General features: G+C 48.0%; 1 protein-coding gene, 1 long non-coding RNA gene and 6 pseudogenes across 16 annotated transcripts, besides 5 other annotated features; 2 read left to right on the forward strand and 6 right to left on the reverse strand.

Moving 5' to 3' along the window:
- On the reverse strand, window positions 4527–4933 carry ZDHHC20P1 (ZDHHC20 pseudogene 1; annotated as a pseudogene).
- HCG4P11 (HLA complex group 4 pseudogene 11) lies at window positions 17564–18553 on the reverse strand (annotated as a pseudogene).
- HLA-F (major histocompatibility complex, class I, F) lies at window positions 19820–34918 on the forward strand. 13 transcript variants are annotated; one of them, XR_001743374.2, is made up of 9 exons: window positions 19820–19913; window positions 20044–20313; window positions 20559–20834; window positions 21417–21692; window positions 21833–21949; window positions 22397–22429; window positions 23269–23390; window positions 32801–32956; window positions 34508–34918. XR_001743374.2 is itself a non-coding variant. In XM_017010813.2 (8 exons), exons 1-8 carry the CDS (start codon window positions 19850–19852, stop codon window positions 34514–34516), a joined length of 1167 nt encoding a protein of 388 aa, XP_016866302.1. In that variant the 5' UTR covers window positions 19820–19849; the 3' UTR covers window positions 34517–34918. The 13 variants fall into 13 exon arrangements, 11 of the variants coding, with proteins under 11 accessions (XP_016866302.1, XP_047274674.1, XP_016866299.1 ...); XR_001743373.2 differs by lacking the exon at window positions 32801–32956 and having other exon boundaries at window positions 34508–34574; window positions 34762–34918; XM_017010813.2 differs by lacking the exon at window positions 32801–32956.
- Window positions 20379–21213: an enhancer, noted in NCBI's record as "H3K27ac-H3K4me1 hESC enhancer chr6:29691770-29692604 (GRCh37/hg19 assembly coordinates)". NCBI's record gives its function as "activates a minimal SCP1, AML or CMV promoter by ChIP-STARR-seq in naive and primed H9 embryonic stem cells {active_cell/tissue: H9 hESC(naive and primed)}" and the evidence as "EXISTENCE:reporter gene assay evidence [ECO:0000049][PMID:30033119]".
- Window positions 22983–23540, reverse strand: RPL23AP1 (ribosomal protein L23a pseudogene 1; annotated as a pseudogene).
- HLA-F-AS1 (HLA-F antisense RNA 1) lies at window positions 22987–45435 on the reverse strand. Of its 2 annotated transcripts, NR_026972.1 has the most exons (6): window positions 45286–45435; window positions 43534–43811; window positions 34937–35272; window positions 34352–34822; window positions 24751–24881; window positions 22987–23525 (listed from the first exon to the last, which is right to left on the reverse strand). It is a non-coding gene; the product is annotated as an HLA-F antisense RNA 1 (long non-coding RNA). The 2 variants fall into 2 exon arrangements; NR_026973.1 differs by lacking the exons at window positions 24751–24881; window positions 34352–34822; window positions 34937–35272; window positions 43534–43811.
- On the reverse strand, window positions 37942–42170 carry MICE (MHC class I polypeptide-related sequence E (pseudogene); annotated as a pseudogene).
- HCG9P5 (HLA complex group 9 pseudogene 5) lies at window positions 44640–45034 on the forward strand (annotated as a pseudogene).
- Window positions 44734–45241: an enhancer, noted in NCBI's record as "H3K4me1 hESC enhancer chr6:29716125-29716632 (GRCh37/hg19 assembly coordinates)". NCBI's record gives its function as "activates a minimal SCP1, AML or CMV promoter by ChIP-STARR-seq in primed H9 embryonic stem cells {active_cell/tissue: H9 hESC(primed)}" and the evidence as "EXISTENCE:reporter gene assay evidence [ECO:0000049][PMID:30033119]".
- A 1757-nt stretch (window positions 45436–47192) lies between the features above and the next one.
- IFITM4P (interferon induced transmembrane protein 4 pseudogene) lies at window positions 47193–47534 on the reverse strand (annotated as a pseudogene). The gene has a single exon (NR_001590.1). The product of NR_001590.1 is annotated as an interferon induced transmembrane protein 4 pseudogene (transcript).
- Window positions 48503–49175: an enhancer, noted in NCBI's record as "H3K27ac-H3K4me1 hESC enhancer chr6:29719894-29720566 (GRCh37/hg19 assembly coordinates)". NCBI's record gives its function as "activates a minimal SCP1, AML or CMV promoter by ChIP-STARR-seq in naive H9 embryonic stem cells {active_cell/tissue: H9 hESC(naive)}" and the evidence as "EXISTENCE:reporter gene assay evidence [ECO:0000049][PMID:30033119]".
- Window positions 52783–52944: a silencer, noted in NCBI's record as "fragment chr6:29724174-29724335 (GRCh37/hg19 assembly coordinates)". NCBI's record gives its function as "represses an EF-1alpha promoter that drives an FKBP-Casp9 reporter gene in an ReSE screen in HepG2 liver carcinoma cells and K562 erythroleukemia cells {active_cell/tissue: HepG2 | K562}" and the evidence as "EXISTENCE:reporter gene assay evidence [ECO:0000049][PMID:32094911]".
- Window positions 55529–56221: an enhancer, noted in NCBI's record as "OCT4-NANOG-H3K27ac-H3K4me1 hESC enhancer chr6:29726920-29727612 (GRCh37/hg19 assembly coordinates)". NCBI's record gives its function as "activates a minimal SCP1, AML or CMV promoter by ChIP-STARR-seq in primed H9 embryonic stem cells {active_cell/tissue: H9 hESC(primed)}" and the evidence as "EXISTENCE:reporter gene assay evidence [ECO:0000049][PMID:30033119]".

A 61138-nucleotide genomic window follows, 5' to 3' on the forward strand; every position in this document is an offset into this window, starting at 1 on the left:
AGGCTGAGGCAGGATAATCGCTTGAACCCGGGAGGTGGAGGCTACAGTGAGCAGAGATTGTGACATTGCACTCCAGCCTGGGCGACAGAGTGAGACTCTGTCTCAAAGAAAAAAAAAAAAAGTTAGTGAAATCATGATTGTGAAGGAACAATGGCAAATGGAGAGAAAGAGCAGAGAGACAGACAGAGATAGATACACACGTACACACACACATAGAGAAAATGAATATCCATCCATCCATCCATCCATCTATCCATCCATCCATCCATCCATCTACCCATCCACCCATCCACCCATCCACCTTTCTATCTCCTTGCAAGGTAGGTTCATCAACACTTTTACATTTATGCCCCAGCAAAAATCTTTTTTTGGCTCACACCTGCCCTCCTTCATCCAGCCAACTGACATATTTGCTGAGGTCTTGCCACGTGCCGCACTGGGTGCTGAGCATTGGAGTCTAAACAGGAACAGACCCCTGGGATGCACTCCCGTCCTGGGATGCCCTTCACTGTCCCGTCCCTGGCTGTGAGACATCCTCATCTCCCTGAGGCTCTTGTTTCTGGTCACTGGGAAAAGTCCCTGGCCCACCTCTCTATTGACACCTGGGAGACTCTATCGCTACTTTGAATAAAGCACTGATTTTCAGCATTTATTCTGTATCCACACTTACTAATGCCCTTTCAATTTAGAAGTTGTTACAAACGGGAGGGGTTATAACCTTAGGCACGTTGTTTAAGAGAATTGTAAAAATAAGGAAACATGATGGCAATGGGGTTTTCTGCTTTCTCCCAGAACACTTCATATTCATTTTCTCACCTGTGTTTGGTTGGTTGCAAGGTGGCTTCCACACCCCCAAGTTTATTTCAAGTAGCAGAAACACTTGCTTAGAAAACAAGTACTTTGGGAAATGCAGGGTCTCAGCCTCTGTCCTCAGGACTCCACACATCAGAAAGACATGTGCGTCTCCTCCCACAATCCTGGAGGTGCCCGTGGACTGCAGGTTCGCTCCTCACTGACTTTACTCATGTCCTACTGGAAAAGGATGGATTTCTAGAAATGTCCCAATGGCTTGGAACACTCAATTTCTCTGTGTGCACTGCAAGCAAACTGACAGTTTGACTTTTCAATTCTATTCAATACCTGAAAATAAACTGAATTTTCAGTATATTTCCTTCCAGAGAGTAAACTGAAAAGGGAACCTTTCTAAATTCAGTTATGATTTCCTGAAACATCGAAGAAGGCAAATGTGGGTGCCCTTAAAGACAAGAGAATTCTCTGACCTCAAATTTCATGTAGCAGCTGTAAGGTGGAGCTGGCAGCATCTGTCCCCACCTCTGGGTACACAGCAGAACGTGCCAGCTTTAGGGACCCCGGAGGACACAGCTGCACAGTGTCCGGGGGCATCCAGCAAACCCTCAGGAAGGACTCGGTCCACGCAGGAGCCTCCTTAAGCAACTTCTCCCTGAAAAACCCTGAAGTCTTAGAAATCCATAAAGAAAAAAGATATTCATGTCTCTGATAAAGAAAAGAAATGCCAGCAATCCAGCACTGAGAAGGGAAGCTACGAGACCACATTTTCTGCATGTGGAGAAGACACGTCTAATGGAGAGGTGGGAACTTGTCTCAAAAGTGTTGGGCCGCAGTGAGAGGGTGTGGTCGTCACTGCCACCACCCGCTGCTCACTCAGTGACCCCTCCCCATTGTAACTAACGGGCCAGTGAAGAGAAACACTTTTCGTCTGCTTGTACTGAAATAAGGCTATTACAATAAATCATCTCTGTGGTTGATTTTTCACTTAAGGATGGGATAACTGGGGAAATTGGTGCCTGTAGTGCAGGTTTTAAAGAAGCTCCCAGAAGCCCTTCTGAGGCCATCTCCAGGAGGCTGCCCCAGCGGGTATGAGGCCTTGCGCTTCTGCCATCCTGTGTGTCCCTGTGATGGAATTTTGGCCCAGCTAGGGATGGCAAGAGGCCAGGTCATCGCAGGTGGTCTGCAGGCCTGGTGAGGAAGGACAATGACAGACGGGGAGGCAGAAAGGCACACATATGACCAGACCTCCCCCTGGGTCCTGCTCCCATTCCTCTGTCCATCGCTCTTGCTCTGTCTGCCCTAGGGGAAATTTCCTGAAGGAAACAGGAAAAGGAACCTCTATTCCTCGCTGCATATCTTTTATGTAGGCCTTTCCTGTTATTCAAGCATATCCCCAGCAGATGGCAGAGAAGACATTTCAATTTCGTGCCTCTGCTTTTCCTCCCCCTCCTCCAACCGGAAAGTCAGGACCAAGGGAATGGATGAAGGCATTAAAGGTATAAATGAGAATGGGTGATAATTTCCCTTTCTCTGAGCTGGGGAGTCCCATTGCAAGGGTGGGAATAGAAATGTCCAGTGTAACCATTCAGAGATGACAGATACTGCCCTGAAAACAGTCACAAAATCAAACCATGATGTGCCTCCCTGGGCTCCTTGGCTCTGGGCTGCTGCTTTCTTTTATTGAGAATCTAAGAGGTGCTGAGCATTCAGTTAAAACGGGACTCAAGGGTTCCTGCATTGTCCTCTGCCTTAATTGCATTTGAAAATATATTTTGTCAGTTCAATCCTTCTCCTGCCCGTCTCTGTTTCTCTTTTTAAAGAAGCTGAACATTGGCACCTTCAAAAGAAAATTGCTAACATGTGAAATAATATATTGTCTAGGATTTAGTTGAAAATAACCTGGTGTTGGGCTATGGTTGAGGATGTAGATAAATCAAGAGTGGGTGTTACTGAGTGAAGGGTACAGTGAAGGTCACTTTACTCTTCTGTCTACTTCTGTGTTTGCTTAAAATATTTGTACAAGTTTAAAAAAATAAGAACCAGGGTTACCAGGGGGCATGGCATATGCTGAATAATCATGAGATACCGGTTATAATTTCAAACAAATCTCCAATAAAAATAGATAATAATTTGAAGTCAAACCACAGGGACAAAATGTTTTTAGATGTCTCCAAATTCCTCACTTCCCTCCTCTAAATTCAGGTGGGTCACTTCATACTTTCTCCCAACCGCAGGTTCCCAATAGGCAGGTCCTAGAGCCCAACCTTGGTGGGGCAGGGAGTAGGGATTTAAAAACTGCATGATGATCAACAGCAGGAAAGAGGATTGGGGCTGAGAGGGGAGGAGAGGCAGGCAGGAGACCCCTGGGGAGTTGCTGCCCCAAGGAACTCCTTCTTCACCCTCTGAGAGAAAGTGTCACAGGACCACAGACCCTTGGTCTTCATAGATCCCATAACCTCCCCCGAATTGTATGTAAAATTGTGTGGGAATGCAGGTGAGTGCATTTCAGCTGGGGCTGGCTTTGACAAGGCTGTGGCCTGCAGTAGATATCAAAGTAGTCATCTAGGTCTCGTGTAGATGATGGAAAACTCGATGGGAGGGAGACACGGTGCCTTGACCCAGAGTCAATGCCAATAAACTTGGCTAGGACATAGTACCCAGTCATTTAATCAAAACCTAATCTAGATGTTGCTGTGAAGATATTTAGTACATGTGGTTAACATTTACAATCAGTTGACTTTATGAAAAGGAAATTACCCTCAATAATGTAGATGGACCTCATCCAATCAGTAGAAGGCTTTAAGAGCAGAAACTACAGTTTCCCAGAAAAGAAGAAATTCTGTCTTAAGACTACCATATCAACTTCTGTCTGCATTTTCAGCCTGCTGGCGTATCCTACAGATTTCACACTTGCCACCGTAATAATTGCATGAGTCAGTTTCATAACACGAATAAAACACACACATACACACACACACACACACACACACACACACACACACCCCTTATTGGTTCTGTTTCTCTGTTGAATCCAGAATAATACAGATTTTGGTACTTAGAGTGATTCTAGAGGAAGAGAATCCTTTTAAAACGTTTATAGCCAACAATAAAAAACTTTATTAAAAATGTTGAAAAGCATAAAACGGTAATTATAAATTAGCAAACACCCAACAAGAAAAGCACTTATTTTCTTTTCCTTATACAGTACAAGAAAGAGTAATTGGGATCTCATTCACTTTCAGCCACCATTTGCCCTAGATGTCCTTCACTCAAAACAAGTTTTTAGCTTGTGTTTTTGGAGTGGAAACTCACATGGCTACTAAGAAACAACTCTAAAAATGTAACTTAGACACTCAAAATTCCATGTGCCATGTTAACATGTAATGATGGTTCATATTACAGCATCTCACAATAGGTAAGCATTATTTCCAAAGTAAAATTAAGTCACATTTGTGGTTGCTAGTGAATGCGGCACAAATGGACCCTGAAGATTCAGGCATTGTTCTGCTCTGGAGTAGGACATCTGTGGCTCCAGCAAACTGTACAAAGGCTTTTTTTTTTTTTTAATGTATCTTCCGTGATACTTCAATTATTTCACCTTATTAATCATTTTCTTGCAAACAAAACTGAAAATATCAGTTCATAATGTGTTTCCATACACCTTGCCCTTATTCAAATGGTTATGAACAAGTGGTCTTCCATTTTCTATTGCCGCTGTAATTATTTGTTCCTGATCTGGCAACACCTTCTTCAGCTCCTTTCTCTGGCCACCGAGATTAACAGTCCAACAAGCGGTCTTTTGATTCACTAAGTGGCTTAATAGGACAACGTTGATTTGAGCCAATACTTCTGGCATGTTCATTTCAATTTGTAACTTTTTTCTGAATTCATCCCCACAAGGTGAGCTGGAAAACTGCAACCATAACCAAAGCTAGAAAATACTGGAAGTAGCCAATATTTCTCTTCATCACCAAAGACTGGTCTCTAATTTTTACTATTGTTCTATTTTTTCCAGCCAGCCAACAGTAGTAGCTGAAAAGCGAGAGCACACTGATGAAGAACACTGCGGGCACAAAGAAAAGGAAAAGTATGTGGAGCTTTGCTGTGTATCTCTTAGTTCATTCTACTCACTAGAACGTGGCGTTCTCAGGAATTGACGTCCTCCAGGCCCCCAGATGAGGGTAGTGAGCACCCTGAGAGCCAGCTGGACTCCCCTCTTGGTGTGTTACTGCACAGCCACAGCCTCTGGGTAGGGAGTTGTCCTGCACTTCTGGAATCATCTTTTTGGTCATGGTGGCTACTGCTGTACTGTCCTTCTGAGGTCAGTGAGATAGGGTGTTCACAGCCTCACTTGAAAGGAAACAAGAGACTTGTCAGGTTGATGGAGAGAACAAGCTGTTCGACAGTGCGCAAACCATATCCTGGGCTTGTGGTTAGAACATCCTGCAGCAAAGAGGTAGAAGAGCCAAGGGAGGCATCCCCACATCTGAGGAAGCCCAGAAACCCATGAATAGCGTCCTTGGGCTGACCTATGCTCATTACAATAGTAGCAAACACAACTCTGAGAGGGAAGTTAAGATGCTAATGAGACGTAAGATGTGTGTGCTGATATGTACAACCACAGTGCATGCACGTTCAAGAGACCACAGAACATGCTTAAAACAATACCCCTTCCCACCTATTCATGAATAATCATGTAAGACTCCCGTGAGGGGAGGGTACTGTCTCTCTTTTGAGCAGCTGCTCTGATCAGCTGTCAGAGTGTACTTTCACTTTGCAATAAATTCTCTTGCTGACTTTTACTTTGGACTTGCTCTCAAATTCTTTTGTGTGGCAAAGTCAAGAACCTGAACCGGCCCATTGGCTACATTTCCTTCCTTTTTTCTTTCTTTCTGTATCTTGTTGCTAGGGATAACTTTGCCCCTGCTGGCAGCATGCCCCTGAGGATGGCACCCTGTGGCTGGCGTCTTCCTTGGCTTGGCCTCGGGTCACTAAGCATAGCCCATGGTAGGAGGTTCTGAGAATGAGTGGCACTGCCTTGTGCAACGGTCCCCATGGGAGTGGCCCACAGGTGCTTGCATCTGTGGCATTTTCACAACTGTTTAAAAAGACTCAAGAATGTACTGTGGGAGGAGAGCAGGTCTGGAGACTCACCTGTGTCCCCCACCTGCTCATCTGCATGGCCGTGTGCCTGACATGGTCAGAAATGAGAAATGCTGCTGCCCCTTTGCAAAGCACTACTTAGTTTTTCTCTTCTTGAAGGTGGTGGCACGATGCCCAGGTTGAGATGGACGCAGGAGTCAGCATCCTAAAGTAAAAGGAGAGACTTTAACAGAAATACCTGAGCTTTTCAATGAGAATGAACAGGGCCTTTTACCCTCTGGCAACTGTGTATTTCCCATTGACATGTTTCTTGTCCTCAGAATGGTTTTTCCTTTTTGCAGGTGGTTTATTGAAAAAGGAAAGGACAGAAAAGAAAAAGCAGGAGAAGGTGTATGGGAAGCTGGGACCCTGGCCCTGTGCAGGGGAGATACAAGGTGCTTCTGGGGAGGCTGCCGCCATCTGGGGCACTGGCACATGGGGCACGGCAGGGCTCGCCTTCCTGATGATGCCGCCTATCCCAGTTGCCCACCAGAAGTTGCAGTGCCCAGATTAGTTTTGTATTGATGGAAATTAAAAAAAAATTATATTACATAATTTTATGCTTTTTGAAAATAGCTAATAAACTTTTATGGCTAAGTTGTTAGTAATGGTAATCTCTCTAATCTGCTTAAAGACGGTCAAATCTGCAGGGTTCCCATCTCCACTGGACACCTGTGCTTCCTGTGGGGTCTATTTTCCAGTGGCTTTCCCTGTTGGTTGCCCCTGTGACTGCTGACATCCTGCCTTCTGGTGGAAACCACACTCTTCCTTGCCCAGTGAGGGTTGGAAAATTGGATGACTAAACTCGACGAAGATAGCAAATAACATTTGTTCTGCGTGGGTGCCATCATCACCTGCACTTGAAAGCAAGGCTGAGGTGCAGAAGACACAAAATGTGGCCATGTCCCTTGGCTGGCAAGTGGCCTAGGGGCAATGTGAGCCTGAGTGTATGACACTGTGACACAGGACAGGGTGCGTCACAGTGTTGCCCATTGTGACTGCAGGGCCAAAAGGAACCAGGGCTGAGAGGAACCTGGAGACATGCTGGGGTGGGGCCAAACGAGGGCTTGGAGAGAGCCTCCACCCACCCTCACAGGGCCTGGTGGAGACAGACCGAGGAGGGGCATCTGCCCCTCTCCCCTTGCAGAGTGGAATGATAGCTGATGACATCATTTTAAAAGTCACAGTACTACAGAGATGTTTGGACACTCATCAGAGGCAGACCTGCTGTGGGAAAGTCAAGGCCTTGGTGCGGAAACCTAAGATTCTGCAAACTGGAACAGGGTTATCCTATGGGTGCCCTTTAGAACTCTCTGGGCATGCAGAGGAGGCTCGCCCTTCTCTAGTAATGGTTCCCACTTCCTACACTGGAAGATGCTGCAGAAACCTCACCCCTATGATGCAGTGGGAATTCCACTCAGGAGCTTTGCAGTAACAGCCGTTATGTCCCCGTAGGAGCCTGAGGAGCAGTTCTGGGATTGGAATTTAAGGGTGTTTGATCAAAGGGCCAGAATCAAGCTGGATAAATTAAAAAAAAACACCTTTGGCTTGGGAGCACTTTCTCAGGGTATGGGTTTATCAAGGACCTCAGGGCATGGGGCAAACCCACTGCTGGGGTGGACCCATGTAGACTGGAAAAAATGATGTCCAACTCTCAGTAAGTTAGACATGACTTAGTTGTCCTGGAACATGTAGAGGATGGACAATGAGGCTGAGGGAAGTGGGTGTGTGGGATGGAGACATCATGTGAACCAGAATGCCCACTAGGGCCATGCTCCACAGAGGACCCATAGGGCACAACTTCCACCAGAGCCTCAGGAATGTGCCGGTGAGAGGGACTTGCATGGCTAAGAAGCGTCGGGGTGGTGTCCTCTGCAGGCTGGGTGTGATGGCAGGAAGGAGGTCCTATAGTTGGGCTCATTGATATTCCTGAGGAAAGTGTGGCCTTGAAAAGGCAGAGAACTAAATGGTGACAGTGGCCTGCAAAAGCCAGAGGGCACGGTTAACTTGACAATCTCAGAGGAGCAGCTGAGGCAGCTTGATCTGCAGGGAGTTGTGGGGAAGGTTAATAGACGGTGGTGTCAGAACAGGCAGCAGCCAACAAGGGCACTGCTTGACATCTGTGATGAGAAAGCAAGAATTGATGAGCAGGGGGCTGAGGGTGTTTAACTCAATACAAAGTCATGATCCCATTCTCAATTCCTAAACGTCAACCAAGTTTCAGATTCAGATCCCAGTTACAGAGAAGGAGTCCCTATTCCAGGAGGAAGGACCCTGAAACCTCATGGCAAGTATATGCTGGAACAATTCCCTCTGTCTTTCTGCAAAGGAGCCTACAGTCATTTACTCAGGGGACTGTACACTAGGAAAGGGAAACAGGCAGAATTTGGGGGAGTGTTGACATTGGGTGTGAGCTGATATTGATGCCTACAGGCCTACAGCACCATTATGTCCCTACCACAGTGGGGCTTACAGAAGCTGGGAATAAATCTGGACACATCACAAAGGGACTACTGGGTCCACAGACCCAGCCCTGTTTATCTCCCCATTCTCCAAGTGTGTAATTGGCATTGATGCCCTGGCAGCTGGAGTAACCCCCACATTGGGTCCCAAGTCTCTGGAATAAGGGCTGTCATTGTCTGAAAGCCAAAGGGAAACCTCTGCAACTGACTTCATCCTGGCCAAATAAAAAATGATATTGAGTCCCAGGGTGAGTCTTATGAAAGGTACTGTAGGTATTTTAGGTGTAGCACCACCATTAGAGAGCTGAAGGATGAGGGGTGCTGTTGGAGTTGCCTGTTATCTTCACGTAATCCAGCAATCTGTCCCCAAGGAAGCCTGATGGGGCCTAAAGAATGAATGAGATTACTTCAGACTTGAAAAAGTAGGAGTCATAATTGCAGCTGCCATGCTGGCTGGATATCACTGGTAGAGCAGATTGATAAGGCCTCAGGCACAAAGTGTGCAGCTGTGGATTTGGTGAGTGCATTCCTTTCCATTCCAATGAGAAAAACTATACATGAAGTGATTCATGTGGGATCCACAACACATTTATTGATAATTGGCCTCAGGGTTATTGTAACTGACCTGCCCTCTATAGTATAGTCTTAAGAGATCTGAAGAACCTGGCATCCTATAGAATGGTAAATCAGCTTATTTCATCAACAACATCATGTTGACTAGGATGGATGAGTAGGAGATGGGAAGTATGCTGAAGGCCTTGGCAAAACACGTGCTCTCCAGCAGATGGAAGATAAACCACACAGAGATTCAGGAGTGGCCACTGTGGTGAAGTTTTATTCATCCAGTGGTTGAGGACATCCAGGAGTTTCTCCTCCACAGTAAAAGACAAAGTGTTGCATCTTGCATCCTCACTACAAGGAAGGAAGCACACTGCCTGGTGAGCCTCTTTGAATTCTGACAACACCACATCCCACATCTATTGCTTTGACCTACACTCTAGGAGAAATAGGAGGGGACTTGCTTCAATTAGGCCTGCTGAGGAAAGGACACTGGCAGATTCAGGCCATGAGGCAGCGCCATCCCTCAGACCCACCTAGAGGTGTCAGTCGTGGGGAAAGATGCAGGATGGAGCTGAAACAAGCACCAGTGGGGGAGTCACACGGAGGGCCTGGGATTCTGGAGTAAGGCCATGTCATCCACAGCAGAGACATATGCCCCTGTTAGAAGCAACTTTTGGTATGTTACTGGCCTTGATAAGATAGAATCCTTGCCATGGGACATCAAACAACCATGTGATTTCAAATGCCCATATGAATTGGCTTCTGTAACTCAGAAAGTCATAGATCGGACAGACCCCAAAGCATCCATCATGAGATAGAAATGGTCCATCTGGATTGAGCATGAATCCTATGTTGACACCTCCAGAAAACATCCAAACCTGAAGTGGCACTAAACAACCAAGCAGACAAATTGAAGTTAGCCAGCCCTCACCATCGGGCAGCCCAGGCCTGGCAGGATGAGTTCATGAATGGAGCAAGCACAGTGGCAGGAATGAGGCTAAATATGGGTCCAGAAGCACTGACTACCACCTACCAAGACAGATCCAGCTGCTGCCACCTCTGAATGTCCAACTCATTAGCATTTGAGGCCAATGATGTGCCTCAGTGGGGCTATATTTCTTTAGGTGACTAAAGCAACACTCGCTGCTAAGTGATTAGTTGAGCCACTTCCATTCTGGAAGGGCCAGAGGTTCATCTTTACAGGGTTAGGCACCATTCCATGAGTGGGTTTTCCTGTCCTGCTCTCAGACCCTCAGTCAGCACCACTCTCCAGGGACTGTTGACATTCCTGATTCACAGGCATGGCATTGCTCTTAGCACACTGTCTTCCTGGTGGAACCCACTTGACAGGGAAGCAGGTGCAGCATTTTCATGGCCATGGGATCCACTGGTTCTATCACCATCTGCACCACCCAGGGTCTGCCAGCCACTAAGAATGCTGGACAGGTCTTCTACAGGCACAACTCAGTGCCAGCCTGGAGGAAGCACTCTGAGGGGTGGGTGCTGTCTTTCGGGACATGGTGCATTTATTAAATCAGAGACATCTCTACAGTGCCGTGTTCTCAGTAGGAAGAACATGTGGGTCCAGAAACTAAGGAGTGAAAGTGGGTATGGCTCCATGTCTCATTCCTTAGATTCACCTGCTGTGGGATTTTGCACTTCTCATCTCCCAAACCTGTGCTCTGCAGGGTAGAAGGTCCTGGATTCTAAAGGAAGGTACTCTTAAATCAGGACAAATGAGAGCCTACTGAAGAACACATTACTATTGCCCCCAGAGAGATTTGGACAGTATGTGCCCAGAGACCAGCAAGTGAGGAGTCCCCTCCTCTCCAGGCACAGGTAATAGATCCTAATCTCCAGGAGGAGGTTGGGCTGCTGTCACAATGAGGGCAGGAGGAATGTGTGTGGAACCCAGTGATCCACTTGAGGGGTCTCCTGGTTCCCCTTGTCCCATTGTAAGTGTTAGTGGAATTGTCCAGCAACCAATCCTGAGGGAATTTGATTTCCAAGGGCCCAGAAACCTCAGGAAGGAAGATTTGAACCATGCTCCCAGATAATCTCCCAAGGCCCTGCTCCTGTGCTCTGACATCCTCAGCAGCATTGGTGCAGACACCCTGCTTCCCATGGGCTGTTCCCAACCAGTGATGGGTGACAAGAGGGACACTAAGGGAGGCCTATGTCTGGAAGACAAGGGCCAACTGTGGCTAGAGGACTCCTCTATGGCCTTGCTCAACTCTCCTTAGATTGCCTGTGGTCTAGGATGTGTCCAACAAACCTCCTCTCCTGTCCCTCACTTGGGGGTCACGCTTGCATCTCAGTCTGCTGTCTCTCCCAGGGTTTCCTGGATCTTTTCCCATATTTTCTGGCAGGTGAGTCCTCTAATAAAATACTGCAACTTTAATCTCATGTCATCTGCTTCTTGGAGAACATGGACCAACAAAATCATTTCCATTTACACACCAGTGACCTCTTACTTTTCCAGTTTGTAAAATCCTTTTTATTATCCAACTTCTTCCACCTGCTCCAGTTTTGCTGGTATTTGTGTTGTTTTCTTTGAGTAAATTGATGTTCACTGTTTTAAGTCACTAAGTCTTGGGGTAGTTTGTTACACAGCAACAGATAGCTAATAAACCTCTCTTATGTTTCGATTATTCCATAGTGGTTATCTACATCTGATTTATTTCCTTCTATTTTTATAATATTATCCATACATAATGTTTCCCGTTTCTCTCCACCTATTCTCTTCTTGATTTTTCTTTTCCTTCCCACCATTTTTTCCTACTTCTCATGAAATATTCCTAACATATAAAATAACCCTATGTGGTTATGATATAAGGAAGCATTTTCTGAATCTGTATGTTAAAAGTTTAATGCCACAGTGTATGGGATACAAGTAAAGAACAGGAAGTTATTAACAGAGTCTGAGTAAAAAGTGCCTGGTGTAATTCTGCGGCCAAGACAGTGACTTTGAACTCTTACAGGCTGATGCAAAAATAATTGCAGTTTTTGCCATTACAATAATTCTTACCAAGAACTATTCACATTGGACCAAAGCCAATTGTAATGATCCATGTGATGGAGAGAGCCAGAATGCTATGAAAGTGGCCTTGACCAGAAATAGGTCATTTGATCCTTGGCTCATTGACATCTCCATAGATTTTCGGTGTACAATGTTCGGTCTGATGTGCAAGGTAATTCCATCTTGCAAAGGATTCGATGTTACATTCTACCACACACACACCTGAATTAAACTTTTACAGAATTGGAAATGCACATTACTGATCAAAATAAATTAAACAGGAAAAAATTATATAGGAATAACCAGTGATAGAATAGCAAATAGGAATGGAAAACACAATAGGATTGCTTAAAAAATACTGTAGAAGTACAGAATAGCAGTGCTATTTAGAATCATAGTGATGTCCAAATCATGTCTACCACGTCTCATTAAAAACCAGAGCGAAAGATGTCAAGTTTATTATGGAATGCCCACCCAGTAGCCAGTTTTTGGAAAATCTTGTTCCTAAGTTGGAGCTAAGCATTTTGGGCTACTGTATCCAACCAAAGTTACTGACATCATGCTAAGCTAGATGTGTTGGCTGAGGTATGAGATTCACATTTTTTCTACCTTAAAAGCAATCTGATTTGGCAAATATTTTTAAAGATGATATTTGAATGAGAAAATTGGCATTTGGGACATTCTTAAACTAAATTTGAGACATCTTAGGCAAAACAAATACTTATTTTTAAGGCACTATTGTTATGGCACTGAAGTCTTGGAACTATTTGATCTAGTTACTGTAAGTTCTCAGCTGTGTTGCAACTCATTAAAGAGAACATTGTTATTAAAGGTATTTGCAAGAAAAACTTAGAGATACTATAGTATCTCCTTTCTCTGTCTCAAACTTTTTTCCCCTCAATACCCAAGGCTCTGTGATGTCTCAAATTTTAATCATTACTTTAAAAAGAGAAGTTTAAAGCATTAAAGAATTATAATCAGATGAAAGCAGCTTTGGATTTATAAAATTCTGAAACAATAATTTTAATTTTGCTTAATTTTGCTTTTAACATATATGCAAATTCTTTGATACTCTCCACTTTGCAGAGGTGCAGGTTCATTCCCTCCCTGTGAGTGTGGCCTGGACTTAATGATTCACTTCTATCTGATGGAGTGACTGTTGGTGTAGAACAAAAAACTTACCGTAGCTTCTACCTTTGCTCTCTCTGTCTCTGGGATCATGAACTCTGGGGGAAGCCAGCTGCTGTGTCATAAGCAGACCTGTGGAAAGGTCCATGTGGCTAGGACCGAGGCCTCCCGGGACCAGACAACAAGGAACTGAGGCCTTTTCCAATAGCCATGTGAGTGAGCCATTTTTCATGCAAATCCCCAGCCCAGTTGAGCCCTCAGATGATGCAGCCCTGGCTGACAACTGGACTGCAACCTTGTGAGAGGCCCTGAGCCAGAAACACTCAGGGAAACCTCTCCTGGATTCCTGAGCATTGGAAACTGTGGGAGATGATAAATATTTGTTGCTTTGAGCTGTTACATTTTCAGTAATTTGTAATGTAACAGTAAAAAAAAATACAGCTTCACAAGAGAGGATGAATAGTTGCACTTTAATTTTCATTTGCTCTAAATTTATTAGTGTTATTGTTATCATCATTATTATTGAGACAGGGTCTTGCTCTGTCACTCAGGCTGCAGTGCTGTGGCAGGAGGACAGCTCACTGCAGCCTCGACCTCCTAGGCTCATGTGATCTTCCCACCTCAGCTGTCTGAGTAGCTGGGAGTACAGACATGCACCACCATGCCTGGCTAAAATTTTTGTATTTTTGGTAGAGACAAGGGTTTTGCCATGCTGCCTAGGCTGATCTCGAACTCATGAAATCAAGCTCTCTGCCTGACTCCATCTCCAAAAGTGCTGGGATTACAGGCATGAGCCACCACCACACCCAACCTAAATTAATTATAAAATATTAAACATGTCATTTGGTTTTAAGAGGTAAGAGGAATTTCCATGGCTAAATAGGATGTATTTTATTATCATTCACAATTATTGCTTTATTTGAACTTCAATTTCCACCTGTGTCCCAATTAAACTCAAAAGAAAGACCCAAGCCTCCCTCTCCCGTCTCCCTCTCCCTCTCCCGTCTCCCTCTCCCTCTCCCGTCTCCCTCTCCCTCTCCCGTCTCCCTCTCCCTCTCCCGTCTCCCTCTCCCTCTCCCGTCTCCCTCTCCCTCTCCCGTCTCCCTCTCCCTCTCCCCTCTCCCTCTCCCGTCTCCCTCTCCCTCTCCCGTCTCCCTCTCCCTCTCCCGTCTCCCTCTCCCTCTCCCGTCTCCCTCTCCCTCTCATGCCGAGCCAAAGCTGGACGGTACTGCTGCCATCTCGGCTCACTGCAACCTCCCTGCCTGATTCTCCTGCCTCAGCCTGCCGAGTGCCTGCGATTGCAGGCGCGCGCCGCCACGCCTGACTGGTTTTCGTTTTTTTTTGGTGGAGATGGGGTTTCGCTGTGTTGGCCGGGCTGGTCTCCAGCTCCTAACCGCGAGTGATCCGCCAGCCTCGGCCTCCCGAGGTGCCGGGATTGCAGATGGAGTCTCGTTCACTCAGTGCTCAATGGTGCCCAGGCTGGAGTGCAGTGGCGTGATCTCGGCTCGCTACAACCACCTCCCAGCCGCCTGCCTTGGCCTCCCAAGGAGCCGAGATTGCAGCCTCTGCCCGGCCGCCACCCCGTCTGGGAAGTGAGGAGCGTCTCTGCTTGGCCACCCATCGTCTGGGATATGAGGAGCCCCTCTGCCTGGCTGCCCAGTGTGGAAAGTGGGGAGCGTCTCTGCCCGGCCGCCATCCCATCTAGGAAGCGAGAAGCGCCTCTTCCCCGCCGCCATCCCATCTAGGAAGTGAGGAGCGTCTCTGCCCGGCCGCCCATCGTCTGAGATGTGGGGAGCACCTCTGCCCCACCGCCCTGTCTGGGATGTGAGGAGCGCCTCTGCTGGGCCGCGGCCCTGTCTGGGAGGTGAGGAGTGTCTCTGCCCGGCCGCTCCGTCTGAGAAGTGAGGAAACCCTCTGCCTGGCAACCGCCCCGTCTGAGAAGTGAGGAGCCCCTCCGTCTGGCAACCACCCCGTCTGGGAAGTGAGGAGCGTCTCCGCCCGGCAGCCACCCCGTCCGGGAGGGAGGTGGGGGGGGTCAGCCCCCCGCCCGGCCAGCCGCCCCGTCCGGGAGGTGAGGGGCTCCTCTGCCCGGCCGCCCCTACTGGGAAGTGAGGAGCCCCTCTGCCCGGCCAGCCGCCCCGTCCGGGAGGGAGGCGGGGGGGGGGGGGTCGGCCAGCCGCCCCGGCCGGGAGGTGAGGGGCTCCTCTGCCCGGCCGCCCCTACTGGGAAGTGAGGAGCCCCTCTGCCCGGCCAGTCGCCCCGTCCAGGAGGGAGGTGGGGGGGTCAACCCCCCGCCCGGCCAGCCGCCCAGTCCGGGAGGGAGGTGGGGGGTCAGCCCCCCGCCCGGCCAGCCGCCCCGTCCGGGAGGGGGGAGGGGGGGTCAGCCCCCTGCCCGGCCAGCCGCCCCGTCCGGGAGGGAGGTGGGGGGGGTCAGCCCCCCGCCCGGCCAGCCGCCCCGTCCGGGAGGGAGGTGGGGGGATCAGCCCCCTGCCTGGCCAGCCGCCCCGTCCGGGAGGTGAGGGGCGCCTCTGCCCGGCCGCCCCTACTGGGAAGTGAGGACCCCTCTGCCCGGCCAGCCGCCCCGTCCGGGAGGGAGGTGGGGGGGTCAGCCCCCCGCCCGGCCAGCCGCCCCGTCCGGGAGGGAGGTGGGGGGATCAGCCCCCTGCCTGGCCAGCCGCCCCGTCCGGGAGGTGAGGGGCGCCTCTGCCCGGCCGCCCCTACTGGGAAGTGAGGACCCCTCTGCCCGGCCAGCCGCCCCGTCCGGGAGGGAGGTGGGGGGAACAGTCCCCCGCCCGGCCAGCCGCCCTATCCAGGAGGTGAGGGGCGCCTCTGCCCGGCCGCCCCTACTGGGAAGTGAGGAGCCCCTCTGCCTGGCCAGCCGCCCCGTCCGGGAGGGCGGTGGGGGGGTCAGCCCCCCTCCCGGCCAGCCGCCCCATCTGGGAGGTGAGGGGCACTTCTGCCGGGCCGCCCCTACTGGGAAGTGAGGAGCCCCTCTGCCCGGCCACGACCCCGTCTGGGAGGTGTGCCCAGCGGCTCATTGGGGATGGGCCATGATGACAATGGCGGTTTTGTGGAATAGAAGGGCGGGAAGGGTGGGGAAAAAATTGAGAAATCGGATGGTTGCGGGGTCTGTGTGGATAGAAGTAGACATGGGAGACTTTTCATTTTGTTCTGTACTAAGAAAAATTCTTCTGCCTTGGGATCCTGTTGATCTGTGACCTTATCCCCAACCCTGTGCTCTCTGAAACATGTGCTGTGTCCACTCAGGGTTAGATGGATTGAGGGCGGTGCAAGATGTGCTTTGTTAAACAGATGCTTGAAGGCAGCATGCTCGTTAAGAGTCATCACCACTCCCTAATCTTAAGTACCCAGGGACACAAACACTGCGGAAGGCCGCAGGGTCCTCTGCCTAGGAAAACCAGAGACCTTTGTTCACTTGTTTATCTGCTGACCTTCCCTCCACTATTGTCCTATGACCCTGCCAAATCCCCCTCTGCGAGAAACACCCAAGAATGATCAATAAAAATAAAAAATAAAATAAAAAAAAAAAAAAAAAAAAAAAAAAAAAAAAGAAAGACCCAAGCCTTGCTAGGCTGATTCTATCATCCCCCCCATGATAGACGTGTAACCTTGGTCATTCACCTGACCCCAGTTATTCAACCAACAATAATGTAAGTCCTGCCTTGAAGGGATTTTTGCATATATAATTAAGGTCCTAAATCAATTGACTTTAAGACAGGGATTATCCCTGGTCGGGCTGTCCTCATCTGGCGAGCCCCTGAAAGGACTGGGTTCTTCCTGATCAGAGAGATTCACAGTGTGAGAGGGATTCAGTGTGAGGGGGTTCCTCCAATGTGGATTCTAAAAATGAAGGGGCTGTGTGGCAAAGAATGCTGGTGGGCACCAGGAATTGAGAGCAGCCTCTCTCTACCTTGACAGTAGGCAAGGAACAGGAACCTTAGTCCTACAACTGGCAGAAACTGAATTATGTCGCCTCTGTATAAGCCTGAAGGAGGCCCTCAAAATGAAAACACAGTTTTGGGAAACCCTAAACAGAGAACCCTCCAATCATGCTCAGATTTCTGACTAAGGAACTGTAAATAAATAAATAAGTGTTGTTTGGTCAACCATGGTAGCTCATGCCTGTAATCCTAAGGTTTGTGGGAATGACACAGGAGGATTACTTGCAGCCAGGAGTGAGACTAGCCTGGGCAATTTGAGGAGACCTTCCTCTCTACAAAAAGGAATTTTTTTTTTTTTTAATTTACCTGAGCACGGTGGTACTTGCCTGTAGTCCCAGGTACTCCAGACACTGAGGCAGGGGGACCTCTAGAGGCCAGGAGTTTGAGGTTGCAGGGAACCATGATCATGCCACTGCACTTCACCGTGGATAACAGAGGGAGACCATGTCTCTAAAAATAAATAAATAAATACAATAAATGGGTGTTGTTTAAAGCCAGTGTTTGTGGTAATTTGTTATGCAGTCATACAAAAGTCATACACAGACTCAACAGACACATGGAATGAATTTATAAATTGATAAGCACACTACATGAGTAAAATAAAATATTTCCTTTTTCCAGTATTTTTCATTTTATAATATTCCATGATGCGATTAAATTTTTATACAATCATATTTCATTCAACTAGACAACAAAAATTAATTTAGTGCCTATGCTGAACCAGGTATGCCCTCATATGCTCAAGTGCCTGACATTCTAGAAGCTTCACAAGACCGAAGTGGAGCCACTGGAGTGTTTTAGGTGAAGAAACGACACACTTTGACTCACAGTAGCAGGACCACTGTGGAGAGAACACTCAGGTGGCAGGTAATGGAACAGTGCTAGAGCCACTATTCAGGAGTGACAGAGTGGTGGGGACTAAGGGAAGAGGAGGGCCTGAGGGATGAGAGGGACGGAGGGAAGGGCTGGAGAAGCAGGAGGTGAGGAGAAGGAGCAGAGGGACAGAATTTGAAAGCAGCAGAATTCTTAGCTTTAAACACATTGTTTTATAAATTTTTAATACATCCATCTACAGAGCCTAGCAGGGTGTTCCTTGCATTTGGCCTTTAACACCTTATGTGGGACTGCCTAAAAATTAATTGCTTTTTCTGCTTTTTTTCAGGTTTAAAAAAATACTAAGTGTTCCAATAAAACATGCACACCACTTAGATGCGGATACTTCCTAAAAACAGGAAGTGCATGAGCACTGGTGAGGGGCATTGTGACTGCGTTGAACACTTGCAACTTTGAGGTGAATGAATGTATTGGCTCCTGGTTGCAATATACAATCACACGTTGTGCTACTTTGTATTGTCAGGAGATGTCCTGGACTCCCACAGAAACTCAGGGCTATGGAATGAAGGTAATTTTAGAATACAACAAGAGTCACAGATACATAGTCTGGGAAAGCAAAACTTAGGAGCTCTGAGAGTTGTACAACTGTAATGCATTTAGACACATTTATATATCAAGGGGCCAAAGTAACAGTTTTTACACATAAGATTCCTGATTGGTCGGGCGCGGTGGCTCATGCCTGTAATCGCAGCACTTTGGGAGGCCGAGGCGGGAGGATCACGAGGTCAGGAGATCGAGACCATCCTGGCTAACACGGTGAAACCCGTCTCTACAAAAAAATTAGCCGGGCGTGGTGGCGGGCATCTGTAGTCTCAGCTACTCGGGAGGCTGAAGCAGAAGAATGGCGTGAACCCGGGACGCAGAGCTTGCAGTGAGCCGAGATCGCGCCACTGCACTCCAGCCTGGGCGGCAGAGAGAGACTCCGTCTCAAAAAAAAAAAAAAAAAAAAAAAAAAAAAAAAAAAAAAAAAGGTTCCTGATAATTCAGGGGTTACCAAGATTCTACTACTCACTGCAGCTAATAAAAAAAAAAAAGAAAGAAAGAAACTGGTCTCTGTCCTATTTCATATGCTCAGGTACAACTTTTCCAGAGAAGAAGAGGAGGGGGGCGGGGAGGAGCAGGAGGAGGAGGAAAGAAGGAGGAGAAGGAGAAGGAGAAGGAGAAGGAGAGGAAGAGGAAGAGGAAGAGGAAGAGGAAGAAGAAGAAGAAGAAGAAGAAGAAGAAGAAGAAGAAGAAGAAGAAGAAGAAGAAGAAGAAGAAGAAGAAGAAGAAGAAGAAGAAGAAGAAGAAGAAGAAGAAAAGGAAGAAGAAGAAACTGTCTCTACACCTTCATTCTCAGGACAAGTTCATTGTCTGGCACCAAGCTCCTTGGGGTGAATTTTCTTCCAAAAGAGTCCGGGGAGTCCAGGTATGGAATGGGAGGCAGAAAGTTCAATCAAGGGACTGGGATTTCGGAATGAATAATGAAGGGAGATGGACTGGGTCCATGCCGAAGGTTTCTCCCTGGTTTCTCAGCCCCCGGGCGAAGACTCAGGGAGACATTGAGACACACCCTGCACAGGAGGGGGAGGGGGAGGGGGAGGGCAAAGTCCCAGGGCCCCAGGAGTGGCTCTCAAGGGCTCAGGCCCCGAGGCGGTGTCTGGGGTTGGGAGGCTCAGTATTGAGAATTCCCCATCTCCCCAGAGTTTCTCTTTCTCTCCCAACCCGTGTCAGGTCCTTCTTCCTGGATACTCATAACGCGGCCCCATTTCTCACTCCCATTGGGCGTCGCGTTTCTAGAGAAGCCAATCAGTGTCGCCGCAGTTCCCAGGTTCTAAAGTCCCACGCACCCCGCGGGACTCATATTTTTCCCAGACGCGGAGGTTGGGGTCATGGCGCCCCGAAGCCTCCTCCTGCTGCTCTCAGGGGCCCTGGCCCTGACCGATACTTGGGCGGGTGAGTGCGGGGTCCAGAGAGAAACGGCCTCTGTGGGGAGGAGTGAGGGGCCCGCCCGGTGGGGGCGCAGGACTCAGGGAGCCGCCTCCGGAGGAGGGTCTGGCGGGTCTCAGCCCCTCCTCGCCCCCAGGCTCCCACTCCTTGAGGTATTTCAGCACCGCTGTGTCGCGGCCCGGCCGCGGGGAGCCCCGCTACATCGCCGTGGAGTACGTAGACGACACGCAATTCCTGCGGTTCGACAGCGACGCCGCGATTCCGAGGATGGAGCCGCGGGAGCCGTGGGTGGAGCAAGAGGGGCCGCAGTATTGGGAGTGGACCACAGGGTACGCCAAGGCCAACGCACAGACTGACCGAGTGGCCCTGAGGAACCTGCTCCGCCGCTACAACCAGAGCGAGGCTGGTGAGTGAACCCGGCCGGGGGCGCAGGTCACGACCACCCCCCATCCGCCACGGACCGCCCGGGTCCCTCAGAGTCTCCGGATCCGAAATCTACCCCGAGGCAGCGGGACCCGCCCAGACCCTCCACCCGGGAGAGTCCCAGGCGCCTTTACCCAGGTTCATTTTCAGTTTAGGCCAAAATCCCCGCGGGTTGGGCGGGGAGGGGGCGGGGCTAGCTGGGCGGGGCTGACTGCGGGGACCGGCTAGGGTCTCACACCCTCCAGGGAATGAATGGCTGCGACATGGGGCCCGACGGACGCCTCCTCCGCGGGTATCACCAGCACGCGTACGACGGCAAGGATTACATCTCCCTGAACGAGGACCTGCGCTCCTGGACCGCGGCGGACACCGTGGCTCAGATCACCCAGCGCTTCTATGAGGCAGAGGAATATGCAGAGGAGTTCAGGACCTACCTGGAGGGCGAGTGCCTGGAGTTGCTCCGCAGATACTTGGAGAATGGGAAGGAGACGCTACAGCGCGCAGGTACCAGGGGCCATGGGCGCCTTCCCTATCTCCTGTAGATCTCTTGGGATGGCCTCGCACAAGGTTGGGAGGAAAGTGGACCCAATGCTAGGATATCGCCCTCCCTCTAGTCCTGAGTAGGAAGAATCTTCCTGGCTTTCGAGATCCGGTACCAGAGAGTGACTGTGAGAGTCCGCCCTGCTCTCTGGGACAATTAAGGGATGAAATTTCTGAGGGAATGGAGGGAAGACAGTCCCTGGAATACCGATCCGCGGTCCCCTTTGAGCCCTCCAACAGCCTTGGGCCCCGTGACTTTTCTCTCAAGTTTTGTTCTCTGCCTCACACTCAATGTGTTTGAGGCTCTGATTCCAGTCCCTCGGCCTCCACTTAGGTCAGGGCCAGAAGTCCCTGCTCCCCCCTCAGAGACTCTAACTTTCCAAGGAATAGGAGATTTTCCCAGGTGTCTGTGTCCAGGCTGGTGTCTGGGTTCTGTGCTCCCTTCCCCACCCCAGGTGTCCTGTCCATTCTCAGGTTGGTCACATGGGTGCTGCTGGGGTTTCCCATGAGGAGTGCAAAGTGCCTGAATTTTCTGACTCTTCTCAGATCCTCCAAAGGCACACGTTGCCCACCACCCCATCTCTGACCATGAGGCCACCCTGAGGTGCTGGGCCCTGGGCTTCTACCCTGCGGAGATCACGCTGACCTGGCAGCGGGATGGGGAGGAACAGACCCAGGACACAGAGCTTGTGGAGACCAGGCCTGCAGGGGATGGAACCTTCCAGAAGTGGGCCGCTGTGGTGGTGCCTCCTGGAGAGGAACAGAGATACACATGCCATGTGCAGCACGAGGGGCTGCCCCAGCCCCTCATCCTGAGATGGGGTAAGGAGGGAGATGGGTAAAGAGGGGAACGAGGGGTCATGTCTTTTCTCAGGGAAAGCAGGAGCCCTTCTGGAGCTCTTCAGCAGGGTCAGGGCTGAGGCCTGGAGATCAGGGCCCCTCACCTTCCCTTCCTTTCCCAGAGCAGTCTCCCCAGCCCACCATCCCCATCGTGGGCATCGTTGCTGGCCTTGTTGTCCTTGGAGCTGTGGTCACTGGAGCTGTGGTCGCTGCTGTGATGTGGAGGAAGAAGAGCTCAGGTAGGAAGGGGTGAGGAGTGGAGTCTGAGTTTTCTTGTCCCACTGGGGGTTGCAAGCCCCAAGTAGAAGTGTGCCCTGCCTCATTACTGGGAAGCACCATCCACACTCATGGGTCTACCCAGCCTGGGCCCTGTGTGCCAGCACCTACTCATTTGTAAAGCTCCTGTGAAAATGAAGGACAGATTCTTCACTTCGATGATTATGGTGGTGATGGGACCTGATCCCAGCAGTCACAAATCACAGGGGAAGGTCCCTGCTGATGACAGACCTCAGGAGGGCAGTTGGTCCAGGACCCACATCTGCTTTCTTCATATTTCTTGATCCTGCCCTGGATCTACAGTTACACTTTTCTGGAAACTTCTCTGGGATCAAAGACTAGGGGTTTGCTCTAGGACCTTATGGCCCTGCCTCCTTTCTGGCCTCTCACAGGACATTTTCTTCCCATAGATAGAAACAGAGGGAGCTACTCTCAGGCTGCAGGTAAGATGAAGGAGGCTGATCCCTGAGATTGTTGGGATATTGTGGTCAGGAGCCTATGAGGGAGCTCACCCACCCCACAGTTCCTCTAGCCACATCTGTGGGCTCTGACCAGGTCCTGTTTTTGTTCTACCCCAATCACTGACAGTGCCCAGGGCTCTGGGGTGTCTCTCACAGCTAATAAAGGTGACACTCCAGGGCAGGGGCCCTGATGTGAGTGGGGTGTTGGGGGGGAACAGAGGGGACTCAGCTGTGCTATTGGGTTTCTTTGACTTGGATGTCTTGAGCATGAAATGGGCTATTTAGAGTGTTACCTCTCACTGTGACTGATACGAATTTGTTCATGAATATTTTCTCTATAGTGTGAGACAGCTTCCTTGTGTGGGACTGAGAAGCAAGATATCAATGTAGCAGAATTGCACTTGTGCCTCACGAACATACATAAATTTTAAAAATAAAGAATAAAAATATATCTTTTTATAGATACAGGTAGATATGTTTTTATAGCATGCACGTAAATGTGTGTGTGTGTGTGTGTGTGTGAAGAGAAAGAGTGAATAGAGAGATTAAGATTCTTTTAATGGTGAAAAGATATACATATATTTGGAACTAGCCAGCTTGACTCAGTTTAGGTGATCCCAATTTTGGTGGCAACAACCAAAGCATCGTAGTCAGGAGCCAGTCGAACATATGCCTTCCTCTCTCCATCAGACTGAATCAGAGTGTTGACTTTGGCCACATCAATGTCACAAACTTCTTCACAGCCTGTTTGATCTGGTGCTTGTTGGCTTTAACATCCACAGTGAACACAAGTAGGCTGTTGTTTTCTATCTTCTTCACAGCCTACTCAGTGGTCAGCGGAAACTTGATGATAACATGGTGGTCAAGCTTATTTCTCCTGGGGGTGCTCTTCCAAGGATATTTGGGCTGCCTCCGGAGTCACAGTGTCTTGGGCCGCCGGAAGGTGGGTGACATGTGGATCTTGTTTTTTTTGTGGCTGTGGACATCTTTCAACACTGCCTTCTTGGCCTTGCAAAGCCTTCGCTTTGGCTTCGGCTTTAGGAGGGGCAGGAGCTTCCTTCTTCGTTCTTGGCACCATCTTATGAAAAGGGTCCAGATTAAGATTTTTGACTGAGTCATTCTAAAGTAAGTTGCAAGACCCATGATACTAGACCACTAAATACTTCATCACACACCTCCTAAGAATAAGAACCAACATTATCACACCAAAGAAAATAAATAATTCCATAATATTATTTAAAGTCCTTTTATGTTCAAATATCTCCACTTCTTTCAGTACATTTTTGTACCTATTTTTTATAGCTTGTTTTCTTAAAATGTCCACTCGTTGCCTTTGGTTATGTTTCTTTAATTACCTACAATCTATAACAATCAACCCATCTTTTTTCTTTTAGAATGGCATTACCTGTTTCAGAGATGAGGCCAAATACCTGTGGAATCTTCTCCACACTGAATTTATCATATTATTTCCCCTGATGCCTTTAACTTTTTTCCTCTAACTGCTATGCCTCCTAAGGACCTATGTAGCTCTGGGTTAAACATTTGGCAGCAATGTTTACAGGAGGAGCTGTGACCGCACATTCATCACATCAGGAGGCACACAAAGCCTAGGGTTACCAGGACTCTTTCTGACCCCATACAGCCAAATTTATCCTGACTTCCCAGAGATGCAGAACCATGGGCTGGGTGTTTAGTGGGTATGAGTGTGATATTCTGGCAATAGGAGGTTCTGCCACTCTCCCCATTCCTCACGAGCTTTAGTTCCCCATACCCTGAGGTTCTGAGCTCCAGACCTTCAACCATCAGGCCAGGCCCCTCCAGACCTAGACTCCCTTCCTGTCTTCTCCAGCCCCACTCTGCTTTGTATCTACTTCCGGATCACTTTCCCTCTACAGGCCCAGCTCCTGAGTGTCTCTACCTCTCAAACAAGTATTCTCATCCAGGAGCAATTTTCCCACCAGAGGACATTAGCTATGTCTGGAAAAATGTTTTGTTGCCATGACTGGAGTGAGGAGGAGGTGCTACCAGCATCTTGTGGGGAATGACCAGGGATGCTGAACATCCTGCAGTGCACAAGTCAGCCCAATCACCCACATAACAGATAATTATCCAGCCCCAATACCAAGATTGCCAAGGGTAAGGAGGCCTGCCAGGACTTTCTCTCCCTTGAGTACAAGCTTCCTTGAACTGAGGGACACCCTGAAGGAAAAGTGTGGTCCCACCCCAGTCATCTCTCCCTTCCCTGGAGCTCCATCTGTATGCCTGTAGTGCTTAGGCCTGTAACCTGGGGTCCAGGAACCCACCTTCCCATGAGACTGCATGCAGAAGTGATGATATGTGCACACATGACTTCATTACAGGGCATTGGATGTTGATATTCATCAGGTCAGCTGGGGCCCAAGACACTACTCTTCTGCCAACAGGCCGCAATCCTCTGCATTAGAGAGAGGGTAAAGATTGAGGGAGGCCCTAACTTCAAACCTTCTATCACTGCTAGTGAAGTGCCAAAAAGAAGTGCAAGGTCATCTGCCCTTGTAGGAACCACACAGGAAGGCAGAGTGTCCACCAATGTCAAATTCCATCAAAGAAATAATATTTTGACAAAAAATGCAAGTCACCTTTCTAAGTCCCAGACAGCAGCTCAAAATAAAAAGCATTAAACCCCTCAAATCTTAGACCAGGTGAAATTATTGAAGCTGCAGTAAGGTCTTGTGGGACCTGCAGTTAGAGAGAAGGGACAACTCAATTTGGGACTGCAGCAGAAACCCCTACATCATGGGGTTCCTGGAAGGGACCCTCTCCCTTCAGCGACGCATTGTGAGGCCATTTCTAGGTAAAAAGGTAGAATTTCCTTGGATTCCTGAGGTTTATTTTACACTTACTGCTTATTCTTTGACTTTATAGAAGCCAACTTCAGTTTGAACATCTTGCAATTAATTTTTTTTGGCTCTAAGTGGAGAATTTGAACTTGTTTCTGAAGAAAACCAGGGGCTCCTTATGTGAGCAAGCAACCCTCCCTGTGGCCCCCTTATGCAATAAACATAAGCCATTGTGAGCCAGCAAAATTTAAAGCAAGGAAAGCAGTAAACCCTCCATTTCAGCATGTTTCAGCCTGTCTAGTGATGTTCTAGTCTTGCCTCACTCTTAACATTTTAAAATTTATAATTTTATTTGATTTTGATTTAATAAGAATTCATATGTATTCATTTCTTTTGGGTTTGTCACCAAAAGCCTCCTCCAATCACCTGTGGAGTAAAGACAAGTAAATAAATGCATGGTGTTCCCATTTATCAGTGCTCACTGCATCTTACAAGTGTATCAGCCCCACTTCAGCTGATAGTACCAGGAAACCTTAATACCCACATACAAAATAATGATGTTGGACAAAATTCATAGCATCACCTTACACCATATTCAAAAATTAACTCAATTAACTCAGAATGGTTCAAGGAACTCAACTTAGGAGTTCAACCTATAAATCTTTTAGAAGAAAACATTGAAGAAAATCTTAGGAACATTGGATGTGGCAATGGCTTCTTGGCTGGTGAGCAAAAGCACAACCAATAAAAGAAAAACAATAAATTAGACTATCAAAATTTAAAAACCTTTTTTATATATCAAGGGACACTATTAAGAGAGTTAAAAGAAAATGCACAGAATGGGAGGAAATATTTGCCAATTATATACCTGATAAAGAATTAATATCCAGAATACATAAAGAACTATGACTTAACAACAGAAAAACAAACAATCTCATTCAAAAATGAGTGAACAACATGAATAGACAATTCTCCAAAGAAGATATACAAATGGGCAATAGGCACATGAAAATATGCTGAACTTCACTAGTCCAAGTGTTGGCGAAGATGTGGAGAAGTCACAACACTTGTACACTGCTGGTGAGAGTGTACAGTGGTACAGCGACCATGAAAAACAGTATGATGCTTCCTCAAGAAAGTAAAAACACAATTTCCATAGGAGCCAACAATTCCACTTTTGGGCATATACCCAAAAGAATTGAAAGCAGGAACTCACACAGATAATTGTACACTCATGCTCGTAGCAGCACTATTCCCAATGGCCAAAAGGTGGAAGCAACCGAGTGTCCATCGGAGGATGATTAGATAAACGACCCATGGTGCACATAGCATGGAATATTATTCAGCCTTAAAAGTGAATGAAATTCAGGTTGGATGAACCTTGAGAACACTATAAGTGAAATGAGCCAGAAACAAAAAGACAAATATAATATTTCACTTATGTGATGCAGCTAAAATAGGCAAATTCATAGAAACAGAGAGTAAAATAGAATTTACCAGAAATTGAGGGTAGGGAGAATGGGCAGCTTTGGTTTAATGGGTCCAGTTTCTGTTGGGATGATGAAAATGTTCTGGAAATGCATATTGGTGGTGGTTACACAACATTGTAAATGTGCTTTAGGCCACCGAATTGTACACTGAAAAAGTGGTTAGAAGGTAAATTACATGGTATGTATGTTTTACCACAATATTAACAAGTATATCAACACTAAATCCAATCACTTTTCACTCCTCTCCTGCCACCACCCGAGAGCCACCCTCTCAAGAACTGTAAACCAGAAGGGCTTTCCAGCTGGGCTGCCTGCTGCCTCTCATGCCCACTGTCCATTACTCACACAAAGGCAGAGTGAGCCTCTCAAACGAAAATTAGGACATATCCTATGAACACCTCAGCCCTTTTCTTTCCTAGGCACAATGAAACCTCAGTCTCTCACCGTTTCCTACAAGCCCCTCATCATAGGACCCCTGTGGCCTCATCCCGCCATTCTCAGCCCAGCTCACTCGTCTCCACTCACACCAGCCTTTTGTCACTGCTCCATCCTGTCTCTGCTACCTGCCCCTGCTGTGACTCCCACATGCACCTGCTCCCCGGGGGTCCACATGGCTCACTCCTCACACCATTCAAGTCTCTGTTCAAATGTCCCATGGTCAAGTTCTCAGAAATGTCATGCCCAGTTACCTTTTCTGAAATCTATTCCCTGCCATTCCCGCCACTCCCACCAATCTTCTAGCCTAGGTGTATTTTTTATCAGTGGCAATTATCACTGATACTGTGACAGATTCTATTTGTTTATTGTCTGTTGGTGTATCAGGGTTACCAAGACAGAAAGACCCAATAGAGTAGATGGATACATAGATAGATAGATAGATAGATAGATAGATAGATAGATAGATAGATAGACAAGAGGGGATTTATTAGTGGAAATGGCTCACATAGTTATGGAGGCTGATAAGATCCATGAGAGGCCACCTGCAAGCTGGAGAACCAAGGAAGACAGTAGCCTGGCTCAGTCCAAGGCCAAAGGCCTGAGGGGCCAGAGGAGGAGGTGGGAGGATAAAGGGTTGACTGGTGCAACACTCAAGAGTCCAAAGACCATACAACCTGGAGTTCTGATGTCCAAGGGCAGGAAAAGTGTCCCAGATTGAGAGAGAGAGAGAGAGAAAATTTGACTCCTTTCTGCTTTTTTGTTCTATCTGGGCCCCTAGGTGATTGGATTGTGGCTGCCCACAGCGAGAGAGGATTTTCCCCGCTCAGTCACTCACATGCCAATCCCTTCCAGAAACACCCTCGCAGGCACACCCAGAAATAATGTTATACCAGCTATCTAGGCATCCCTTAACCCAGTCAATATGACACCTAAAATTAACCATTACAGTCAGTATCACTGAAATGTATGTTCTTTGATAAAGGGATCTGGTCTGTTTCCTTACCATTGTTTCTCACCATCATAATCAGTAAATAGCTCTCAGTAAGTATTTGTTAAATGAATAAATATGTCAGTACAATCACAGTATGACAGTATAATAAGGCTTTAAAATGTTTAAAGCAGTCTCTGGTTTAATATTTATCACTTGAGTAGTCTATGAATTTATTTATTTTTGGAGACAAATTCTCACTCTGTAGCCCGGTCTGGAGGGCAGTGGCATGATCACAGCTCACTTCAGCCTCAACCTTCCAGGCTCGAACAATCTTCCCACCTCAAACACTGGGGTACCTAGGACTACAGGCTCATGCCACCATGCCCAGCTAATTTTTTTTTGTATTTTTTGTAGAGACAGGATTTTGCCATGTTGCCCAGGCTGGTCTTGAACTTCTGGGCTCAGACAATCCACCCTCCTTGGCCTTCCAATGTGTTGAGATTACAGGCTTGAGGCACCGCACCTGGCCTGAGTAGTCTATGAATTTTTAAAATCCCAACCACAGGAGAATCTTTATGTACAAACATGCTTGTCAAAATATTACCTACAAAAAGATAAGATGAAAGCAGATGGATCTAAAAGAACTCAGTTACATCACCTCCTTATCTGAGATGGGATGCAGCTTGTAAAAGTGTGTCAACTTTTTAAATTTAAAAATTTTTTTAGATGGAGTCTCATTCTGTCACCCAGGCTGGAGTACAGTGGCAGTGATCTCGGCTCACTGCAACATCTGCCTCCTGGGTTCAAGCAATTCTCCTGGCTCAGCATCCTGAGTAGCTGGGACTACAGGCACATGCCTAGACTCCTGGCTAATTTTTTGTATTTTTTAGTACAGATGGGGTTTCACCATGTTGGCCAGTCTGGTCTCGAATTCCTGACCTCAAGTGATCCACCCACCTCGGCCTCCCAAAGTGCTGGGATTATAGGCGTGAGCCACCATGCCGGCCAAAAAAGCATGTAAACTTTATACAGAGTTTACAACATGGAAAACTACTTGTAAAATAATACATTCAAAAAGCAACATTCAAGATAACCCATGACATATGAATGCAACCTTGTACAATAAAGATACCTATAAAAATATATACATAGAGAACAACAAAATGGGCCAGGCGCCTTGGCTCATTCCTGTAATCCCAGCACTTTGAGAAGCTGAGGCAGGTGGATCACTTGAGGTCGGGAGTTCGAGACCAGACTGGCCAATATGGCAAAACCCTGTCTCTACTAAAAATACAAAAAATTTGCTGGGCCTGGTGGCGCATGCGTGTAATCTCAGCTACTCAGGAGGCTGAGGCATGGAAATCACTTGAACCCGAGAGGCGGAGGTTGCAGTGAGCTGAGGTCGCACCACTGCACTCCAGCCTCAGTGACAAAGTGAAATTGTGTTTCAGAAACAAAAACGAAAACAAAAACAAACCACCACCAACAAAATGGAAATCAGCACCACGCAAAGGACAGCTCCAGGGACCAACAGTCACACTGAGTCCAGGAAGGTTCAACAATACAATAGCAGTGATATTTTTGAGGGGAGACCTAGGTGGTATTTCTTCTGTGTATTTTATTTTTTTTAATTCAAGTAGGCATTGATCTGTGTATTTTAAAGTCTTCTGTGATCAAATAGATTTTCACATTTCTAATATTCAAAATAAAGCATTTGAAGTAAAATAACAATGAAAAGTGGCTGAGTGCACACCTGTAGTCCCAGCTACTCAGGAGGCTGAGATGGGAGAATCACTTGAGCCCAGGATTTTGAGGCTGTCGTGTGCTATTATCACACCTGTGAATAGTCACTTCTCTCCAGCTTGGACAACATAGCAAGACCCCATCTAAAATAATAGTAATACAAAGAAGTTCAGATCTCCTTCCAACCTCAGCCTAAAGCAAATTTCTCATTTGAAATCCATAGGGCAGAAATGCCGATTATGGCACCTCCAGAGAGTAGAAAAATATTCTTCCTCCACTCCATGACTCATCCTTTGGTTACAGCGTTTAGCTGAGCAATGAAGTCAATGCTAAGAATACCATCAATTTATAAAATACTGATTATCTCATTTATAGACATAAAAATACTATAATTATATATATATTTATGTAAAATTACCATCACACCTAAGACAGCGAGATGGATTTTTCCCTTCCACAGATGAAAATATGAGTCCCTGAGAACATAAAATCTTCATTTGAGCTCACTGAAAATGTTGGCCTTGAGAATTAGGAGACACTCAGTCTCCTGCAGGCCCCCTGGGCATGAGCCACACCAGTGGAGGCCACACAACAGCAGGAAGAGCAACTGAGAACCCTGGAAGGTTCACACTTGTAGAGGGTGCACATCCAGTGAAATGCAGTTGATGGATGGGCCAAGGTAATAATCCAGCTCCTTCCTTCAGCTGGGGGAGGCAGATGGGTGAGTCAGCTACGCATGAGGTGTATGGTGTTCCTAGAGCTATTGTTAGTTCCTCTGCTGTGAACTCCACCCCGGGCATACAAAAATTATATACTCACTGGTAAGCAGGATCCTTTTTAGGAAAGCAAATGACTTTCCTAACATAAGGTCAAACATTTCCCTCCAAATGAATCATCCTAGTTGGATAATCTCTTCACTCCCACTGAAATTGCCCCAGAGTTGCACCTGAGCATTTGGATCCAAGACAGAAAGTCATTTTGGGGGTTGGGTCTGGCTGATCTGGGAGTGTTGTGAAGAAAGGCTTTCTACTTACAGAAGAACAAGGGTGAGCTCTGAGTAGGAGATGACATCCTGAGGGGGAAAGACAGATGGGCAGATGCTCAAGCAAACTCAGGAGTTTACCATATAAAAGATTTTGGAATCTATTCTTCAGCCTCTTTTTTACTGTGATACAATATACATGAACACAAAATTTACCACTGTACCCATTGTACAATAGGTGTACAATGCAGTGACAATTAGTAGGTTCGCAATGTTATGTAGCCATCATCACTCTCTAGTTCCAGAGTATTTCATCACCTCAGGGGAAACTCTGCACCATTAAGCAGTCACCCTCCATTTCCTCCTGCCACCAGACCCTGTCACCACAAGTCTGCTTTCTTTCTCTATAGATTGGTCTCTTCTGAAGATTTCACAAAAATGGGTTCATGAAATATGTATCCTTTTGTAGCTGATTTCCTTCACTTATCATGTTTTTGAGATTCAGCAATGTTGTAGCATGTATCAGTATTTCATTCCTTTTATGGCTAAATCATATTCCATTGTAGAAATACACTACATGTTGTTTATTCATTCATTAGTCAATGGGCATTTTCTTTTAAACCAAATAGGAAAAACAAAGGAAGAATTAAACACCAAAAATATACATGTTACTACTAGCTTTTATAGGACTACTATATATAGTACTATATATATATGCACACACACACACACACACACACACATATAAACACCAAAAATATACATATTACTACTAGCTTTTATAGTATGACTACTATATATAGTACTATATATATAATTTCATAGTAGTACTATATATAGTTATATATATGTAGTACTATGTATAGTCATATATATGTATATATATGTATATATATGTGTGTATATATATATATTTATATATATATAAAATCCATTATTTCTGAAGGAGAGTTTTTCCAGACACACAATTCCTGCATGACAGTCTTTTTTTTTCTGACCTCTAAATTTGTCAACATTCCAATGCCTTCTGAACTCTATGGTTTCTGAAGAAAACTGGGCTGCAATCTTATTGAGGATCCATTGAACCTGAAAAGTTCCTTCTCTGTTATTCATTTCAATATGCTCTGTTTGTCATTGGCTTTTGACAGGTTGATTATAATGTTCTCTTGGTGTGGACCTCTTTAAATTTAATTTTTTTTGCTGCTTAAAATTTGTCAAGTTTGTTGGATGAATAATGTTTTTCATCAAATTTGGAAGGTTTGGAGTTATTCTTTAAATAGTCATTCTTCTCCTTTCTCTCTCTCCTTTCTTTGAGGACTCCCAAAGTGCATGTGCTTGATGTTGTCTCACAGATCTTTAAAGTTCTGTTTATTTTTCTTCATAATTTTTTTTCTTTCTGCTACTGAACTAGAGAATTTCAATTGTCTTATCTTCAAGCTTGCTGATTCTCCATTCTGCATGGTGAAATTTGCTCTGGAGCCCCTCTAGTGAATTTTTCATTTCAGTTATTGCACTTTTCAGCTCCAAACTTTTTATCTGGTCTCTTTGTAAAATTTCTACCTTTTTATTGATGTTCTCTATTTGGGGAAACCTGCAACCACCATCTTCTGAAGCTCTGCCCATGTCAAGAGGTCTGTGCATACCTCTCTCTTCCATCCCCCAGTTTTCCAACTTTATTTTGCTCAAGTTCCTGACTGACCAAGCAACCCATGAGCCACTGCCCATGACTCATTCATTCATGCACTACTGGGGCATCATTTCACACCCTCCACCTTGCATGGGCCTTTTTGGGTTTTGATTCCTAGTTCCTGGCTCAACAGCCATTTCCAAAGCTGTTCTTGCGTTAGCTCCCAAGCCTACTGCTCTTGTTGTAGATTCTCCTCTTAATGTCTGAGTCACAGCATTTATTTCATAGATTTTTAATAATTGGACTAATTTTTTCCAATGCAGCATTTCTAAGGACTTTCAGTAATGGAGATTCTATATTAGCTTAGAGAGAATTGTTTCAAAACATCAGAAATGTATACTTGAATGAAGGACAACATGCATGGAGAAAGGTGGACAAACCATAAGTGGGCCGTGGATTTTCACAAAGTGAACACTCAGGTAAATAGCAGCCACATCAAGGAATAGCATTTCCAGCCTCCAGGAAACACCATTGGGTTCTACTTGGTCATAAATCACCCTCCCCAACCCTAGAGCAGACACTTTCTTGATTTCTAATATGATAGATTAGTTCTGTCAGTTCTGGACACAGTCACTGCCATGTCCCAGGTCTTGCTGTGTGTGGTCACTATCACTCCCGTGGCAGTCAGGTGCTCAGCTTTATAAATAGCTCACACTTCTTGTCTCTCCACTGTTGATAGACATTTGTGTTGTATTCAGAGTCTACAAATCGTGCTGCTATAAATAATATTTTCATATATTTTGGGACACAAATGCATGCATTTCTATTGGTATATAACAAAAAGTGGAATTGCTGGGTCATAGGTGATTAGAAACTTGGTTTAGTCTCTCAAAAAACAAGTTTCTACTGAATAGATAACTGGTGGAAGAGGGTAAATCTTTTATTTTAGAAATTATGCAGCTAGTATATGAAAAGAAATGAAAGACTGAGACTTTTGCAATTTGTAATGAATTAACAGATTTAGCCACTGAACAGCAATGGCAATTAACATCACAAAAAAGAAATAACTAGTATTGAATTCTTCCTCTTGATGAAAAACATGATATAGTACCATCAATCCTCATGGCAAAAAAAAAAAAAAAAAAAAAAACCCTGAATAGACGCAAACCTCTATAACAAACTACCAATTTACAGAAAATACAGGTCATAGAGATACATTAAACCACACCTTGGGGTGCAATCTGCAAAATGCAAAGGACAGGAAACTACCAGACAATATAAATTTCAAGCAGGAATCTATGGAATAAATGAGGATAAAAATATACTCTTAAAGGTAAAACTAAACTATAACTTTAGATGATAAAAATATAAAATTGTACAAAGAAGTGATGGCCATGTAAGCCAGGATGTGCTTTTATTTGAAGAAGAGAAGAGTTTATCATTGAGCTGGGGCAGTTGATGGGGCTTCTAGGTCAGCTGCCAAACTTCTCCCTCTCTCTGATGGTTAAAGGGTGTTTACTTTTGATTAAAGGGCACCATTTTTAGATCTTTTATCTTTTATGGTACCCGTGGGGTTTTTTATGACAAAAACACTAATAAAGAATAAAATAGTATGTGACATATGGTTCTTGTTCTGCATCAAGCCTCCTTCCCACCCTCCGCTCCAGACACTGAGCACCCAGAACTACTGGCAACCCCAGGATACTTGGCAGGGCTACCTTACATCTGGGTGTGTGTCCAGCTCACATTGCCAGAGGCAATGTCCAGGGTCTATTCTTTGAGGCCTAGATAAACCTGACAGGACACAGCTGAGGGAAAAGCCTGGCCCCACTCTGGAGGCTCTGGCCATCGGTGTAGAGGGGACAGGTCCTCACCTCTCCACAGGTGCAGTTACAGTCAGAGCTTCTTCTCTGCATGGGAGTGAGGCTTGGTCCTTCCCCCAAACACGGGGACAGTGATCTCTCCAGAAGTGGAGATGACACCATTCCTCCTCTAACATGGTCCAATCTCGTGCTTGTTCTGCTTTACAGGAAAGTTGACTCATACTGGTGTCCAGTGAAGAAACCCAGGCGCATAAGAGGGACAGTTGGATCTCAGGTTTGTGCTTGATCTGGAAAAGGAAGAGCAGAGACCACTAGGAGGCACCACTGCACTGCTCATGAGCCCAGGAGGTGGATGCCGGGGCTGAGCTCAGGGTGGAGAGATGTCATTGCTCATCCTCCAGGTTCCAGGTGAAAACCCACCTGCCCAGCCCATCTGGTTCTCCCTGGTTCTTCAATTCTAGGGAGGACTGTCTTCTTCTCACCTCCCCGGACGATGCTTCTTGACACAGGAAAGAGGATGTGCTGCTAGGGTCATCATGTCCTGGTTTATTGTGTTGTCAGTAGAATGAAATCAAAATACATACTTCATAAATAATAAAATAACCCATAATAAGTAAACATTTACAATTTACTCACACCATTGAGGTTTCCTCCAGGTGTGAGCACAGCTGCAGACACACCTTGTCGCTTCAGTCAGGACACAGGACAGAGTAAAATGGGAAGAAACCACAGTCACTGCAGAAAGGGCCCCCATGGAAGAGGCCTGGCAGGGAGGCCAGCTGCCCCAGGGCCACCATATTTAGAGATGACTTCCCCTTTCTAGGCAGGACTGGGATTTTAAAATTCTTTTTGTATTCATAGTTGTTCTGAAATTGCAGGATGATGAGACCCAGCACTGGTGAGTTATACTGTCTCTTTCTTCCCTATTAAATTCTGTGCCAAACAGCACCTTCATATATTTATCTCCTCTTCCTGGAGAGAATAAAAACAATGGAAAAATTGAACCATACAAACATACTTTAAATATGTGCTGTCAGAAGTAGCTACTAAAGGATTAATTCCACCAAAGTGAGGGAAGGTTTGAAAAGAAAAACATTGTATACCCATATTCAAAGCAGCATTATTCACGATAGCCAAGACAACACACACCAACACATGAATGAAGAAAATGTGGTATATATCGACAACGGAATATCATTCAGCCTTAAGAAGGAAACCTGGTCACAGGCTGCAACAGGGATAAACCTGAAGGACACTGCTAAGTAAAATAAGCCAATCACAAAGAAAACCCAATACTGCACATTTCCATTTATATGAGGTGTCTAAACTGAAAGTAGACTAATGGCTGCTAGGGGCTCGGTGAGGGGGATGGATGAATGTTTGTTCAATGGGCATAGAGTTTCAGTGTTGCAAGATGAAAAGTTCTAGAGATCTGTTGCACAACTATGTATTTACAGTTAATACTGTACTACTGTATACTTTAAAATAGTTAAGATACCAAATTTTACATAATGTAGTTTTTGGCCCAAGGAAAAGACTAATTAGCCCTGTTACTAATTTAGGGAAAAAGTACATGAATTCATTAAAAATATATTAGTATGCGCTTACCTTAGATACAGAAAACTATGAGACAAAAAGAGAGATCCCTGCTACCCCAGCTATCACCCATGAACCAGGAAAATCAGCACCTCCTGAAACTAGACAGAAAGGCTCACAGGCCCAGCCTTGACATGTTGAATCAGTCTGCATTTTGGCTGGAACCCAGGTGGCTCCACTGCATGTAAAGCACCTTCCCAGATAGTGATGGAGGGAGATCCTAGGACAGTGACTCTGCTCCACGGGGAGAAGCCTCCAGTCCAGATGGGAGCAGCCAGAAGGGCCCAGGAGGGACATTTCCAAGAAGATAAAATTAACAGAATGTCCAAAGTGTCCAACGTCTTGAAAGAATCATACAAACAAAAGAGATATCAAACTTAAATTAATGAGAGTTAATAAAATAAACAAAAACAAATGCAAGTATTAACTCCAAGAAGAACCAATGTTGTACAGGCAGTGAAAAGTAGTCCAGTTGACATATGAGAGGATTAGTCATGGTAAAAGAAACAAGAGATGGCTGAACTAAACATAATCACTATATAAATATACTGGGAAGAGTGAAAGAGAACAAGTACTCTTAACTGTTGCATCCACCATTGCGCTGTGCAACAATGGGTGCATCTGAAAAAAATCAAGCAATAATAATAAAGAAATGGTAGTTAGAGATACAGAAGTAAAGTCAAAAGAATCAGCTAAAAAACTTGAAAGTGGTTGGCCCCTAGAAAGGCAGAAATTGAGAAGAGGCAGAGAGGACTCTCATTTTTCTCAAGAGATTCTGCACAAATATTTGACTCTTTCAATTGTGCACAATTATAAATTTGATTAAAATAAAAACAAAAGCTTCAGTGAATATGCAAGTTTATGTCTAATGACAACCGCATTCAACAATGATATTTAAGGGTTAACTAAAATGTGAAAATACTTAAACATGAAATAGGCATGTATAAATGTGTTTTTGACACCAAACGTGAACACAAATGTGAAATAATACACCTGTAAACACATCTCTGGATAGATAGCCCACGATTGAATTCTCTACCCCACCTCCTTTACTGGTTGACCTGTGAACACAGGCAGGCAGTGGACCAGGACCCAACTAGGTTCCTTCATCCTCTTGCTTCTAGGCAGGCCTTGCATCCACTTTTGCTGCACAGAGGGCTCCCATCCCTGCCTTGGTCCGTTTCACAGGTGATCCCATAACTCTCCCTGCCACCACTGCCTTACCTGAGTGGAGCCGAGGCTACCCTGACCAAGAAGAGCACCACCCATCTGTGCCCCAAGGCCAGAAAGTTAAAAGGAACCTCACAACAGGGTCAGGAACTATCCCACCTCCCCATCTACCAATCAGTCTGAACTGATAATGGGAGATGCTGATACTTGCTTTACTCATCCTCATTCCCAGTTCATTTATTCTTCATTAATTCAGTCCAATCTCCCCAGGGGTCACTTAACCCCAGAAGCAGACTGATCTCTATTCTTCTTAATCAGGAAAGTCCAAAGCACTCCCTGTCCTCTCCCTCATATCAGACTTCAGCTCTGCATCTGCAAGATGCAGAGGTCCTCTGCAAGGCAGGTGTCTTCCCACAGGGTCAGCCCCTAAACACTGGCTGCAGATGTCCCCCTCCATCCCTTCCCAGCCCTTTCTGTGTTGCTGTGAATCTGTCCATCACCGAGAACTGGTGGGGAGATGTGGGGGAGGTGGGGAGATTTCTTTGTGCTGTGTCAAGGCATGAAGACAGACCTCTCCTTCTCTCTTGAACCTCATACTCTATCCCTTCCCAGACACTTGAAATAAAACACAGACCAGAAATGTCTACTTAAAGGGTAAATTTCTATAGTATAAAATTATGAAGACATAGTAGATATGAGGTAATGCATGAGAGTGTGACAGGGTGAGGGGACCTCAAGGTGCCAGGAAAGCTGGTCCTGGGCTCCCCAGAAGGAGCCGTAACCAGGACACTCACTCATAAATCTCATTTATAATAATAATACAATGACCGCATATGTAATATATTAAAATATAATCAAATGATAACAAAAATAATGTGGCACAGCTGCAAACCCCTCATATATACTAACGCTTTTCATCCACCCAACCACAAGAAATAAATGCTGTTAGTTTCCCCATTTCATAGATGAGGAAACTGAGGCACCAAGTGGGAAAGTGCTGGTGAGACCTGGGCAGGGAGTTGAATTCTGGCCATCTGGCTGCAGAGTGTAGCTGCCCTCAGTGGAGCCAGTAGACCCAGGAGTTGACACCAGAGACTGAAATCCCAGCTGTGCACTGCCCTGGTGGTCTCCTGTCCCAACCGGGCGTTGATCCGGGCCTTGCAGGCTCACGTGCTCTGCAGAAAATAGAGAAACCAATAAATGCTCCCCTGGGTGCAGAGTGCTGCTTTTTACTCCCTGAGGATTTCTCCCTCCTCAGTCACTCCAAAATCAGATTCACCCTTTCTCTGAGGGAAGATGATGCTCCCACATTTTTCTCCCTCCTATGGCACTTTTCCCAGCCCCTGCCAGTCCCCTCCCATGACTTCATGAAGATCAGCACTTGCCCTGTGCCCACTATGCACTCTGTAAGGACTGAAAGGGCCGCAGGACTAAATGACAAGACTCCAGAAGAAACTCAGTGCCCTCCCCTCCTCTCAAGCCTGGCCAGCTCGGACACAGTGGGAGGCCTCCCCAGAGAGAGGCCCTGGCTCCACGTACTTCCAGGCCTGGGCTGGGTCACACACAAGGCCTTTCTCTCCCTCTTTCCCCAGGCCCTCCTTTCCTGCAGAAGCACCTGCACACCAGGGCAGGCCCTGCCCACTGTGGGTTCCGCCCTCCACCTACAGCTCAGTGTTCCTCCCCTTCCAGTCCTGAGCAGGCAGCTCCTACCTGGAGAGCCCACCAGGAAGCCCAGCAGGCCTGTCAGGCCCAGGATGGAAACACGTGGCTGCCATGGGGTCTGCACCTGACCTGACCCTGGAGACCCCCTTGCTCAAGAAGGCTCTGCTTCCCTTGACACCCAGGTCCATGACCTGCACTTGGGATGCCCTGCTCCTGCCTGGTCCACTCATCCCTGGAAATCCAGCTCCACCCCAGGGCTGCTGCTTGGTGAGGCTGCAAGGCCTTCCTGTCTGGTTCCTAGCAGGGATTCCACCCAGGCCACTGCCCTCACACCCACAGAGGATCTTCTTCTTCTCCCTATGGAATAAGGGATTTCTTGAGACCCCTCAGCCTGAGGCTGCCTCCGCCCACTCTGCACCTGGGGATTGCCACAGCCACAGCCACCATCTCCCACATGGACCCTTCTAGAGAGAGAGTTTCAAATTTGAATTCCTGTTCCATTCAATATGCTTTACAGCATCGGTATTGGAGGAAATCCTATTAAGAATATCCAGCTGAAATTATGAACATCTTTATTGGACATCAACATTGAAAGCAGGAATTTTGAGAAATTAGCATGTGATTTTCACAACCTTTTTCTGGCCAATGCCCCAGTGACCTACAAGGAAACCTTTACTGCCCACAGGGAACCAGAACTGACAATTCCTCTACGGGAGATGCTGCAGGTGAGAGCAGGAGCAACCAGACCTGCACTGCCCCTGCTGTGGGTGCCCCAAAAAACATGGTCCTGGGGACTGTGTTCCTGGGGGCTAGACAAGGTAACACTTGGACATATGATGAAAATAGGGACCACAGCTGCCCTGACAAGGAGCTGGTTCCTGCTTCCCAAATGGCCCAGGGATGTCTGCTTATATACTCCTCCATAACATCTGCACAGAAACTCAGGGAGGCAGGGCCATGTGGTGGGAACCTCCAGTGATGCAGAGGACATGATACCCCCAAGACAGCTCCTGGAGGAGGCCCATGGGGAGCTGCAAAGTGGACAGAGATGGCTGTGTGCACTCAGGACCCTCCCTGTTACAAGGGGACCTCAAAGGGGCTGCACAGGCAGGCCTCCCAGTCTGGGCTTCGTGGGTCTTTTTCTTGGTGTCCTCCTGATGGCTGGAGAAACAGGAGAGAGGGATGCAGAGAGGAAGAGACTAGGGGCACCGCCTCTCCTCAGATTCCTCTCCAGTTTCTAGCCCCTCCCCAGATCACAGCCGCCTTTACTATTTACTCCCACTGAAGCCATGATCATCCAGGCCCTCAGCAATCAGCACGTGATTCTCAACTCACCCCACCTGGACGCACCGTGGTGAGCCCAAGAAACAAGAGAGACCAGGATGGGGACAGAGCAGGTGCCACAGCCCTCCCTGCTGCCCACTCCTCACCTGCAGCAGGAGGAGGCCACCGCTGGACATTTGAGGGCCGTGGCCCAGCCCTGGCTTGGGCAGGACTTAGGGGTGTAGATGGAGATGTGGCTCCCATTCCCCTCCCAAATACCCCAATGTCCATCCCCTGTTCCAGGACCTTGTTACCTACATGTCTATCTGTGCAGGAGCTATGAGGGGACCCTGCTGCCCAGAGAGGAGTCCTTCCATCTCCAGCCACTGCCCCGTTTTCTCACCTGGACTCTGCAGCTGATGTTGTCTTCTTCTTGCACCAAAGGACACAGAGAATACTACTACTACTACTAATACTAATAATAATGACAGTAGCAATAGCAGCATACAGAATGGCTGCCATTGACTCTGAAGCACCAGGGCCTTCTCTAAAAAAAGGGCCTTGTGACACACTGAGCACGCAAAGCCACAGCCGTCCCTGCTATCCCCACCCTGGCCTGACCTCCCTAGGTCGAAACCCTTGAGAGTTGCCCCAGGCTCACCAGAGGGCACAGGGTGAGTGCTGTGATTCCCTCTGTGTCCCATGTAGCAGGTGAACCTCTGCTCCTCTCCTCGGGGAATCCTGGTGGCCATGCAGGTCTGGTAGGTCCCATTCCCATTGGGCAGGACACCCCTAGACTGCTGGGCATCCTGGCTCAAAGATGCCTCATCCTGATGCCAGGTCAGAGAGATATTCCAGGGATAGAAGATGGAGGCCAGCACATCATGGTGACATTGCCTTCTAAGGCCCCACTGTGCATCTCATTCACTGTGGGGGTCATTGGAGACAAAAGGGCAGAGCCAGTGAGGCATGTGGCCAAGCCTTTCTCCCCTCTAAGGGAGATGCAGGGAACAGGACTGGTCCTCTCTATTGTTCTGACTCTCGCTGAAACCCACACTGACCCCAGACCTTCTGCAAATCGGTCCTTACCTGGGGTCCAATTCCCCTAGGCTTGCTGGAAGATGGGCCTCAGGACTGTGGCCTCACACTCTGGGACTCCGGCTTTGATGCTGAGGAGAGGGTTGTCAGGGGTGGGCTCCTGGGTCGTGGGGCTAGGAGGTAGCTCTCCAGGATGGGCAGGCTGGGAGGCAGATGAGGCAGCCCTGGCCTTGAGGCCTTCCTTTCCTGCCTAATGCCCACCCCAGGTTCAGGCTTCTATAGGAGGACCCACTACTTTCACAGTACCTGTTTTTCTGATACCTCCAGAATTTCAGATATCACCATAGCTTTTGCATGTAGTCTGCCTGCACAGGGCAATAGTGTGTCTTGGTCTGCATGGCATTTTCCTCCCAGAAATTTGTGACATTCATAGCCAAAGTCTGAGTTCTGGAGGACCGGGGCACTGTCCATTACTGAGTCTCCAGGTTGGGAGAGAGGAAGAGCTTCCCATATGTGTAGAAATGCCTAAAGCCCCTGGTGCTGCTGGCTTCCTGATCTCACAAACCCTAATCTCCTGGAGGGAATGCAAGGCTGCCTGCCCCTACCCAGCAGTGACTTCTCCATTCCAGTCCAAGTGAGGAACTCGGACCAGGAAGGACCCCTCCCTGGCCCTCTTCCATCCCTCCCTGTGTGGGCTGAGCCCCGCTGAGCACCATTCCTCACCCCTACTCACAGCCAAATCCAGTGGGAAGAGACAGGTCCTGCTCTCTGCCCCCAACTCTCCTGGAAAAGGCCTCTCCCATTACTCTTGCCCACTGCCCACTCTCACCTCCTTTCTGGCCCTTGATATGAGCCAGGGTCCTCCTGAGCTCCTGCCCATTCTCTGTCAAGTCTTCAGTCTCTGTGTCCCAGGTCTCAGCTCCCAGGACTGCTTCTGCCCACTGTCCCCGGGGCCCTGCCCTGCCTTTCTGCCTGTCACAGAGCAGGAAGAGCTGACCATCCAGATGTCCCTCAGCGAGAAACCCTGACTGCACAGATCCATCCTGGGACAGCACCGTGAGGTTGTAACAAAGACTGTGGGGCTCTGGGGAAGAGGAAATCACAGATGAAACTTCTTCCTGGAAGTAACTTCACATCAATGTTTAACACACAGGTCTGCTGTCCCGACCTTCCTGAGGAGGCAGGAAATGCACACGGGCAAAGGGACAAGAATGAGGATTTCAGACGCAAGGAAAACTGGGAAGGTGGGAGGATAGAGGAGGGGACTGAGGAACAGAAGAAGGGGGAATGGGGATGGCAAACTTGTAGGCCAGGTGCCAGGGCAGGGCAGCCACAGGCCCCCTCAGGATATAGGGAGGAGGCCAATGGAAGGGGCTGCCCTGCAGGTTCAAGGGAGGAGCATGAAGGCAGTGGTGGAAGGAAGGTCTTGCCAGAGGGGAGAGCAGAAACTGTAAGGGACCCAGGCTCAGAGGGACCCATGACCACCATGGCTGTGGTGCACAGGTGAGGGTGAGATGGAGGCAAGGTCCACTGCCTTTGAGGAAGGCTCAACATGGACAAGGTGGGGGCAAGGGAGACTTGGCTGTGAGGCAGGAGGGGCAGGTAGGCTGTGGTGCCAGAGACGTTTTCTACGAGGTCCGTATCCCAGGGAGAAGCAATGGTGTGGGCTTCAGAGTGGCATGGCAATGCCCCAAGTAGGGAGGTGGATGGACCAGTTGGTGTCCCCTGGGGTGGGCTGGTGGCAAGGGTCTTAAAGAGTCAGTGCATCTTTTCAACAAATGGTGCTAGGAAAACCAGATGTTCACATGCCAAAAAAAAAAAAAATGAAGTTGGATCCCTAACTTACACCACATATGAAAATTAACTAAGAAAAACATCAAAGACCTAAACTCAAGAACTAAAACTGAAAAACTCTTACAATAAAACATAGGGAATTATCTTCATGCCATAGAATTTGATAGCACTTTCTTGGATATAACACCAAAGATACAACAACAAAGAAAAAATTGATAAATTGGACTCATCAAAATAAAAAAGTTCATTAAAAACACAATAAACACAGTGAAAAAGCAACCCCCAGAATGAAAGAAAATATTTGCAAATCATATATATCTGATAAGAGATTAATATCCAGAATACATAAAGAACTCCTACAACTCAAACAGGAGACATTCAACTAATACAAAAGTAGGCAAAGGACTTGCATAGCCAATTCCCCAAACAAGATGTACAAATGGCCAACAGACACATGAAAAGACGCTCAGCATCAGCAGTCATTAGGGAAATGCAAATCAAAACCACAATGAACTATTACTTTACACCAATTAGTTTGGCTATTATCAAACACACACACACACACACACACACACACACACAGAAATATCAAGTTTGGCAAACAGGTTGCGAAACTGGAACCTTTGTGTAATGCATTTGGAAATACAAAATAGGGCACCTGTTATGGAAAACAGTGTGTTGATTCCTCCAAAAATTAAAAAATGAATTACCAGCTAGGTGTGGTGGCTCACGCCTGTAATCCCAGCACTTCGGGAGGCTTAGGCAGGCAGATCACGAGGTCAGGAGATTGAGACCATCCCGGTCAACATGGTGAAACCCAGTCTCTATTAAAATACAAAATATTAGCCGGGTGTGGTGGTGGGCACTTGTAATCCCAGCTACTTAGGAGGCTAAGGCAGGGGAATCACTTGAATCCGGGAGGCGGAGCTTGCAGTGAGCCGAGACCGCGCCACTGCACTCCAACTTTGGCGACAGAGGGAGGCGCCGTCTAAAAAAAAAAAAAAAAAAAAAAAAAAAAAGAAGCAGTTGGACACACGGCCTGTGTTGGGTCTGGGTAGAGGAGGACAGATGTGCAGGGCAAGGACTGGAGGATGGGGTGAGCATGGTGTGGGGGTGACCCTGGGGGAACTTTGGTTAGGGTGAGGACAGGAGGGGAGGGTGCTCTGAGTGAGGGTGGGGCTTGGGAAAGATGAGAACTTGCTGAGGGCCCAAGGCAGCTGGGCAAGAGGTAGGAGCAGCACAAGGTCCCAAGGCGGAGAGGGGCGGAGGGACCAGGGAGGGATGGTCCAGCACCCGTGGGCTGGAGTGGGGGGTCCTCAAGAGGGTGGGGCTGAGGATGAAGGAGTAGGGAAGGGGCCACCGTGAGGCAGGGCCCAGAGCAGGCACCTGCACTAGAGGGGAGGGGGCATCTGCCCTGCCCTGTGCCCTGCCTAAGGCCCAACCAACATTAGCACTAGGGCTCCCCTTGGGTGGTCTAGAGGGGAGTGGGACGGAGGGAAGACCCTGGGACAAAAGGCGGCACCAGAGAGTTAGGGTCAGGGAGAGTTGGGAGTGGGAGGCATAGGGGCAGCCCTGGGTTAAGGCTGCTTCTAGGAAAGGCCCATAAGGGAGGCAGGAGGGACCTGCGGTGGCGGGGGCAGGGGATGAGGCAGAGGACATCCTAGAAATGTATCAGAGAACTGCAGATAGGAAGGGGTAACAGGGAGCTGGGAGGGCAACAGGACCCAAGGTGCCCTGAGGGCAGGGGAGGAGGTGGGAGGGAATCTGGTGTCCTTAGATCACTGGAGTTAATAGTAGCAGGGAAGGATGCAAGACAAGAGAGGATCCCCGGCAGCGGGAGGCCAGGGGAGAATGAGCTGGGGATGAGAGAAGTCGCAGGAAGAATCCTCTGCCCGGAGCCTGCAGACTCCAACCCCTCAGCGTGAGGGTCAGGAGCCCCACAGTCCCCACAGCAGCAGGAAGCACTAGCTCCGGGTCCCGAGAAAGGAGGGCCCCAACTCCAGGAGATGCGGCCCAGGAGCTGAGAACACGTCGGCTCCGGGAGAGGACAGGGCTTCAGGGACCTTAGGGCCGCCCCCAGCACCGGGGGAGGTGGCTGCCTCAGCGGCCGCGCTGGAAGGGCCCTCGAATGCCATTCACAGGAGCAGCCCAGGAACCCAGGGGCCTCAGAAAGACTGGTTTGTCCGAAAAGTGAGAGGAGACGGAGGAGAGGAGAGGAGAGAAAGTGCAGGACAAGACCAGAAAATGCAGGGGGCGGGTGATGAGCGATCCCGAGGAGGACTGAAAAGAGACGTGGAAGCAGGGTTGAGGTGTGGCGGGAACGGGCCGCGTCCACTCCCCGCACCCCCGACAGCGCACCTGAGCCCCGCCTCGGCCGCACAGCGCTCGCCGCTACCCACCCGGACCCCCAGAAACGCCCCGCCGCTGCCGCTCCGCCGAGGACCGCCAGGAACCCCACTTACCAGCAGCAGCTCCCTGGGGTGCAAAAAGGGCAGTGCGGATCAGGAACAGCAGGACTAGGCTCATCTCCATGGCCCAGACTTTGCTTTCCTCGCAGTGGCTCAAGCGGCTGCCAACCCAGCGGAGCCGCGAAGGCCCACCAGAAATTTCCTGTCACCTGGCCCCACCCCAGCGACCGCTCACCCAATGAAAACTGGCGCCCGCAGCTTAGGGCCAATCACGAGCTGGGAGGGCGGGGCCACACTCAGAAGGGGAAGGTTCCAGCGGTCAGGAGACCTGGAGAACTTTGGCTGGCGGGACCTGGAGCCCAGAAAAGGGGGAGCGCGCGGAAGCGCCGCCAAATGCGGGGACTGGCTCCGAGCAGCTGAGAGTACAGCCCCAACCGCATGAGCACGACCTGGGCCCTGCCGCCCTCCCTGTATTGCGACCACCCCATCCCCGCACCCCCACCCCTAGGATAGCGTGCCTCACCAAGACCGTTTCGCCAGCCACCCCATCAAGCTGACTGTCATTCGCTTGTTCTTTCCAGGACACACTTACAGAAGAGACGAGGCCTGGTTATTCTTCCAACACACTCCCCTCAGCCGCGCACAGCGTTACTGGCTATGTGGCCAGTGACCAGATTTGCAGACCTGTTTCCAGACCTCAGCTACCTCTGTTTCTGTAGCACCTGCCCCAGCTGATCCGCTAAGACGACAAATCTCTTAGACGTTTCAGCTTTACAATCTCCTTCTCCTCCCTTTTACTCAAAGCTAGGTCCCCTTTCTTATGGTCACTTCCTGTAAGTGTGTGAGGTCTCCCGGGGCTGCCTCTCTATTCAGCCCCTGGGTGATCAAAAGGCCAAGGAGGCAGCTTGCCAGTGTCCACTCCAACACCAAGCTCTCCCCAGACTCCCTTTTCCAGCCTGCTTTAGGACATCTGTACCTCTGAGACCATAGTAGCTTCCAATGTGACAGGTCTACAAGGACACTCTACACGTCTCGCATGACATCATCCTCTCTTCCTCCCCTGTTTCTCTTTCCGTGGTGCCTTCTGATTTCCCCCTTTTCCTTCTCAAGTACTCAAAGCTCCTCCAACCCTATTTTGATCCCACAGCCACTACTTTAGTCTCGGCTTTCAGCCTAGATCACTGCACAAGATTCAGCCTAGATCACTGTACAGGCTTCCTAAACACTGTGACTGTCCCAGCTATAGTCAGAGTGCTCTAAGACCCCCACAGCACCCCATCTGCTGAATGTCACACGTGAGGTCTCTACCATGGAAGCCACAGCTGCCACAACCTCCTGTCTGTCACCACCCCCATTTTTCTGGTGACATCCCTCTTTCCAGTGTTGCAGTAAAAGTGGGCTCCCCAATCTCCTTGCCCTGTCCCACCGGGATGCCACTGCCTAAGCAGTCTCCTGCTTCCAGATTACTGTCGCTTCTGCCTCTGAGCCCATTAGACCGTGTCACATCCTTAAATCTTCCCAATTAGGCTGGTCAGAGTGTAGTGGTGTTTACAACTAATTGATCACAACCAATTACAGATTTCTTTTTTCCTTCTCCGCTCCCACTGCTTTACTTGACTAGCCTTTAAAAAAAGAAAATCTTCCCAATTAGATAATAGCAACTGTGGCACGATGTTGTGATTATGCTAAAAGCCACTGACCAGTACATTTTTTTTTTTTTAACCAGGAACACATGCACTTTATTGAATGCCATTGTAGAAGAGTGTGTGAGGATAAAGCGCTGATACAGAACTCAGCTCTGGGGCCAGGACGAGGAATGGAAGTTGGAGTATGTGGAATACAGGTCATGGGCAGAGCTCCTGGCCTGGATGATGCCTCCTGATCTATCGACAGACTTGGAAGATCAACACTAGGATGATGACGGTGAGCAGAATGGTCATGATGATGCACACAATCAGGGCTCAGATGTTCAGGTACTTGGCAGTGGAGGCATAGGCCTGGGCCCCAGTCAGGTCTCCAACCATCTTCCTGTCCCTAGACTTCAGGGAGTAGGTGAATGCTATGAATCCCAGGCAGTGGGGGTTCATGAAGAGGATGTTGGACAGGGACCAGACAACATAGTCAGACACGGAGGTCTCGCTGCAGATATGGATCATGGTGGACATTGGGGGAGCAGGGTTGTGGGGCGCCCCCAGCACAGCCACCTCATGCTCCTCCTTGAGCATCTCATAGCTGGGGTTGGGGGGCGGGGGAGGGCAGCCACTGTTGGCAGGAATGAAGAAGGTTTGGGCAGTGTGGTTCATGGTGTCCAGCAAAGACCAGCTGTGGTCAGGTTGCTGGGATGGTTCTGAGTGGGCCCTGGACTGTACATTTTTAAATGGTAAATTACGTGGCACATAAATTATATCTCGATAATAAAACACCATGCAAAAGCCTCTTTCTACTGAAAGAATCATCTCGTCCCCAACACACACGTCTCTTACTCTTTGGAACATCTAGCCAGTGGTCCTCAAACCTAGCCACTTCACAGAACCACCTGGAGAGTTTTTAATATCCACGGTCCCAGGTCACAGCCAAAACCAATTGAATCAGTAAGGCTAGGTTGGACCTAAGCTTCAATATCTTTTAAAGCTCTCTACGTGCTTCCAATGTGTAGGCAAGTTTTAGAACCACTGTTCTAGCCCATGGTTTGAACCTCCCTGATGGGTACCAACTTTGCCTGCATTCTTGAACTCCATCTACTATTTATTTATTTATTTATTTTTAAGAGGGGGAGATCTCACTCTGCCGCCAGTTGGAGGGCATCAGTGTGATCACAGCTCACTGCAGCTTCAGATGCCTGGGCCCAAGCAATCCAGCCACTTCAGCCTCCTGAGTACCTGGGACTGTAGGTGAGTGCCACCATGCCCAGCTGTCATCTACCATCTTGTACCATCCCTCACTACACGATGAACAGTCCATGATCTGGAACTGTGTTCATTCTATCTTTGTCACTCTTACAAACATTTTTTAAAACTGAACTATACCTATAATTACTAACCATTCCTCTTAAAACTCCTAGCCTACACATTTCTGTGAGTGAAAATTTAAGCATCACAGGGTTTTAACAATTACTTAGATTTCCCATCCACATTCACTGATTATTTATTTTGATCATCATAATCTATTGCGCACAGCAGGGACTGGGGTCCTGTCCCCACCTTAGGGGGATTATTTACACTCCTAAAGATTACAAGAGTAGTGAGGGGCAGAGAGGTGGTCTCAGCTCTCCTGACACAGGTCTCCCTTCCCTCCACAGTGTCTACCCTCCCTCCAGGACGACCTTCCTCCCTGTGCCAGCTCTAGCAAAGGGTCTCATTCAGCTCACCTCAAAAAATACTTTTAATACTTAAATAACGACAATAATAATAATATACAAGGTTAGTTCCAAGGCATGTAGAGGTGATGGCCAGCAGAGGTGAAGCCAATCCACCCTTTCTGGGCTAGGGGAAGCCCAGATGGTCTTCCGCTCGCTCGGGGTGAGGCACTCCCCAGGGTCCCGGCCTGGCTGCCCATCCCCCACCAAGTCTCCCAGGCCTTCTGTCCAATGCCCTCTCCCTCCACCCCACCTCCAGCCCCTTCTGCTCTGCCCCATCAACTACGTTTTCTTCCTCAGGACTCGCCTTAGACCTCTGAACTCCGGGGCACAGAGGCGACTTTCTCCTCACAGACTTTAGGCGCCACTGCTGGGTCCGGAAAAGAAAGAGAAAGGACCCAGTGCGGTCGCTTACAGAACCCAGGGCGGGGTTGGGCTGGGCGCCCGCGCGCGTTTTCAAGCCTGCGGCCCGGAGTTCACTGCGAGGACTGAGATCACCCGTTACCCCGCCCTGGTCTACAAGTGTTTGCTGATATAGAAACGGAATAACGGCGCTGTGGGCTGGGGAGGACGGAGTTGCCTTCAGGCTTCTGGTCTCCAGCCGCGGGGCACTCACAGCTGCCGCTATGAAAATGCAGACCTGTGGGGCAGGAATTCCGAGTCCGGGGTGGAGCGCGATGTGGAATCTGACTCGCTTGAAACAGCACCGCGGTGGATTCGGATCCGGGTGAGTAGGGAAATGCGCCTCAGCCCCTCCCACGGGCCGCCCACGGATTCCAGGATCCGAAAACGCTTCCAGCTGCTCCGCCACCCCAGGAAGGCAGCGCCTGCCTCTGGGCGGTTCTGACGGAAACTGGCTCCTCCGCCTGCAGGAAAACTCACAACTAAGGGGCCAGGAGAAAGCCTCTCAGGGTCCCGCCCCTTCAGTGAGGATCCTAAATTTACATCCCGAGTGTGGCCCCATCAAAGACTGGAGCGACGTTCACTGAAATGATACAAGACCAGCAGGGGCGCAGGGCGCTGCGGCCCTCAGAATGCGGTGACAGCGCCGCCTCGCGTCCCTTCCCCGACCTGCCCCAGGCGGACGCGGTGACGTGTGTTGGCCTCGAGGCTGGAATACACCGGGGATCAAGTGCAGAGAAGGGAGAAAGTAGGGAAGGATGGCTGGGGGGTGGGGGTGGGGGGAGCGTGTTGAAGAAAAAAGGGAAGAGAGAGGAAGGAAAGAGGAGAAAAAAGGTGAAGAAGAGAATAACATTTAAAATATAGAGTTTTATTATTTCTAACTTTTATTTTTGGTTTTTATCTAGTTTTGGTATGTATGAATATTCTTAACATAGCTTTATCTCTGTCTCTCTCTCTGAATCTGTAAATATACAGTAATATATATACACGTAAGCCTCTACCTGCCGATGTGTCAGGGTGTGTCTCTTGGGCACAAAAACAAGGTTTTTGTTTTGTTTTGTTTTACATAAGCAAAGTACAAATCTCAAAGAAGATATATTTTAAAAGCCATTTTATTGGGACTTGCTTTGCATACAATAAAATGTATCTAAAATGTATCTATTTGAAATGCATAGCTCGTTGTGTTTTGGCTGTTGTACACACCCACATCTCCACTACCACAATGAAGATGTAGAACATTTCCATCGGACTCCAAAGAGCTGCTATGCAATACAATTTTATAGGGTCAATAAAAGAGGTAAGATCAGTTTTAAGTATTGTTATGAGAAGATGTGTGCGTCTCATACTTTTAACCATTTTTTAAAAGATGAGGATACACTGAATTATAATGCCAGTAATACCACTTCCATAATGTATATTTTAAGTAGGGAAAAACCTGGAAGATTTCTCACCAAAGTTTTATTTATTTATTTATTTTTTGAGACAGAGTCTAGCTCTGTCGCCCAGGCTGGAGTGCAGTGGCGAGATCTCGGCTCACTGCAAGCTCCGCCTCCTGGGTTCACGCCATTCTCCTGGGTTCACGCCATCCTCCTGCCTCAGCCTCCCGAGTAGCTGGGACTACAGACGCCCGCCACCACACTAATTTTTTGTATTTTTTTGTATTTTTTTTTTTGGTAGAGACGGGGTTTCACCGTGTTGGCCAGGATAGTCTCGATCTCCTGACCTCGTGATCTGCCCGCCTCGGCCTCCCAAAGTGCTGGGATTACAGTCGTGAGCCACCGCGCCTGGCCTTTTTTTTTTTTTTTTTTTTTTTTTTTTTCTGAGACGGAGTTTCGCTCTTGTCGCCCAGGCTGGAGTGCAGTGGTGCGATCTTGGCTCACTGCAACCTCCACCTCCAGGGTTCAAGTGATTCTCCTGCCTCAGCCTCCCTAGTAGCTGGAATTACAGTCACTCGCCACCATACCCATCTAATTTTTTGTGTTTTTAGTAGAGATGGGGTTTCGCCATGTTGGACAGGCTGGTCTCGAACTCCTGACCTCAGGTGATCCACCCGCCTCAGCCTCCCAGAGTGCTGGGATTACAGGCGTGAGCCACTGAGCCCTCACCAAAGTCTTGACAGTGACTCCAGGGACTACAATAACTTGGTGATTTTCACTTTCTCTGAAATGTTGGAATTTTATATTACAGTATTAACTTGGATTTGGCTTGGCCCGGTGGTTTGTACCTGTAATTTCAGCTCTGGAAGGTGAGGCAGAATTGCTTGAGACCAGGAGTTCGAGGCTGCATTGAGCTATGATTGTGTTACTGCACTCCAGCCTGGGTGACGAATGGAGACATTGTTTCAAAAAAAGAAAAATAAATGCAATTAAAAATAAAAATAAACCTGAATTTGTATGGAGGTTAAGGAAGAGTATATCTCAGTTTGAAACATTATGAAGCTAAGCCCCAAACCCAAATAGTTAGAGATTTTTAAATACCAAAGTGTTAATTAAAACTCAACACCAGAAACTCTCTTTTAAGAGTATCCTTCATATTTTCATGGCATTGACTCTTTCTTAGTGTCTTTGACAGAAATGTTTTTAGTGGAGTAGAGATACATGTAATAAAATTTACAGAAGGGCTATAATAAAGAGGGAAACGCAAAATCGAGTCTGACACAGGAGACCCTGTTCCATTTATACTCAAAGCAACTTTGAAAACTGCGCCGTCATGGTGTCTTTGGGTTGAGACAAAGTCGAAGCAAATTTTGTTCCTAGAGTATTGATTTCCCCTTTCCAATGGCTAAAGGCTTTCGGAACTAGTCTGAAAACTCAGGCTCTGACTTTGGATCTAAAGAAGTGTCAAGAATGTGCGGGCAGTGGCGCTGCATGAATCTAGCGGGTCTGGGCGATGCTCTCTCCGGCTCTACCCAGTAGCAACTGCGGTAAGGACAGGACGCAGCGAAATTGTACCAGTGAGTCAGAGGCCAAAGGAGGAATCCTGGCCCAACAGCGCAGAGTGTGCTTTGTTAAGGTGGGGATCAGGTAGCGGAGGGAAGGCAAGGACACTCAGGGAATAAATGGCAGAGGAAGAAGGCGCGCGAGGGAAGACCCAAAGCCTTCCGACCCCTCCTTCCTTTCCTTCCTGTTGGGGTTGAAGGGCACCAGCCGGTGGGGTGCAGAGAATGGGAACAACTAGAGAGGGCGTGCCCCACACAGGCGTCCCGGCTCCCTTCTCCCAGCTACTACTGATGAGTTCAAACTAGGAGGACACTAAGACGTGTCTTTTGCAAGGTAGACTCCTTATCTCGCACTCTGTCTGGTTTTCTAAGTCCATCCTAATGAAACACAAAAACCAAGAGCCAAATTCTGCGTGTGACTTTTCTGACCACTATAAGGTCCTCCTCCTCCCCATTTCTTGCGTGCTTCCCCCTTGCCTCGCCCCCTCCCCTTTGTCTCCACTTCCCCGCTCCTAAGTATCTCCTGCTTTCTTCAGAGGACTTCTCATGAAGTACAGACTCCTCCACCTCCAGGAAAAAGAGACAAAGTCCACTGAGAAGGACCTGAGGGATGCCTGTGACCCCGCCCCTGAGGTCAGCCCCTCCCGCATCGCTGGCTTTGGCTCTGTATGTGTGTGTGTGTGTGTGTGTGTGTGTGTGTGTGTGTGTGTTTGTGTGTGCGCGCGCGCTTGTGTGTGTGTCTGTGTGAATGTTAATGGAGAGTCAAAGTGCTAAACTCGGCATCTATCATAGGAAACTTTCTCACCTTGGCACTGCATGCAAGAGTCAGTGTATTTATGTGCACCTGTGCCTTTATTTCAGGAGCTGGAACAATTTTATTCATCAGATCCGCAGAGTGCCAACGCCCCCACCCCAGAAAGCTTAAGGGACTCTGCATTAGAGAAGAGGGTGAGATTGGAGGGGCCCCTGACTCCAAATCTCCTGATCCCCCCTCCACAAAGAGATGCTGAAAAAAAGTGCTGGACAATCCATTCCCTCCTGGGACCAGACAGGAAGCCAGAGGCACCGTGGATGTCAAATTCCAGCAAAGAAACAATTACAGCAAAATCTCCATGTCACATTTTTAAGCTTACACAATGGCTCAAATAGAACCAGCATCAAAAATCCCGAATTCCTGGTTCAGGTGGGATCACTGAAGTCTGCTGTTAGGCTTGGCAGGACCTGCAGGTAGAAAGAATGGCATCTCTATTTAGAGCTGCAGCCCAGTAGCCCCTGCTTCTTGGGCTCTTTGAAAAGACCCTCTCCCTTCAGCAGTGCACAGTGAGGCCATTTCTGGGGAAGAAATGTAGACTCTCCTTGGGGGAGGTTTTATACTTAGTTACTGACTTTGCATTCGTTGACTTCATCTTTGAACATCTTACAGTTACGTAATTTGCTTTGACTCTAAGTGTAGAACAAGGAACTGTTCCTGAAGCAGAAAACTAAGGGTTGGTGACCTGCACTGTCACCCCTCTCCATGGTGCTCTGATGCAATAAAATTGTGAGCCAACAAATCCATGGATAGGTAAACAGTAAACCATTTCAGCAAATGTTTCAGATGCTCCTTCGTGCCTAGCAATGTGCTAGCTTTACCCCAGCCTTAACATTCTAAAGTTTATATTTTCCTTGGTGTTGTTTTTAAAATAATTCATGTATATTTATTACCATGGGTTTGTTGCTGTAAACTCCTGGGAATGAACTGTAGAATTAAGTTAAGTAAATAAATGTGTGATTCTCCATTGACTTATTGCTAACACCATCTTAAATATTTGACCCCAAATCCAATCACTTCTCACTCCTCTACTACTTTACCCCAGAGCCAATCCTCTCTAGGATAGTAAATCAGATGGGCCTTCCAGCTGGGCTGCCTGCTGCTTCTCACACCTGCTGTCCATCACCCATGCAACAGGCAGAGCGAGCCTTTCAAATGGGAATTACGGCACATCCTCACCATCACATCCCACAGACACTCCATCCTCTTCCTTTCTTAGTGCAATGAAATCCCAGTCTCCCACCATTTCCTACTAGCCCCTCAACACAGGGCATCTGTGGCCTCATCCCACTACTCTCAATAGAGCTTGCTGGTCTCCATTCACACCAGCCTCTTGTCACTGCTCTGTTCTTGTCTCTGGCTTAGAGCTACTTCCTGCTATGGTCCTTGGACTTGTGATGTGCAAGAAGTTCTCAGGTATGGGAGGGACTAGAATGATGGCTTTGCCCCATCTCACATGTAGGGATCCCGCTGCTCTTGGGGGATTTGCTGAGTCACTTCTCCCTGTTTCTGCTGGGGCTGGGGATGGTTAACCCAGTCAAGCCACACACCCTGAGAGGAAACCAGGTAGACAGGCTGACTGACAAGGAGGGCACTGCCTGTCAAGTGGCCAATGACCCCAGTCAGAAGAGGTGAAGGGTGAGAGAGGAGGCTGCTGGGAACCAGAAGCTTGGCAGCCAGGAAGACTGAGAACAATCAGGCTGACAGTAGAGGCCAGAGGTTGCAGACCCTGGGAGTCAGCTGTGCTGTTCACTCTAAGCCCCAGGGTGTGGGGGAGGGTCCTTTACACCAGGGAGCTTCAGGTCTCGTGACTGTTTCTGGGCTCTGTACTCTCCTGATCCTCCATGAGGATTTTAAACAGTGAGATAAGGTATCCAGGGCCCCAGAAATCTGAATTACCTTTACCAAAGAGATCATCCTTCCATTTCATTTCTTATAAGATATGAAATATTAAATCAAACTAATACAGGATTAATGTGAAGCTAGCAGGTGTTTTGTGGATGGATTCCCCTGGCTGTTTATACTGGGGGAAGAAACAGGCCTGGCCCCATTCACAGATGAGAACAATAGGGTAGCCATACTCAGAGGACCTCAATACTGGGTGCTCCCAACCCTGCAGGAAAGACCCTCCCTGCAAACAGATGTACAGGAGGGTGACTGCAGGATCCCATGCTGTCTCTTTCTCCTCTCCTGAATCCTGGGTTTACCTTCCTAATTTCAGCTAAGTAGCTATATTAACCAGTTATTTAAGACTCACAGGGCCCCTCTCTACCATGGCACCTAACAGGGTCTTCCCTCCTCAAAAGAACTTCAGGAGGGGTCTACTCAATAAAAAGCAGCATGGAAAGGGCGGTAGGGGCAGCTCATCTCTAACTCCTGAAATAGACAGGATGGAGCCACCGTCTCATTCCTCACTTATCCCATGGTCCTGCCTCAAATACAGTCTCCTCCTGCAGGCTCTGCTGGGTCTTTTTATTATCATTCTCCAGGTGGTGACCGGGTCCCTGATGCTGATGTGGTGCTCACAGCTTCCTGAAATATGACCCTTGGGGCCCAACACCAACAGGAGTTGAGGCCGGGGAGCAGCTTCAAGCTGTAGGGGATCTTTGGATTTGAAAGTAGGGGTTGGTCATGGGCTGTCTGTAATGCTCAGGGTGTCAAGGCTGAGAGTGGCTGAGCTGAATCTGCTCATTAGCATGTTCTCCACTGTTTGAGAGCTGCCTTGTGCAGACCAGCAAGACACAGATTGTTCACAGCTCCCCTTGTCTCTTGGAAGACCCTGACTTCTCTTTCCCCAGCTGTGCAGCTGATGAGCTCTATCTCCTCCCAAGCATAGCAAGGGGAGGATGGTGGGAGTGAGGCCCACTCCTCTGATGCCCCAGAACCCCTTCCACATAATCTCAATATCCAGGCCTGGTGTATCTCCCTGGACCATCATTTCTTTTCTGGGAATGAAAGGGTTATAATATCTGCCTCCTAGATTTCCCTTGTCACTCACTCACCCTGAATAGACTTCTTACTCTATTAGTTATTGTTCTCATATCATTTCTTTGAAGCTGTGGTAAAATATTATCAGCCATTAATAAAACATGGAGGTTAGGTTCTCTTTTTGGATTCTGAGGATCTGCTGTGCTGGGGCAGGGGCAGGTGGGGAGAGAAGGGCGGGTGGAGGGCCAGGTGCTGAGTGGTGTGTGGCCTCGCTCTGTGCTCAACAAAGCTCCTGCTGTGGTCATTTCCTGTTTATTTGTCTGGATCTCTCCTTGCATTGTGATTGGTGCCTGGTCTTTAGGGGTGGGTGCTGCTCCAGGTCGGAGGCCTCACACAACTCCAGGCTGAGCCTTTCTTCAAGTCCATGGAGGTCAAGGGCAGATACTGGCAGCTCTCCATCCTGCCCTCGCCTCCACTTTATCTGGCATATTTTTATATGTTGATCTGATCCTCCTCATAAGGGATGTATATGAGCATTATTTTGTAGGAGAGCCGCTATGTCCCACAGTGGCCATGCTCTGTCCCTGACACCAGGATCCTGTGTGCTTTGTTGTTGTCGTCCCCTAAAGACCCAGGACAGCCTCTGCACATGGGGCTTCTCAGATGACACAGATTGATCGTTCCCACCTCTGCCTTCTTTCCTGTTCCATTTCCAGAATGCTTCTATTGTTTCCCTTTTATTGTAGTAAGTCAAATTTTTGAATTAAGGCCTGGGCACACTCACTCACGCCTGTAATCTTAGCACTTTGGGAAGGCTAAGGCAAAGGGATTGCTTGAGGCCAGTAGTTAAAGACCAACCTCGGCAACATAACAAGACCCAGTCTCTTCCAAAACAAATTGAATTCGCATTGTGAATAGATATGTTATTGCCATGTCATAAATAAATTCTTGTCCCTTTTTCTGTGGGAGCACCCTGTGGTCTGGGTCCTGGCAGGAAAGAGATGGCACAGAAGGAAGACACGTTTTAAAGAGGTTCTGGCAGGGCTAAGAAAGTCACAAGGGGCACTGAAGCTCCCTGGGATGATCTGTAGCAGGAAATGGTTTGCATTTCTGAGCTTGAAAGAGCAAGGAAGGGAGCAGTTTCTAGAACTCCGGCAAATCTGTAGCTTTCACTAGGGGCAGCCCGGCATGCCTATGGCTGTGGATAGAGGCCTGAAGTGATTACAGAATCACAGAGCTGCCCAGAGTAAGAGAGGGAAATGAAAACCCTGAGTTACTCCTCCTCCCACACTCCCATCTCCTGCAGGTGCCTGTTATCATCCACACCCAAGCACAAGCCAGATGGTGAAGGAGCACAGGCCATGTCGTCTGTCTGTCATAGTTGCCTCCCAGTGTAGGGGGCAGGATGGAAGAGAGTGGATGATGGCTCTGTGAGGAGATGGAAGCTGAGAATAATGCACTTGCTTACAGTGTTCACATTCTTCATGGAATTTACTTAAATACACTAGCATTTGCTCTAATCCAAAATTATACCTTTAAAAAGCAACGTTTCGGCCAGGCATGATGACTCACGCCTGTAATCCCAGTACTTTGGGAGGCCGAGGCGGGTGGATCACCTGAGGTCAGGAGTTCGAGACTAGCCTGGCCAAAGTGGTGAAACCCTGTCTCCACTAAAAATGCAAAAATTAGCTGGGCATGATGGTGGGTGCCTGTAACCTCAGCTACTTGAGAGGCTGAGGTAAGAGAATTGCTTCAACCCAGGAGGCAGAGGCTGCAGTGAGCCAAAATCATGCCACTGCACTCCAGCCTGAGTGACAGAGTGAGACTCCGTCTCAAAAAAAAAAAAAAAAAAAATCATGTATATATGCTTAGCAGGTAGTAACATTGAAGAGTACCTAACTCTCCTTCCCTATCTCCACATGGGACGTATAACTCATAAATAAATAACTTAAATTATTTGAGTATAAGCCATAAAAGCAGAGTCTGGCTCATATAAGCAAAAGGAAGTTGCTGGGCAGCTGTGGGTGAGGTTCACAGAATCATAGATGCTTCCAAAGTACCAGGACAGCACCAAGGAGCAGGCAGCAAGCCCTGACCAGTCTCACTGGACTCACCTGTGGAGTGGGAGAATTGTCACTGTTTCCTGATATCTTGTCATTGCTGAGCTTTAAATTCTGGAATAGTTTACTTAAATGGCTTAGTTTGGATCTCATAAATTTCTTATTTGCTCGTGATTTAATTTCAGGGATAGAGTCAATATTTGAATTTGACTCTATCCCTAAAAATGAATTCAATTTTGAAGTTGAATCCAAATTCCATTTCAAGGATAGAGTCAATAGGAATAGAGTCAATGTTTTCCCTTAATGGGAGCTCCTTTTCTCCATTTATCTTCTTAAAGCAGGGGGAAGGGGATGAGTCTTTCAAGTTCCCATGGACCCATGGACATCATGAGATCAACCTAATTGCCCTCATTCCATTTTCCTTTACTTTGCAGAAAAGAAACAAATTCCTTTCCACCCAAAATATGACAGCGCCTGTGGTCCAGGGCTCGAGCCTATAGTGGATGCCCAGCAGCCAACTTCCTGGAATTGAGACCTCCCCAGCAGGCTTGGGGGTGAAAAGAGAAACTAGACTCCAAAAGGGACCCAGTGCTCTGTTGGGGAGAGAGGAGCACACCACTGCATCCCACCCTGAAGAATGGGAGTGAGAAGAGAGGACAGGTGAACCCACCATGGCTCCAGTGAGATGGGAGCGGGGAACGCCCAAGAAGGAGGACAGCCATGGGGTGGCCCGAGCCAAAGCCACCAGACATCATTACATGTCTGGGGCCCTCTCAGGCCGACATGAGTTTTACTGCTCCACACACTCTTTTGTTAAGAGCTAGCTGTCAGTAGATCAGTGAGAGAGCAACTTTGATACAGAGGAAACCATGCCTGAATGGGTCAGCCCAGAAGAATTTAGTAGTAGGTTCTATGCTTCCCTCCAGGGCCTCATGGGCGTGGGCAACTTTTTTTTTTTTCCAGCCACTCACCCTAGGTAATGAAGAAAGCTCTCTGAACTGTGTCCTTGCTGGGCACACAGGCCCCTACCACATGTACATGGCGTGGGAGTCATGGCTAAGGCAGGGTGAGACTCCTATTTGAGGCCAGGAAAAGCTAATGACCCTACATTTGGTTCAGTCCTTGTGGGGTCCTGACTAGGGTGTGGGCCACTGTGTTCCCACAGATGCTCTGTTAGCCCTTAGGCTGTGAGATACACAGGCAAATGTTATATTGAAGCCTTTGTTTCTCTTACACTGAGGTAACACTACTGCAGCAGAGCAAACCTTATTGTATCAGTGCACCAACCCCAAGTTCATGTTCATTACAGCAGGAAAAACTAACATGTGGTGAATTCTGCCTCCACAAGGGACAAGGACCTGATAAGACTACAATGACCAGGATGGCCAATATCCCTGTCTTCTTGCAACTCAAGCTTTGCCTGGTTACCCCCTACTTGCCCCAACTCCTTGGACTCCAGCCCTCCGAGGACAGCCAGACATCTGAAGGAAGTGCCAGGCACAGATGCCAGGTTGCATAAGTGCTGACCCCTGAGCAACTGGAGAAGCTGTTAGGTCCCAGCTGGCCTAGAGATCCCTGGCTCAGGGAGTATAACTGGATGCCTTGAACAAAGATATGGGGTCACTGGAAAGAGAGGACCGGCTGTCCCTCCCCACTAAGAAATAATTAACTGTTAGATGAGGGGGAATTCCTTTTCAAGGGCTCTGTGGACTGTGCTGCTCTGGAGGGGGTGGGGAGAGGGAGGAGCCCTGAGGTCTGGGCTGGGGTGTGGTTGGGAAGGAGCTGAGAGCTGAGAGCTGTAACTACCCAAGGAGCTGCAGGGGTGAGGTTGGTGCAGGGTGGGATTTAGAGGATTTCCCCCAGACTCCTGTGCTGATCCCCTTCATCTCCTCCACCCCCACCCTTGGTGTCCGTCAACATGCGGGGGTGCCCTCATCTTCCCACTGCCCCTGGAGCTGTTCTACTCTTCCACGCTTGCCTTGGGGTTTTCAGAGCAGCATCTTTGTGAGTCCTGGAGTGCTAGGGACCAGGAGGGGAGAGGAGGCAATAGCCTCCTTTAATTTGGCAACAGCTTTTCGTTATCATCTCCACTTTCCAAGGCAGGAAAAGTGTAGGCAACAGCTCCGAGAGATCCTGGAAGAGGAAACACCATGGCAGGTGAGGCAGGGAGCTGTCTGAGTTTCCTAGCAGACATCAGGAGCCCGCCCTTCCAGGCCTGGGCTTTGCTTCAGTGCCTGGCCCTGCATAGGCCCCTGCCCCTGTCCCGTTCTGCTGCCCCCACCTCCCTCTCAGCCTGGCCCCAGACAGAATCCAGACCAACTCCTGTCTGCTGTGAAAAATGTTCCTGCCAGTTTAGGCAGATCTTGCTTTAGAGCACTGGTGCCCAGCCTTCCACAGGTCTTGTGTCTGTTTTTCTTGGCACTATGTTTCTTCTCATGTATTCTTCTGAATTGGCAAGGCAGGAATTACATCACTGGTTTGCAGATGAGGAAACTGACTCATATGGTTTCATTCAGCACTCATTCACTGTGAAAGTGTCTGTCAGGGCCAATTGTGGGCCAGATGTGCCCAGGGTTCTATAGCTAGCTGGTGGAAAGGCCTGAAGGGTTCATATTCAGGTCCACTTGACTTGAAAACTCATATTGACCTTACTTATGTACTAATTCCCACTTTACAATCCATGCCACAAACTTTGTTGTCTTAAGAAGTTGCCACAGCAGCCTTCAGCAGCCACCTTGTGATCAGTCAGCAGTCATCAACATTGAGGCAAGACCCTACTCCAGCAAAAACATTAGTATTAGCTGAAGCCTCAGATGACTGTTAGCATTTTTTAGCAGTAGTGTAATTTTTAATTAAGGTATGTACATATCTATTTTATACATAATGCTATTGTATACTTAATAGGCTAAAGTATAAATATAACTTTTATGTACACTACAAAAACAAAAAAATTGTGTGACTTGTTTTGTTTGCATGATCTGAAACCAAATCTGCAATCTCTCTGAGATATGTCTGTAATTTCCCTTTCCCTCTTCTTGCTGGCCCAGAATGACCTTGTTTCTTGTCCCTGTCTAGCCCTGCCTGTTACAGGGGTTTGCCTTCTCTGGTAGGTCTGGACACTTTGTATTCCCTGTAACCTTGCCTCCTGGCATATGACACTAGTACTAGCCTCAAGCTCTGTTGGATTAGCGAGCCTCACTCCACACCTCCTGAACTAGAACCAAAGCTCTGTGCACACACCATTCATGTGAGTCTGTAGAGATCTCAGCTTCCTGCAAGGTGTTCTGAAAGGATGTTCTGTTGTGACTGGAGGGCATAGCCACAGGTCTCTGGGCAGAGGTGGCTCAGAAAAGAGTGGGTGGCCCCAGTTTGGGTCATCTGGGAAGGGGAAGATTTTCAGATAAAAACCCATG

Source organism: Homo sapiens, chromosome 6 (genome assembly GCF_000001405.40).
Source record: "Homo sapiens chromosome 6, GRCh38.p14 Primary Assembly".
Lineage (NCBI taxonomy): Eukaryota > Metazoa > Chordata > Mammalia > Primates > Hominidae > Homo > Homo sapiens.

Coding starts and splice junctions, on each gene's coding strand:
- HLA-F (XM_047418718.1), top strand. CDS start 19,850: ATGGCGCCCCGAAGCCTCCTCCTGCTGCTCTCAGGGGCCCTGGCCCTG. Junction 20,314..20,558: donor CTACAACCAGAGCGAGGCTG/GTGAGTGAACCC, acceptor GGGACCGGCTAG/GGTCTCACACCCTCCAGGGA. Junction 21,693..21,832: donor GCCCCTCATCCTGAGATGGG/GTAAGGAGGGAG, acceptor TTCCTTTCCCAG/AGCAGTCTCCCCAGCCCACC.